Consider the following 60,948-nt stretch of genomic DNA (forward strand, 5'->3'; position numbering starts at 1 on the left):
AAATTTTGGGTTATTTTGAATAAGGTTATATAGGGTCGGGTATGAATTATTTTAGGTTTCGATGGTTTTAGGATTTGGTTATTTTAGTTTGAAGCTAGTGTTTTTTTGATCGGGTTATTATAGATGTGGATCGTTTTGGGTTATGGTCGTTTTAAGTTCGGATAATTTTGAGATTATTTATTTGTGCCATTTTTTAATTTGGGTTATATTCGATTCAAGCTGCTCCAAGTTTAAATCATTTTAAATTTAGATGTTTTTAGGCTTTAGTCATTTGAGCTCGAGACTCGAATTTTTCAAGAGCTCGAGACTCGAATTTTTCAAGTCTATTATTATGAATTTGAATCATTTAAATAATTTCGAATTCAATCAAGAACTGAATTATTCATATGTTTTAATAAAATCGAATTATGTTAATTGAATAGAATTTTTGAATTTGGAGTAGAATTAATAACTCCAATTGAGTCCCATGTGCTGCCCACCAACCGTGGGAGACCCATGAGCCCTATTCCTATTAGAATCACCACAGTCATTGCCTGCCTGCCTGCAAGGCTCTTCTGTATCCTTTGGTGCAAACCATGTGAAATTGTGAAGACACCAATACCAACACATACACACAATAAAAATAAAATAAATAGAAAACCCAAGTTCCCAGCTACCTGCCTACTTTAACTTATTGACCAGCTACTATTTTTTTTAAATAGATTTTCTTTTTAGTGTTTGCAAAAAGGGTAAATTATACTTTTTGATACTTTTTAATTTTAGTGTTCAAATTTGTTCAAATTTCTTTGTTAAATCTAATTATACCTGAATTTGACTTTCATTACGTATTTTGGTCCATTTTTGTAACTCCGTTAGAATCAGATAATATGGACCAATGATGTTTAGGCACATGACACACATACCACGTCCTACCACATGTAACAATGGTACCCAAATTTATTTTGCTTTCATCACACATTTTGGTCCATTTTTATAACTCTGTTAAAATTGAATGACATGGATTGAACAAGTTCAAACACATGATACACATAGCACCTCATCATCTGATGTACTTGCCATGTCTAATAACTTGTTTGATCCACCTCATTTCATTTTAATAGAATTGTAAAAACTGACTAAAATATGTAATGGAAGTAAAATTCAAGTACCAATATGAAAACAAGAAAAAAACATAAGTACTAATTTGAAATTAAAATCAAATTCAAATACTAAAAAATATATTTACCTAAAATCCAAAGACTATTTTCTATCTCGTACTTGGTGCCAAATGCAGCTTCCCGACTACTTCCCTTTGCTTTCGTTTTGCTTTTGGCTTGGCATTTTTTTTTGGTAAATTACATATTAAATTACTTGTAAATTTATATTTTGATTAAATATTTTTGATAAATTATACATCGCACACTGGATTGTTAGAATGTTGTGATATGATATTCTTTATTCATACCGCTTACACCAATAATTATTTGTATATTTTAGTCAGTTTTTTTGGTAAATTACACATGATACATTGAATTATTAGAATCATTAGAATCATTATTACATGACATTCTCTACTTATACTATCTGCATCAATTAAAAGTTTTCATTTATTTTCTCTTCTAAATTTTAATTTTTTCTTTTATGAAATAATTTTGAATATTATAAATTTGTGAATCAAAATTTAAACATTGATTATTAAATCGACTAGGATCTAAATATGTCTTACTCATCATTAAGTCTAACCCATCATACATATCATTAAATTGTAGAGTTTACTAACTAAATTTTAAAAAATATATATAAGAACCTAATGACATAAATAAAAATTGGTGAAGAGTTAGGTCACTTAAAATTTTTTTTGAATAGTTTACCGAGATAACAATTTTTTAAGTTAGAATAACTAAAGCGTACCTCTTTAAATGCAATTTACCTTATTTCTATCTCGAAGTTGGTGCCAAATGCAACTTCTCTTTGCTTTCGTTTTGCTTTAGACTTGGTGATGTTTTTATGGTGTGACAAAGACCCACAATCTTGGCAGTAGCAGCCTCTTTTATTTCACTTCCCAATTCCCATAATGGAGGCCGTCCCCACTTCAAAAGTTGGGTCTTTGAGTGATGTAAATCTTGAACCTGAGGCTAAAAAATAAAGAACTATGAGCATAGAAAAAAGTGTTACCAAGCTTTCTTTTTTCTCTATGTTTGTTTTCAATTTGACAACGATTTAACCCCATTTTTGGCTTAGTTTCTCGTGTAGGAAACACGGTTTTGCTTTTGTTTTTACTGTTTAAGTGAAATAACTTGGAAAGAGAGGAAAGTGCGAATTATGAAAGTTGATGTTTTGATCGGTTAATTACAAAGTATTCCAAGGTGTTTAAAATGTTTTTAATGAATTTTGATGTGTAAGTCTCGAAATATATAATTATATCTCGATATACGAAAGTTTTAAAATAAAATTTTGTTTTAAGAGAAATTTATCTTGAGATATTGTATAGTATGCTTAGAGATAATTGGTAAATTATTTTGAAACACATTATTCATGTACTGAAACATGGCCTGCTCACAGTTATACGACGACTATTTTTTAGTTTTATCTCGAGACATCTTGTTAGGTCTTGAGACATGATGTGTAGGGACAAATTTTAAGTTCGAAATTAATGCTTTCAATGGCTAGATTTCATCCCCAACGGTGATAAATACCCACAAACTTGTTTCTTAGTATAAATACACTTCAAAACTCAAGAGAGAAATATCCAAGCGTCAAGATCAAGAGAAAAGTATTCAAATATTTATTCTTTCATTTCTCTTATAAATATTCTTTGGGAGCTTATTGTTAGATCTTTTATCACTCTCATTTTATTTTTTTGAGAGCTTAATTTTGTAAATACATACCCTGTTGAGGTTTCTTTGTTTATTCTCTTTCAAATCACCAATTGTAAATTGGGAGGGTTTTAGTTGAGCCATAAAAATTAAGAAATGTTCTAGTTTAGCCATAAAAACTATGGGGAAAAGGTTCTATCTAAGCCTTGTGAAAAAGACATGGATTGTAAATGTTATACATTTTCCTTGAAAGGTAACAATTTAAGTACAGTGAATTAGGAAATTTTTAATTGAGGTATACTAAAGTAGTAGAGGTAAGCAATTGGGGCCGAACCGCTATAGATCAAATCGTCTAAGCTTTTCTTCTCTTTCCTTATCATTTAGAAAAGTTTGCAAAGAATTTTAAAATACCACTTCACCCACCTCTTGGTATTTTTGGGCCTAACAAAAATGTTTAGAGATTTGAGGGGTTTAATTAAATTTCTCAAAAATTTTGGAGGATTTAATGAGAATGTTTAAAAATTGGGTAGGTCTAATAAAACTTTCAAAAATTTAAAAACTTAATGAGAATTGACAAAAAATTTGGAGGGGCTAATTAAAAATCTTGAAAATTTTAGAAGGCTTAATGAGAAATTCAAAATTTTTAATGGTCTAACAGAAAAAAATATTTAAGTGTCTAAAAAGAATTTTCTCATTACCATCCGCCTCTAAATTTAGGGTTTATCGATGCTTGTTGAATTGAATAATGAAAAGTTTGATGTTATTTAAATAAGTTTATGAGTTTAAATCTTGTGGATGGAAATTTTAATTAGGGATGGCAAACCTCGAATAGTTTGATGGATTTCAAATAGATTAGCTTTGATTTTTTTTTTGAAGGTATGGATTTCAAACCTTTGAAAATTCTAAAAATAAATAGCAAAAAGAAAAAGTAGTTAAAGTCGAGATGGTAGAGGGTAGGGATGGATGCTATCCAATATCCTTAGAGGTGGCAGTAGTTTCAAGATTACACATTTATAGTGGAGTGAAATAGGTAATAAAGCAAAGCATACCAACAATGATACGATGATAAATTTGACAACATCCGCCCATGTCTCATTCTATTGCCATCTCTAAATACAATGCTAGGAGAGCTTACCTCTGATAGTTTATCTCCTATTTAAGGGTCCAACTGAGCTAGGTTCCTCGATATGAAAAAAAAAAATAAAGGGTTAAAATATGTCACGAGTCCATGCACTATTCGTAAATTAGAAATTTAGTTCTTATACTTTTATTTCTAATAATTTAGTCCCTCTACTTTTCAAGTTTTAAAGTTCAGGTCCAACCATTAACATTGTTAATATTATTTTGTCAAATTCATTATCATTGCAATGCCATTTTTTTATTTACTTTCCTACTAAGTGAATTTCTATTTTTTTTGAAAATGCAACACCAACAAATTTAACAGTGTTAACAATTGAGTTTGAGTTTTGGAATCTAAAAAGTAGAAATATTAAATTCTTGAAAACAAAAGTGTGGGAACTAAATTCTAAATTTATGAAAAATACAAGGACCTATAACATATTTTAACCAAAATCAAAATATCTTGAACAGGAAATTCAAATTTTGATTAAAAGGTACATCAATTAGGCCAAAATTTTTCCAAAACGGCAGGTGGGCTTGTTTTTCTACTATCCTCATTCCTCCCCTAATTCAGGGATTCTTTCATTTTCATCATTAGCTAAAGAAAATGAATTAATTGGTGAATGATTACAAGTCTTGATTTTCATTGTTTATTTTTAAAATAACCATCTTACGTTGTCAAACCTAAATTTTAAATTCCATGAAATTGCTTTGACCAAACTCAAATTTCAACTATATACTAAAACTACTCCAAGACATTTACAATTCAATTATGATTACACTATATACTTATTGTGGGATTATGATTGTTTTATATATTTTAAAAAAAATTTGATTTTGGATTGAGTTTTAGTTCGATTAGTACGGGTATTTTTGTCAATGCAGGAGGATGTGGATTCGAGTGTGTTAAAGCACATTATTTTCCTATTTATGAGTTGGAGACAGACTATGCCTAATTCTAGGTAGTGTAAAAAATAACAGATATGATCAAATGAGATTGGTCAAAAAAAATAAAGGGTGGATTGAAATAAGCAAAACAAATCTTTATCAAGGAAAATGCCATTACTATTTTTTGTCAAATTCTAGTATATCACTTGTGAGGAGAATCCAATAAATTTTATCCCATGAAGACAAGTCGTTTGTGCTGTATATCCTTAGAGAAAATAATTATGTAGCGGATGCATTAGTTAAAATACTTGTGAATGATGAAGATTTGTGTTTATTTGATATTTTTCTTATAGAGATTCAAGTAATTTTAGAAGAGAATAGTAATTTAACCCAAATTATTTCTTTGTAAACTTTTTGGATTATTTCAATGTGTTTTTACACCAAAAAAAAATTAACATATAGAGATCAAATCCACAATTTATGCATTATACAAAGACTTTTAGCAGAATTATGCCATTTTTCTTTTCATGGTGGAAGACTTGGAAACTTTGAAACAGACATGAGGGGTTGTTTTGATTAGACCAAGGAGGCTTAGCTCAGGGGTATAAGGTAATGTTCCATCCAAATGTGTGACCCACGCATCTTGTGAATGAGTGATACTTTGCAATTAAGTCCACAATTTGAGACTTCAATGTTTGCCTACACAACCTCAGAGCATTTGTAAAGTATAGAAAATTTTTGAACAATTTTATTACAGGTTCTGATTATCTGTTATTTTTGATATAATAGTTAGAATTATTCATAGTTCCTACTCAGTCCATAAATAGGAGGATAATACGTTTCAGCGCACTCGAACCCATATCTTTTTGCATGGACAACAATACCTATACTAATCGAGTTAAAATTTAATCAACTAAAGGATAGAAATTTAAATTGATAGATGTATTATTATATATGGAATTGGTGGGCTGGAAACATAGAGAGAGATATACATTCAATCCTCAATGTCATATATAGACTGCATGCATCATATTAATATAAGATAATATAATAATCGCGAAGACTTTGACCCACTATAAGCATGAATCTCTGCAGCCAAGGATGCTTATCATAAAAATAGAATCATCATCATCATCACTACCACCACCACCACCTTTATCAATTAGTTGGTTTTCTACCCTAGTTTTTTTTATTCTGTATTACGATTTATGTTTGAAGTTTATGACGGTTTTTGTTAATAATATCATTTTTAAAGTTCTTCAAATTTGTAAGTTCTCATTCAAAATATAATGTATTTTGCCCACTATTTTTAAAACATCATAATTAAGGAAAAAAAAAGAATAAATATGATCAAAACTTATAATGAAATTGTTAAAAAAAAAATCGAATCCTTACATTTCAACCTAACAAGCTTGAATCAAAGCATGATGAAAGAAGCCAAATAACTTTGATATTGTTAGAGTTGTGTGACCTGAATTCCATTCGATCCTACTTGAAAAGTTTGATGTGCAACTCACTTGTTAAAGAAATGAGGATATGTGGGAGCGAATGTCTGCACAAGTTGAATCCGTATGGGATTATACTTCTTCTATTAGACAGATTGTTTAACCCTTAAAAACTGCTTATGGTCGTAAACCTTTTATATTATTGTTTTTAAACATTAATGAGTTTCCCCTTCTCTACATGTGGTTTTCCCCTATAAGGGTTTTCCACGTAAAATCTACATGTTATTATTTTTTTTTCTTATTTTTTTGCAATCATTAATACTGCTATTATCAACGTCAATTATAACAAATATCGTTACACATACTATTTTTATTTTAATTTTGTAAATATTATATATGTATTGTTATTATTATTAGTTTGAAACCTTATATTTCATTATTTATTGTATATTAGTTTGAAATGCACGTGTTCTAAATCGTAGTTTCTACATACATACACATATAATTAAATTTTAGTATATCTAAAATTAGAATGTAAACTTACATAAAAAAAAAAAAAGCAACCAGTAGTAACTATCCTCTCGCCGTAAGTATTTTTAAAAAAAATAAACAGCAACATAAAATGTGTTCTATTCTCATATACGAGTATTAATTCCAATCTCATAATTAAATAATGAAGCCAGCAACCACAAGACGAGATTCGAACTCACGTCTACTATACCTTCTTTCTGTCTTTAAAATCATCATTTTTTCATTAATGCTCTTCATGGAAGGTTGTAAGCAAATTGCATTGCTTCCTGTGCTTTCTCCTGCTGCTTTGACTGACTGCACATATATTAGGGATAATACATTTAATTCTTGAGATTAACATTTTTCTCTCAATTTGGTCCATGAATTTTTATTCACATTATTAAATTTTCCTTTTTTTTTCTTGAAATACACATTATTAGTGTTTCTAAACTTGAATTTTATTGAGATATCATAATATGAAACTCCGATATCATATTATATCACTTGAAAATTTTTATTTTGTATTTTACAGTTTATATAAACTTTTAAAATTTTAGATAATGATGTAATATAATCTTATATTATCACGTTATAAAATTTTAATAATATTTTATTGAAATTGAGTTTAAAAATAAATTGAGAAAAATGTTAACCAAAAATAATTCAAAATCAAACTACAAAAACATGCTAAATTTAAAAATTAAATGTTGTTTTATTCTTAAATTGATATGAATTTTTTAAACTTTTCTCACATTTAAAAATAAAATAAAACCTCAACATCTAATAAATATGCAATCATTCAATAACCTCGAACATTGAAATCTTAAAATCTTAAACCCTAATCCTTTATTTTCTCATTTTGAAAATATTGAATAAAAAACGCCTTGAAAATATGGGTTGGTAACGTTTCTTTAAAGCAAGCAAAATCAGCATCTTTATTTTTTTCTTTTTTGAAAGTTGACTTAGTACTTTCCACTTTCACCATAACTACACCCACCAACAAAAGCATTGACTATAACCCTTTTTCTTTTTTTCTTTTTTTCTTTATTATCAAATATTATTTATTTTTGTAGTCATCATGATAAATAGAGGGTGGGATGGCTGTCATGTTTTCTCCTTTTTCACGTTTGAAAATAAAACAATACTTCGAAAATAAGGTGATGCATATCCATAACAAGTCCTATTTAACTCAATGAATTACATTAAAATTCATAATATTGATAGAGAGTATTATTATTCCTACATTTCTATTGAATTTCAAAGATTCTCGTAATATATCACTCCAATCCCTTAACTCTTGGCTTAAAACGGACAGATTAAAACATACTATATGTAACAAAGTGAACCGAACTGAACCGAACCCATTATAGTTCACCTCTACTTGAGCTACAAGCAATCAAGCATGCATTACCTAAATAAAATTCCAAAGAACTCAACGTTACCATTAAGCCAAATTCTTATTTATTAGTTCTTCATTATAACTTGTAATTTAATGAATTCATTAAATACCCAAATATTTAAAATTTAGATATTTTAAGTTAAACGGTTAAATCGAAATTTGAAATTGTGTCCAAACTTTATAATATTACTATGTAGCCCACTCAGGGTACGATTAACTGGGCTTGAACTTAAACACAAGAGAAGAATGGGACCTGAAAAGCCTTGCAAACCACTGTTTCCGACATTTGTTTACGATTCATTCATTCAAGCGACCCAAGATATTCAGATTTTTTCATCTACAAATCATTTCAAGTTTAACGAAATTCATTTTAAGTTCTGGTCAAGGATTAGGACTTATAAAGGGAATTCAAGATCTATTAGTTCATTGAATCCTCAAAATCCAACCACTTCATATATATATATATATATATATCAAAATGCCACATTTTTTCTCTTTTCCCCCATTTTTGTTTCAATTGTAACTTGTAAGCTCCAAGAAAGCTAAGAAGCCGACTACTCTCCGGGATTATCATCAGTCCATGAAACAAAAAGAAACACCTGCAATGCTCGACTACGCCATCTTTTACAATTATCGGTAAGTTTTCATCGGACAATGATGAGGCATTTCCCTCGGAATTGCAACTCATACCCTTCCTAAAGAGAATGCTTATGGCAAAAGCAATATTCCTGTCAATGCCATGCAAAACTGGAATAGCCGAATACGAATGGCTGAAAGGTAGATGCAAGCTAACCTGCAGTCTCCCATATGAATGACATGTTACATCTAACAGTGACTGAAACTCGTAACTCACCCGATAAGGGCTTACAGTAGCGAAACATCATCAAAGATATTCCATCTTCCCTAATTCTGTAATTCAGCAATAAAAGAATCCATATAGCTTAGAACAACCGAACCAGAACCAAGGCAAAAGGAAAATCAGCAAAGCTTAGCATCATCGACAGTAGTTACTAATGAATACTCATGCAATGTGAATAAAAAGATGAGATAAGGCCTTTTATTTCGGTTGAGTTTAGCTTTTGGTAAGAAAACCAGACTATCAGTAGCTGCTCGAAAATGGTACAAGTTATTAAATCCGGAAAAGTTTGAGCTTTACAAGGTTGTCTGCTTTAAACCATATAAACTAAGAAGACCATTCAACACAAAAACAAAAAAAGAAAAAGAGCCGTAATGAAAAAGATGATAAAAAGGCAACGCGAAACAGCTTGTTGGAAGAGAATTATTTATACACCACGGATATAAACTAAGAAGACAAGACCCATGAGTAGTGTTAAAAATAAGTAGTAGAAGAATGATAAAAATAAAAATAAACTCACAATGCGACCTGAGGGAAAAAAGTAATGCGACCCAAGAAAACTGCTTGATGGAAGACGAATCTTGTACTCCGCAGACTCTGGATGATACTTGACAGTTTTTCAACCTGCTGTGGCTGGACGAACACCTGCCAAGAAAACAAGTATCAGCCTCATAGCCAAAGAATACTAGAAACAATAGTGCTACACATTGTATGCGGCAACAATTAGTTTGGAAACAATCACCAAAGTTCATAATGTTCTGGATTTTGCAAGAACAACTTCATATATCTTCTGAATAGGGCTCATGCACCAAAAAGATTTGGACATGTCTTGTATTGAACAATAAATATGCTGTTTTTCTTTACAATATGAAGACTGCTCAGTACGAGAGAGCAAGCCTATTTAAAACATACATAAACCAAGAAAAAAAACTTCATTCCTCTACTGATCATTCGAAACAGTAATAATTGACGTCATTATTGACCAGAATTACCATATTGTTGATGTGCTTAGACCGACAAACGAACTGTATAGTTACAGCAAATAACTTCAAGTCTTCAACATAAACACACAAGAACAAAACTCCTTATAGCAGCCCTGACAAGGTGAAACGAAGCATGAACCGAGCAAAAAACTTCATTCCTCTATTGATCATATTCTAAACTCTAATAATTGATGTTGTTATTGACCGGGATTACCACATGGTTGATATGCTTAAAACAATAAATGAACTATATAATTACAGCATATAACTTCAACATAAACACACAAGAACCGAACTCCTTATAGCAGCCCTGACAAGGTAAAACAAAGCACAAACCGAGCAAAAAACTTCATTCCTCTATTGATCATTTAATCACTAATAAATGATGTTGTTATGGACCAGAACTACCACATGGTTGATAAGCTTAAAACAATAAATGAACTATATAGTTACAACAAATAACTTCAACATAAACACACAAGAACAAAACTACTTATAGCAGCCCTGAGAAGGTACAACAAAGCACAGACCACGCAAAAAACTTCATGCCTCTATTGGTCATTCTAAAAAACTAATAATTGATGATGTTACTGACCAGAATTATATAAAGAATTTAAGACAAAGAAACCCAAAATTTTACCTTTCCTCCTTTTAGTGCCAGAAGAATTGCCGTTGCACCCGCCACTTCCAGCCCCACCTGTAGAAAGCTCCTTTGCTCCGGAGTTATAGTCTGCCAAACACTGAACATTGTCAAAGTCACACCCATTAAATCCCTGTCCATTCAGGGCTGCATCTTCTCCCGTTCTCCCGTCGGCCCCAGGATGAAGGCAATACATCTGATCATTGCATTGCACATTGCAGGGATTCATCACATAAGCACCAGGCATGTTCATACCGTTAACAGCAGTTGCCGATTTCTGATATGGAAACGAACCGATCTCCCCTTCTATTCTCCCCCGGATATCCACGAGCAAACACTTAAGCCTCGCAACCTCAGCCTCCAATGCAGCTTGACCCTGCAATCTCTTCAACAGCTGCTGGTTCACTGCTCTCAATCTCATAACCTCATCCTCCAATGACGCGGCTCGTGCCTTAACCTTTTCCCTATACTTCCTCACAGCTTCTCGATTCCCCAGCGGTCGTTTCTTCGATTTCTCCTTAGAACCAGCAGTGTCATCGATTGAAGCCTTATCTTCAGTTGAGGCAGGCACAATTTTGGTATGGACATGGAAACAAGTGTGTGTATGAGAGTTATCCGGTCCAGGCGGGTTACAAGTGTGTGTATGGGTACAAGCATGAGAATCATTGAGCAATTCATCGAAAAAACTGTCCATTGAACAACTGCTTGGGATATCACCCATGTTATTCCCGGAAAACACTTCCTGGTTCGAAAAATCAAGCTCCCCGTCGTCCATTACAGGTACAAAAACACAAAAAGCCCTCGAAGGAGTGATCAATTCACGATTTTGAACCTGACCCAGATCATAAATCATTCTCAATTACCAAATAGCAACATAAAAAACAATTAACAGTATGTACAAGTTCTAATAAAACACATACATGCTTTTTATCAACATTACACTGAAAATGAATCCCACAATTATCACCATCAACAGAAAGAAGAAGAAATGGGTCTTACCCGGAAATAAAACTCAGCCGGTTGAGAAACCTGTGATGGGTCGAACAATTTCGATAAAATCTAAGGTTCAAAGAGAAACCCAAATCAAAGAATCAAAGAATTTTCGATAATTTGAAACCCTAGAAAATAAACGGCGGCTCGTTTTTTAAAGAGTTAAAAACAAAGGCGCAAAGACTAAGGACTGATTGGAAGAAAAGTAAGAATTGGGTAACAAGAAAGTGAAATTATTGTATACGAGAACAATAAATTATGAATTTTTATTGCAGATAAAAAGTCAATAAAAATGGTAAATTTATGGCATTATGAAGATCTTGAAATGGACGAACCAGAAAGACGCTTTAGTTGCAGAGATTCCAGCGTCCCTTTCTTTTTTGTGTGTGTGTGTGTATTTTTCTGGTCAGAACCCACTTTGCTGTCGATTTATATGTAGTTGAGGGACTTCTACCTAAATTAAGAAAATATAATCGAGGTTAATTGCGCTTCGCGCCCCACACTTTCAACTTTTTAAACTATGATTCGGATTTTAAAATTTTCAATTGAGCCCTCGGAGTATCAGTATTTGATGTGAAGCATGTAAAATACGTGGATCAATTTGTAAATATGTGTAGATACTATATGAAAAGCATTGATTTGATAGAATGACTTCTTCATTGATGTTTTTAAACAGGGTAAAGCTAGAAATTTTACTTGAAAAATGAGATAAAATTATAAATTTTTGGAGGGGCCAAAGCTAAAATTTTGGACTGATCAAATTAAAAAAAGATTAAATTGCATTTTTAATTTTCTATAAGGGGCCAAAAATGAAAAGTTTCTTTTCAATTAAGAACTAAAAGACCTAAATAGAAAGATTTAGGTTTAAGAGGGGTTCAAAGGAAAGTTTTCCCATTTAACTAAGGGGTCAAGGCCCAACTACTTTAGCTTTGTTATAAAAAGTAGGTTAGTCTAAAATATAAGCTAGGCTGAAGGCCTAAATTCGTCTCGGCTCAGCCCTGTTCCACCTGCTTTTTAAAGTTGATAATGTTTTATATTATTTTATTTTAATACATAAAAATTAATTTTATAGTAATATATAATACTAATATATATAAACATTAGAACATGTTAAGATAGTTATATATAAAATTTTAATTAAAATAAATATTAAATTAAGATAATATAAATATATTTTTTAAAATTTAAAAAATAAGAATAAGTTTAAAATAGATTTAGATCAGCCATTTACAAATACGGACAAGTTTAGACAAAATTTTAAGTTCATATATTAGGTTTGACCAAACTTAGGCAATTATATCATGTATTAATATTATGCTTAAGCTTGATTCGAATTCAACTCAACTCAACCCATGAATACCTCTAAGTAAGGTCATAACTAGATTTGTCCATGGGTAGGGTCAAAGTCCGCCTGAAAAATGAGAAAATTTGAGCAAAAATATAGGCTTAGGTAAAGAATAATACTTGTTTAGAAAACGAGTTGGGTCTCGAATAAATTTTTTGAGATGGCCCTAGCCCGAATTTGCACAAAGAAAAACTGTTGTTTTATTGTTGTTTTTCCATTGTTTTGTTGTTGTTTTTTTACCGTTTTTCAATTGTTTTGTTGTCATTTTATATGTTACTACTATATTGTTGTTATTATTTAAATATTGTATAACTCTTATTTTATTGTTAATTTAACTACTATTTTAGAGGCATTTACTTGTTAAATTGCACCTATATTAGTATTATTTAAGTATAAAGACTTTTTTCAATTTGTTGGGAAACATTTATTTTAATATTTTTAGTGTTTTTGATGTATATGGACGAATCAAACCTAAATTTTAGTATTTTTATTCGGGCTGAACTTGAGCAAAAATTTAAGCCCATTTTTTTAGATTGGGCCAAATTCAGACCTATCAATTGAGTCTAAAATTTTATTAGAACCCAATTGATCCATAGACAAGTCATAACATTGAAGATGCAAGGCATGAAAACCAATTGTTTAGGACGGTTAAGCTCTAGTTATAAGTTTGTTTTTTCAATTATTTAGAACTACTCATAGCATATCGCCAACCCAAGAAAATAATGCGTTTCAGCGCATTAAACCTACATTTTTCTACATTGATAACAATATTCATACTAATCAAACTAAAATTCAATCGACAAATTTTAAAAAATTTTAAATCTGAGTAACCCTTATAGACACTCAATAACTGGTTTTACTATTAAAAAATAATAAAAAAGATTTTCATTAAATTTTTAATAATTGTATAAAAATATATACACCTCTAGCTCCCAAATAGTCCAAAAAAGTAAATAAACCCATATCTAAATTTCATTGGCTTATCTTCTTTTTTTGGAATCCCCAGAAAACAAGCAAAAAACCAAAAGACAATAAATAAAATCACAAAAAAAAAAATACTAAAATAAATAAGCTAATTTCTTGACCATTTCTTCACTACACACAAAAATCAGTTGATTGTTGATAATTTGAAACTGAGACGAAGACTTCAATGGCGTTTCCAGTAGTCGATACCGAGTATCTCAAGGAGATCGATAAAGCTCGTCGAGACCTTCGCGCTCTCATCGCCTTGAAGAATTGCTCTCCTATCATGCTTCGCTTAGCGTATATTTTTTCCCTTTTATCATCGTCTTCGTTTTGTGCTGTTTATTAAAGATTCAAGGAGTATATCTAAAAGAAATTTGAAATCTCGTGATACTAATTGAGAAATAACTGATAAACTTGAAAAAAATAGTGGATTTAGCTATTTAGGAGTATTATTACTCTTTTTTTTTTTTGACTTTGTATCGATGAATTCTTCATTTTGAATTGATTTATTTTTCTTGAAGGTGGCACGATGCTGGGACGTATGATGTGAGCACTAAAACCGGAGGTCCAAATGGCTCTATAAGGAATGAAGAAGAGTTCACTCATGGCGCCAATAGCGGCTTGAAAATCGCTATTGATTTTTGTGGTCAGATTCTAATTCTAATGCTTATTATTGTTATTATTGTTTTCTTAGTGTAAATATATAACTGTCAAATTCGTATAAAATGTTTATGGATTAATATGCAATGCAACAGTTGATTCCTAGTTAGTATGAACAAGTTTAAAATCATTTGATGCTTTTAAGCTGCTATTGGTTAACTAAGAAAGTAGATCTTAAGAGCATTTCAATATTGGAAGAATATACATTATCTTATTTCAACATAAGCTTGAGGATTAGTATTGCAGTTTAAACACTCCACATGCACGTTTTATCTGACATTCAGAATCGATTGTTGAATATAGAGTTTTAAAGGAATGAAAAATACGAGTAACATTGGTATGGCTTCAAGTCCATTCATGTTGATATAGAGTTCTCTGAATCTGGAATGCTGAAATGATTTTTAACTTTTTCAGTCACTAGAGAGGGGTTTTGTTTTCCTTTTCTAAGGGTTAGAAATTTTATAAGATGTAAGCAGGAGTGTCAACTGTCAATTATGTTGATGAGTGGTGTTGACATAGAGTTTAACAACAGAACCATTTGCTTCAATATCTTAGATACGAGCATGACATGATTGTTTGAAAGGAGTATGGCAGGACTGATGTAATTTCTTTTTAAAAGTTTAGCTCAGGGTAATGTTATTTGTATGATCCTATTGCAAAAAAGGAACCTAGCATGGATTCAAAGTGATTGGGGAGATCTTATTTTGATCTTGCTATATAAGGTTGAACTTGCATGCCTCTTTTAGGTTTTAGCTATTGAAATTTAGGTGGTACCTTGTTTGTTGCCTCATTCAGCAAAGAATCATCTCCTTTAAAGTGAACTATTGTCTCATTGTCGGATAGTCAGTTGTGTCCTTCTTCAGAATTTGGTGGTAGAAAGATGTCAACCTTTGTGATTCATTTGTGTAAATTGTACCAGCTACTAAATGAGCTGAATTTCTAACAAGTGTTTGAATATATATATTACTACATTTTTTCATTTTCATGCTCATGCATGTAACATATCTTCATACGTATAGCATGTAGTTTGTGTTAGAATATATATCTCAAACTAGAACATATTTTATTTATTTGTTTATTCTGACTGAAGAGTATTTTCTTTGAAACATTTCAGAGGAAGTGAAGGCTAAACATCCTAAAATTACGTATGCAGACCTATACCAGGTGATTATGGAGTTGAAAGAGTTAGCGTGCAATTTATTTGGGATTTAGTTGCATCATTGAGGAATTCATAAGTGTACAGTGTATTGTATTTGATTTTATAGAAAGAATTCTTAGATGAGGAAATTAAATGACAGACCTATAGCATTAAGGACACAGGATGATGTTGCTTGAGAAACATCGAGAAAAATGTCCAATATATTTTGGCTTTTAAAGGAAATCATTGCATGCTTCCTGTAATTAGACTTCAAAGAAAACGGCTCTGCTTCTATTCTTCTATGAGTGCATTGGGGAAATAAAGAAATATTTACACATTTATTAGTCCCTAAAACTTAATCTAAAATCCTTGCTAGAGCTTGACGCAAATGTCTGTGGTTTAGATTCTTTAGAGGAAGGCATACTTTTTTATCTAATTAACTAGATTCTTTCTACAATACAGTATGTATAAACTACTATTTGGTAGGTTAAATGATTGACCTAATAGAATTGTTATATGAAAGAACTTCTTGATTTAGATTTTGAGATGATGGCTGGTACTTAACAAGAAAGAAGAAGCTTGGTGACCACAGTTTTTTGTTAAAATGAAAAGAAACAGGTTACAAAGTTTGGTTGATTTTGGTGATTTGCAGAAAAGTAGCTTGAAATATTGAAACGGCATGTTTCATCATAATATGGCACACCACACAAATGACTGCACTTAGATTAAATTGAAGCTGTTGGTTGTGTGTTGGATGATGAGTGATCTGTAATTGTATCATTTTCATTTTCAGCTTGCTGGTGTTGTTGCTGTTGAAGTCACTGGAGGTCCTACCATTGACTTTGTACCTGGAAGAAAGGTATCTTGTAGGGGTTTGTTCTTGCAAACGTAGCTTGTTTCCTCTTTAATTTATTTGATTAACGCTGTTCTATTTAATAGGATTCAAACATTTGCCCCAGGGAAGGCCGACTTCCAGATGCTAAAAGAGGTAAAATAAATTTCTGAAGCCATTTGTGGAACAATAACTTGAATTTCTGATTTCCACATGCTGAGAACTGTAAATTCTGACTTCCATATGCTTTGGATATTTCTACATTTTGATACTTAGATGATCTGTATAGTAAATATAGTCATATCTATTGTCTTATGGCTAATATTTATGTGATTTCTTACCTTCAGTGTTTTCTGCAGTTCTAATGTACTAAATATGATCTTCATCGAATAGAATGAGTTATGACTGTTGTGTTACTGTTACCCTCGTTTTGAATACATTGCTCCACATCTTATCACCTTATTTTAAATGCCCATCTAAGCTTATGTTTCTATAGTCTGAAGTTGTGTGCTCTATATGTTGCATCTCTCTTTTCTTTACCCTTCTGAATCATGGTGTTAGGTGCACCTCATCTGAGGGACATCTTCTATCGAATGGGTCTTTCTGACAAAGATATTGTGGCATTATCTGGGGGTCACACTCTGGTATTTTATTTTTTAAAATGTTTTCGATTTTCTATATTCCTGGTTATGGTTGTTATATGATCAATATCAAACCTTTGGTGTTACAGGGAAGGGCTCATCCTGAAAGATCAGGTTTTGATGGCCCTTGGACCAATGAACCCCTGAAGTTCGATAACTCTTACTTTCTGTAAGATTAAATCTGTGATTTGCAAGCTATTTAACTTTCCTCCTTAGAATTCATATGAATCCATTTACTATTATTGCACCAGGGAGCTGCTAAAAGGGGAATCTGAAGGGCTTTTGAAACTTCCAACAGACAAGGCTTTGTTAGATGACCCTGAGTTCCGCAAGTATGTAGAGCTCTATGCCAAGGTACAACACTATAACCGAATGACTTCCTTTTGTCTTATCTATACTTCAAGAGCGATCTAGTCGATGTCACTTTATGATGTACTTGCCTTGGTATTCAATAAGGTTTTCTGTCTGGTCTTATTAGACCTTTATCCTTGGAAGATTGTTTTGTTGCTTTTACTGTTTCTATTTGTGCCAGTTGCTAGTCGAAATAACTAGATTCTAGCAGCACCGCTATTTGAGCAGTCAATCATTTGTCCTCTTCTAACCAAATTCAACCTTGCTTCGAGTTGGTTTCTGCTGTTATAAAGACCCCTTTATGTTATTAATCTATTGCATGTAGATGTTTCCGCTTGATCCTAGTCTATTGTTAACCAAACCGGAACATTGTCGAAAGGCTAACCACTATCAACAATGTTTCAGGCACCCCTTTAGGTGTTATAGACCAATGTTGGACTGAGACATCATGCAAATAAATACCAATTCTGCATCATGTGATTTTTAATGGAATTTGGCCAATCTTTTAAACTTGGCAGGATGAGGATGCGTTCTTCAGAGATTACGCCGAATCTCATAAGAAACTTTCGGAACTTGGGTTTACTCCCACTTCAGCTCGCTCCAAGGTAATGGTGAAGGACAGCACTGTATTGGCACAGGGTGCTGTGGGGGTTGCTGTTGCGGCCGCAGTGGTGATCCTAAGCTACTTTTACGAGGTCCGCAAAAGAATGAAGTGAAAGCCATATTACTCTTTTCTAGAAAAGAACATCCGTTACAAATTTAGCAGAACTTAGACCAATCATCTGGCTAATAGTTATGTAGTTCATGTTTTCTCCTACATGATATCGCGTCCTACGAACCGTATTGGCAGTAAAAGATCGACACAATACTAAGGTCATCTATTTGAAGTAAATAACATGGATAAATGCTCTCGAGCCACTTCAATCCATGACATTTCTGTTACGAAATGCTTTCGTTTGTAGTTAGGGGGATAATTAAAGCTAAAACTTGCTCTATTTCATGTTTTTGTTCAGAGTTTTTCTCAGACTCTAGATTTGCCACCTCGTTGTAAGCTCAGAGTTACCCATTAGCAAGATCTCGAAGTGTTTATAGGTTGGGTTTAAATATGATATAACACATCTTATGTTTGTCTAAACTTAATTCAGCCTCAAATATAGACTTAAAATGTTTTGTTCAAGCTCACTCATATTTGTAAATGATTAGTCTAAGTCTATTTTAAGTTTGTTCATACTATTTTGAAAAATATATATTTTTATTTAATATTTAATATTTAATAGATTTATATATTTTTATTTATTAAAATTTTATATATAGACAGCTTAACATTTCTTTTTAAATGTTTACATTATAATATTAAATATTCTTATAGATTTAACTTTTATATTTTATAAAATACATAATATCTAAAATAAATAATATAAATATTTTATCAACTTGAAAAACAAGTCAATGTGGGTCTTGAATGTTTGGGTTTGAGTTTGAATTTGATCTTTCCCAAGTCCTACGTGATGACTTGAGCAGCGAAAACGGAAAGAGGGGAGGTAGATAGGCAATGTGAAAGTCGGTTCAGTTTAATTGATAGTTTTTGTCAAGTTAGTTTAAATCGATTAGGGTTTATATATAAAGAAATATTTGGTAATTTATAACTACTTGGTATCTAAATTCAGAAATCGTATGTAAATTTATACTTTTTTAGGTATTTGATTAACACTATGAAAATATGTTAACGTGATGCTATTGTGATATTGACAACAAGTAGCATGGTGTCACGCGATAGTCTCACATTTTAACCAAATGGCAAAAAAAAATATAATTTTTTAAATAAATTTTAAATTCCTTATTTTAACGGTGTTAATTATTAGGTATGTAAAAAATGTACCAAATTAATTTACGATTTTCAAGTTTACGATTTTCAAGTTTAAGTATCAATTAGATAAAAAAAAATTAAGTAAAAGTAAATATAAATTGCTAAGTTGAATGCCTCCATAATGTTATCGATTATAATGATTTAGACAGTTTTGTAACTAGTTAAAATAGGTTATGAAGTTACCTCACCCTTGTAAAGGTTAGAGCACTAGTTTGAACCGTAGGAAAGGATACTTTTTAGGAGGGTTTTAACTGCTCTCGACGCAAAGGGTAAACCAAAATATAAACTAGATTATGTTAGTTATTCGTTATGAACTTTTGTAATTAAACCGATTAACTTAACCAATTTTTAATATATAATCTTTTAAAAGGTTAGTTTAGTTTCAATATTTAATTTAGTATTTAATTTTTTTGTCCGAATTTAGTATTTGAGTTTAAATTCAATATTCAATTTGGTATATAAATCAAACAACCGAATGAATGTTTGGTATGCGTACTATAGTAAAAAAACACAAGTACTTACTTGGGACAAAAGAAATAAAGCTCGAATATCAAATTGAATAATAAATCTAAACTCAAGTAATTAAACGAGATAAAAGAAAAATTCAAATCTCAAATTTTAAAAAAACTCAAATATCAAAGTGAAAATTGAAACCAAACTCAGGTCCAATAATAAGTTAAATTACACTTTCAAAGAGAAAACCTAATTTCGAATCGTAAAAATGATATTATTGAAAAGGACAACACAGACTCTAAATAAAAATAATAAAACGATGATCACCTTAATTCAATTTAAATTTAAAAATATTAAAAAAACGATGTACCTATGGACACTTTATTCATGAAGTCCATTATAAATTTTGGTCGGTGTAACTGGGTTTAATCAAAGCATTATATTATTATGTGTAGGAAAAACTTGGGTTAAAAGGCCAACCTAAATTAATTATATGTTTGATCCATCATTTTTACCACTAATTTCATCTATTTCTTAAAATTTCGATGAATACTCCTAAGGTTTTATTGGAGTGAGACCAATAATTAATTCTCTGCATTCGGTAGATTCATTAAAGGGTAGATACTGACCACAAATTTTAAAACTGTTCCATACTCATAACCTTAAATTTAATTTTACTTTGAAAGATAAAAAGCACAAGTTGATAAACTTAAAGCATCAATTAAGAATCATTTTTGTATTGGTACAATATATTTATTTTCTATGTATGGTTTAATTGTATTAAACATCCTCAAATTATGTAAATTGGTCCTTCAAAACATTTTAATTGAGTTTTCAAAAGTATCAAAAAAGTATCAATTAAGTCATTCTACTAATCTATAGTCGGTTATTTGGTGTTAAATGACAACTCAAATATGATGCAAAGTATATTTAAAATACATGGATCAAATTATAAATATGTGTGTGTTTATTATATGGATAGTTTGAATTTAATGTGTTAAAAAAAGAAGAGAAATAACCCTCTTAAATTTTATTGACACCGTTTTTAACATGTTAGATCGAAATTGTCTAATGTGATAAGTATACATGCGTTTTAAATGTGAAAAATAAAATAGAATAAAATAAATAAAAATAAAGAACACATAAATTTTACGTGGAAACCCTTTCGGGAAAAAAACCACGGGCAAAGGAGAAGAAAATTCACTATGTCGAAAAATTTTTACTCAAATACAAGAGGAATAGACTATGTCTATTTATAGGCTTGCAAAGCCATATTCTAGTAGGATTGAAACACCTTATCCTAATCAATATAAAATAGATGGAGTTTAATAAGGTTTAAAACCTTATTCTAAAATAAAATAAAAGAAGTCTAGTTCTATATGGATTTTACTTTTATTTTATTTTCCATCGTATTTTATTTAAATAAGAATTTGGGTCACTTAATTCTAACAATCTCCACCTTGACACAAATTCTCAATGAACAAGTTCTTCATCGCGAACTTTCAATAAACAAGTTCTTCACCTCTTCCAAAAACCCTTAAGGGTTTAACTTCAACAATGAACACCAACCAAGTCTAAGCAATGCTCAAACTTGGTTATAGGAAGTGACTTAGTCATCATATCTGCAGGATTTTCATGAGTGCTAATTTTGCTCACAACAATATCACCACGAGCAATAATATCACGAACAAAATGATACCGAATATCAATGTGTTTTGTTCTCTCATGAAACATTTGATCTTTTGTAAGAAAGATGGCACTGACCGTCACAAAATCTTGGCTGATTTGAAGGTCTTCATTGAGTTCACTAAATAGTCCCTTCAACCAAATAGCTTCTTTACAAGCCTCGAGAATCGCCATGTACTCACTTCAGTGGTAGACAAAGCGACCGTAGTTTGCAAAGTGGCTTTCCAACTAATTGCACAACCTCCGATTGTAAAGACGTAACTCGTGAGAGATCTTCTTCTATCAAGGTCTCCAGAAAATCAGCATCAACATACCCTATAACTCCATCTTTAGTTCTTCCAAACTGTAAGCAAACATTAGTAGTGCCTCGTAAGTATCTTAAAATCCATCGAATCGCTTTCCGGTGTTCTTTACCGAGATTCGCCATGTATCCGCTAATCTGACCGATCGCATATGATAAATCTGGACGTGAACAAACCATAGCATACATGAGAGATCCTACTGCACTAGAGTATGGAACATGTGACATGTACTCAATCTCATTATCTAATTGAGGAGATAAGGCCGATGAAAGTCCGAAATGGTCGCTAAAGGAGTACTAACAAAGCTTAGCACTCTGCATATTGAACCCGCAAAGAACTTTCTCAATGTACCCTTCCGACTTAGGTACAATTTACTTGCTTTTCTATCTCGAGAATCTCCATACCAAGTATCTTCTTTGCTGGTCCTAAATCTTTCATCTCAAATTCTTCACTTAGTTGGGCTTTAACCTTTCTTATCTCTCTTTTATATTTTGTCGCTATCAACATGTCATCAACATAAAGAAGTAGATACACAAAAGAACCATCATGTTTTTCTTAAAGTAGACACAACTGTCAAAACTACTTCTTTTGAAATCATGAGAAGTCATAAAGGAATCAAACCTCTTGTACCATTGTCTTGGTGATCTGTTTCAAACCGTAAAGGGACTTTTTCAGAAGCAAACATAGTCCTCTTTTTCGAGACTATAAAACCCTCTCGGTTGTTGCATGTAAATATCTTCCTTAAGTTCTCCATGCAAAATGCGGTTTTACATCTAACTGCTCAAGCTCCAAATCATGCATGGCAACAATACCAAGCAAAGCTCGAATCGAACTATGCTTAACAACCTGGAGAGAACACATCTGTGAAGTCCACTCACGGAATTTGATTGTAACCCTTTGCAACAAGCCTTGCTTTATATCCGGGTTCTTCAACTCCCTGAGTCCTTCTTTCTTTTAAACACCCATTTACAACGAATGCCTTTTTACCTTTAGGAAGTTTTACAAGATCCCATGTTCTGTTTTTGTGGAGTGATTCCATCTCCTCTTGCATAGCAAACATCCACTTTTCTCGAGTCTTCACACTAATCGCCTCGAATAATTAAATGGCTCTTGATTCGCATCTATATCTTCACCACATTTAAAGCATAAGCAACTAGATCAACCTCGGCATACTTCTTTGGAGGTTTAATTTCTCTTCTTGTCCTGTTTTTGGCGATAGAGTATTGCGGTGAAGAAGCAACTCTATTCTCAATTTTGTCTTGGCTTGAGGAGTTGATTCGTATTAATCGATGCTCCACCGCTTTTGGTTTTCTTTATTGGAAGAGTCTTTAAGAGATAAGTTAGGTAGCATAGCGTTTCATCAAAAACAACATCTCTGCTAATCACAACTTTTCTATTTTCAGGACACCATAACTTATAGCCTTTTACACCAACTTTATAACCAAGAAAACGCATTTAATGGATCTCGGTTCCAATTTTCCATTATCAACATGAGCATCGCAGGACACCCAAAAATCTTTAAATCGAATAATTAGCGGGATTACGGACCATACCTCTTGTGGAGTCTTTTCTCAATGGCAACGGATGGAGATCGGTTGATCAAAAACATGCGAGAGAGGTCGCTTCGCCCAAAATGACTTGTAAGTTGGCATTTGACAACATACATCGAACCTTCTCCATGATCGTTCTGTTCATTCGTTCTGCAACGCCGTTTTGCTGTGGAGTATGACGAACTGTCAAGGAGATAAGGCCGATGAAAGTCTGAAATGGGCTGCTAAAGGAGTACTAACAGGCTTAGCACTCTGCATATTGAACTCGCAAAGAACTTTCTCAATGTACCCTTCCGACTTAGGTACAATTTACTTGCTTTTCTATCTCGAGAATCTCCATACCAAGTATCTTCTTTGCTGGTCCTAAATCTTTCATCTCAAATTCTTCACTTAGTTGGGCTTTAACCTTTCTTATCTCTCTTTTATATTTTGCTGCTATCAACATGTCATCAACATAAAGAAGTAGATACACAAAAGAACCATCACTGTTTTTCTTAAAGTAGACACAACTGTCAAAACTACTTCTTTTGAAATCATGAGAAGTCATAAAGGAATCAAACCTCTTGTACCCTTTGTCTTGGTGATTGTTTCAAACCGTAAAGGGACTTTTTCACAAGCAAACATAGTCCTCTTTTTCGAGACTATAAAACCCTCTCGGTTGTTGCATGTAAATATCTTCCTCAAGTTCTCCATGCAAAATGCGCTTTTACATCTAACCGCTCAAGCTCCAAATCATGCATGGCAATAATACCAAGCAAAGCTCGAATCGAACTATGCTTAACAACCGGAGAGAACACATCTGTGAAGTCCACTCGGAATTTGACTGTAACCCTTTGCAACAAGCCTTGCTTTATATCCGGGTTCTTCAACTCCCTGAGTCCCTTCTTTCTTTTAAACACCCATTTACAACGAATGACCTTTTTACCTTTAGGAAGTTTTACAAGATCCCATGTTCTGCTTTTTGTGGAGTGATTCCATCTCCTCTTGCATAGCAAACATCCACTTTTCTCGAGTCTTCACAACTAATCGCCTCGAATAATTAAATGGCTCTTGATTCGCATCTATATCTTCACCACATTTAAAGCATAAGCAACTAGATCAACCTCGGCATACTTCTTTGGAGGTTTAATTTCTCTTCTTGTCCTGTTTTTGGCGATAGAGTATTGCGGTGAAGAAGCAACTCTATTCTCAATTTTGTACTTGGCTTGAGGAGTTGATTTCGTATTAACTCGATGCTCCACCGCTTTTGGTTTTCTTTATTGGAAGAGTCTTTAAGAGATAAGTTAGGTAGCATAGCGGTTTCATCAAAAACAACATCTCTGCTAATCACAACTTTTCTATTTTCGGGACACCATAACTTATAGCCTTTTACACCACTTTATAACCAAGAAAACGCATTTAATGGATCTCGGTTCCAATTTTCCATTATCAACATGAGCATACGCAGGACACCCAAAAATCTTTAAATCAGAATAATTAGCAGGATTACCAGACCATACCTCTTGTGGAGTCTTTTTCTCAATGGCAACGGATGGAGATCGGTTGATCAAAAAACATGCAGTAGAGGCTGCTTCTGCCCAAAATGACTTCGGTAAGTTGGCATTTGACAACATACATCGAACCTTCTCCATGATCGTTCTGTTCATTCGTTCTGCAACGCCGTTTTACTGTGGAGTATGACGAACTGTCAAGTGTCTCATGATCCCTTCAAAACAACACCTTCAGATACTGTTTCATAAGTTGTAAACCAATCCCGATTGGGACTCATGTGGAAGGTGCAGCCTGAATCAAGTATCCACTCCTCGCTTACTTTAGAATAATTGACAGAAGCAACTAGAAGTTCACCATCGCTGTAGTCTTCTACAACATCAGCTTCACCGAAATTTTCTGGCTGTTTTCCCTTTTGATTCGCAGCCTCCCTTTTAATCTTATTTTGTAGCTTATAGCACTCTGATTTAATGTGCCCTTTCTTCTTGCAGAAGTTGCAAGTTTTACCTCTGTTTGAAGATTTCGATCTACCCTTAGATTTACCACGAGGATTCCGTTCCTGTGTTCTACCACGATTATCATCAACATTCCGGTCTTGTCTCCCACGAACAATGAGACCCTCTCCCTGAGAGTTGGGTTTAACCACAAGATGCTTCATCTTATCATACGAGGTTAAAGAATCATAAACCTCATCAACTGTGAGAGACTCGCGGCTATATAAAATCATGTCTCTAAAGGTTGAATAAGACGGGGGCAACGAACAAAGTAGAATCAACCCTAGATCTTCCTTATCATACTGAACCTCCATGGCCTCCAAGTTTGAGAGAATTTCTTTAAACACTGTTAAGTGTTCGTGTACAGACGCACCTTCCTCCAAACGATGAGCATAAAGACGCTATTACCGTGATCGAGATGAATAACCCGGAAGCTCTGATACCAATTTGTGAAAAATAAAATAGAATAAAATAAATAAAAATAAAGAACATATAAATTTTACGTGGAAACCCTTTCGGGAAAAAAACCACGGGCAGAGGAGAAGAAAATTCACTATGTCGAAAAATTTTTACTCAAATACAAGAGGAATAGACTATGTCTATTTATAGGCTTGCAAAGCCATATTCTAGTAGGATTGAAACACCTTATCCTAATCAATATAAAATAGATGGAGTTTAATAAGGTTTAAAAACCTTATTCTAAAATAAAATAAAAGAAGTCTAGTTCTATATGGATTTTACTTTTATTTTATTTTCCATCGTATTTTATTTAAATAAGAATTTGGGTCACTTAATTCTAACATTAAATATGCTCCATGTTAGATTTAAACTGATATTTAACTCTTAAATTGACGGTTAAGTTGATAAAAAAAGATTTGATTAATGCGATACCGATATTTAATGGCTCAAATAACACGTTTTTAAATTTAAAGATCAATTTAAAATCTAGATAACAATTCCAAGACATTTAATGCAATTAACCCGTAATCAACAATATTAGACTTGATATAATTACAGAATAATGATCTAATCTTAATCCGAAGCTCAAATGGTGCCAATAAAGCTTTGACATTATCAGTAAAAATTGAAATTCTGAGTTTTATATATTTAAATTCAAGTTCTATCGTATGCAATTATTATATAGAATTTCTAATCGTATCATGTGCTGTTTTAATTTAAATTATTCGGTTTTTATCTCGTTTATATTTTATAATCTTTTGATTTTATGCTATAATATAATTATAGTATAAAGTCTAAATAATAATAAAAAATCTCAAATGGTGCCTCCCCATGTAATTTCTAACGTCAAACGTGAGGCCAGTGTTGGACAGTCGGAAAGGTGAAAAAGTAGGTGAATTGTGATATATATATATATATATATTTATAAAATGTTATATCATGTGATATATATAAAAAATATATGAAGTAGGTGAAAAAGTTATACTGTGTGGTGGTTGGTGTGTAAGTAAGAAATACTCATATGCAAATTTGAGCCAAATATTAAAACAAAAGTCATATTTATATATATATATATAGATCAAGTATTATTTCGATTGACATAAATATTGTTATTCATATAAGAGAACATGAATTGAGTGAATAAATGTACATTATCCTTCTATTTATAAGTTTGAAAGAGAAATAAAAATAAACTTGGACAAAATTAGCATACGATTAAACTTATAAATTTCCACCATTTGTGTACAAATAATTACTCGTAATTTAAAATAAAATATATTTTAATTATTAGTACAATGATGCTTTATAATTAGTGATTTTATTATAATTATTTAAATATATTATCTACATCTTTAACTTAAAAAAATCAAATATAAACCCACTTTTTACATTTGATATTAATTTTATTTAATTAAAATAAAAAATATTTTTTTAAACAATTATTTTATATTAAAAACAAGTGAAAAAAAAATGGCAGGTGAACCAAAGTCCACAAACAACCAAAACCCAACTTCCAAATCTTCTAGAAACCCACTTTTTTTTTTTTTAAATCTCTTTATATTATTTAATATTCTCTTTCATGCATTATATGATATGGTAAATCATATTCTGTGCACCATCAAGGCTTCATCCATTGATGCTTGACAAATAAGACCAAATCATGGGAAAAAAAAAAAAGTGATAATTTGGGACTACCAATTCCCAAGTGTAACAGTTTTCAAGATCCTTTTGATATTGCTTTTCGAATATTATGTTGAAGTCAGTTTTATGTATAAGATGAATAAATAGGGAGATAAAGGATTTTTTTGAGGAATTCCCGTAGATGGAAAAGTTTTTTAGTTAAAGTAATGTTCCATAAAACTTGTATAGAAGACAAAGAAATACAATTCATAATAAAATTGATCATTCATTCTAGTAGAAAAACCCACATCAACCAATGTATCATTCATAAAATCCCATTAGATTCTATCTTAAGCCTTTTCCAAGTATACTTTTATTGCCTCCAACCCACTTTCTTCTTACAAATCCACATCAAATGTATAGCTTCTTGCGCTATAAGGATATTAACTATTGTGGAGTGTGTCTCGTATTTTGGACGAAATAGGGTTGACGTTGAGACGAGGAAGAGTTGACGTCTCAACGTCACGACGAGACGATTCGCCATGTCTTAATGACGCGATGAAGGACATCTCAACAAGGCAGTATGCCACGTCACGGCGTGGTGACGTGTTTCCTACTCAACCGAGTTTTTTCTTTTAGTTAAACTCTGTTATATTTTTTCAGTCTAACTCTGTTTATTTTAGATATGTTTTAGTCATATTTTCTTTACACGAATTTCAACCTATAAATAGATCATTTAGCAACCTTAGATAGTTTAGAATAATAACAACAAAATTAAGAGAGAGTTTTTGAGAATTTCAGAGAATCTTTGTATTTAAGGTTCAAGGTTTATTTGATTTTTCATCTTGTACTCCCCTTTTCAATTTTTGCTGTTTTAGTGAAACTTTTCTTTGCTCGTGACTTTTTATCCTATTCAGAAGAGTTTTTTCACATAAATATTTGTTTCTAATTTTCTTGATTTGCATTTATTAGTTGCATAACTTGGGTTCGATCCAACAAACTAGTATAAGAGCTTAGTTCGATTTTTGCATTCAACCCATTTAGAGATGACAATGAGGTATGATATCGGAAATTTCGATGGAATCACAAATTTCAACTTATGGCAAGCTCAGATGACGACAAATCTAGTTCAGAATGGTTTGAAAAATATTATTATAAGGAAAAGGCTCGTGGATGCGAATCAGACAGAGTGGGAGGAACTTGATGAGAAGGCACTGTCAATAATTCAGTTGTGTCTCACTACTGAATTGTTAATAAGTCCTTTCAAATTCAAATAATTTAAATTTAAAGTTTTGAATTATCAAATCAGATTATTATAAACTCAGATCATATTTTAAGTTTAATCATTTTTGATTACTTATTTTAATAATTTAAGTTCGAATTAACTTAAGTTAAATTTACTTTATTCGAATCAATTTGAATTATTAATTTTTAAAATCAATGAATAAATTAAAATTAAAATTAAAATTAAAATTAATCAGATGAAATTTTCGGATTCGAATGCTGCAATAGTAGTAAGAAGTCTATAAAACCACTTCTAAAGCTGTGGTTCAGGACCAGCCTACTACTTTATAAAAACTCTCTCTCTCTCCCTCTCTCTCTCTCTCTCTATATATATATATATACTGAAAAACAACTTTAATTTGCATATTTATATGTACTATATATATATACGTTGCTGTGGGTTTATTGCTGAAATCAAATGGGAAGGTCTCCATGTTGTGAGAAAGCTCATACAAACAAAGGTGCATGGACCAAAGAAGAAGATGACCGCCTCATCGCTTATATCCGAGCCCACGGCGAAGGTTGTTGGCGTTCCCTTCCTAAAGCCGCCGGCCTTCTTCGTTGCGGAAAAAGCTGTCGGCTTCGGTGGATCAACTATTTAAGACCTGACCTTAAACGAGGCAATTTCACTGAGGATGAAGATGAACTCATTATCAAGCTTCATAGCCTTCTTGGTAATAAGTAAGTATACCCTCCCATTTTCATCTTAATTGGAACTTTGGTTGCTCATAGTAGGATTATATCAATCAGATCGTTCCATCAGTTCAATCATCATCTTTAGGCTGATAACTCGTTCCATCAGTTCAATCATCATCTTTAGGCTGATAACTATGCTACATAAAGGGCTTTTTGATTTATATGATGGTGGTAATTTGAGGACTCGATTAAAAATGTTTTGAAATTTAAGAATTGATTTAAAATCTACATCATAATTTTGGGAACATTGGGTGCAATTAGTTTAGAAATATTTCAAAAATATTGATGGAATAAGATACCGAAGCCAAGTTTTTTTTTCCCAATTTGATATTAAGTTTAACTTTAATGTTCAATTTGATAGGTACTTAATTTAGATAAAAAAAAAAGTTAAACTTCAAAGCCAAACTCAGGTAATTAACCAAGAAAAAAAAAAAACTCAAGTACCAAATTGAAAAATTCGGTACCAACATTGAAACCAAATCTAGGTACCAAATTGAACATTGAATTCAAAGCAGGTACCAAATAATAAATTAACCTTTTTTTTCTTGTTTTTTATATAGGTGGTCACTTATAGCTGCGAGATTACCAGGAAGAACAGATAACGAGATAAAGAACTACTGGAACACACATATAAGAAGGAAGCTATTGAACCGAGGGGTCGATCCCTTGACTCATAAGCAACTCAATGAAAGCACTGCACGTCATGTTGCAAATACAATATGTTGCAATGGCGTTAATTATGAAGATAACAAAGAAGACAGCAATTATGATATTAAAAACCCTAATGAATTCATCAACAAAGATGATGATGATGAGATGAAGAAAATCCCAGACTTGAATTTGGACTTGAGAATCAGTCCCCCCACAGAGCCAATCATGAGCAGTAGCATGGACAAAAGCAAGAGCAAGAACAATGGTAATGGTTATGATTTCTTGGGGCTGAAATCTGGTTTCCTGGATTTTAGAAGTTTGGAAACGAAATAAGAGGAACTCTGGGTTTTCTTTTTCTTTGGAAAATTAGGTGGTAGATGGTGAGAAAAATGAGAAGGATGTTATAGCTTATTATTAGCTTAAAAATCTTTCTAATTTTGTCTTTACATATGGTTTAATGTATATCTTGAAGGAGCTAGGTTTCTTGGGGAGAAATTATGAGGTGTCCTTAGTTCGAACTGTTGGATCTTTTATTGATTTGATATTTATTTTATGAGATTTTTTTTAAATTTTATTGAGAGTCCGAATACTTAAAGTGGCATCGATAATGATTTTAATGAGTAGAAATACCTTATTGGGTATTTGATAGGAGAAATAATACACATCGCGTATGCTTTACCTCGAACTCATGCCTAAAGCTTATAGTGTATTAATGGGTGAGAGTGTTATCACTTGAGCTATTCTCACCCAAATAATGTCTTGTATGCTATCGATTATGGGTTAAAATCTCATCAAATACAAAATATAAAATTTCTTGACGAGTCATTATATGTAACGTGCATGATTTATCTTTTAAGAACTTCGACGAAATTCTCTTATTCTGCTAACTCGTATTAAAATTTATATACAACAAATTATAAACCAGCGAAAATACAAATATAAATAATTGTACAATATAAAGAAAAATACACTCGTCGCGGGCAAGCCATGCATGGAATCTAATTATATCAAAGAGAGTCTAATTTTATGAAATTGCATAATAGAGTTTTTAATGTTATAAGTGATGTTAAGAGATTATTATATATTAGATTCTAAACATTTATGAGTTTAAAAAATATGTAAAAATTATATTTATAAAAATTTATATAAGAATTAAATAAAACCTGGTTGAAATGGTAATGTGAGGATTTTAAGTTTAAATTCTATTATTTACGAATTTTTATTAATTTTATATAAAATAATTTTTATCATTATATTAAATTATAATTAATTAATTATTTTTATTTTTATTTATAAATAATTAATCATTCATTAATTACATTCATAAAGTGATTATTTATAAGATTGGATTGATGTTATGATTTAATCGAATGCTAATACAAAAAAAAAATAGTTTTTTTATAAGGTTTTTCTTTATTTACTTGGCGAGGCGGTAGGATAGTTGTAAGTTTGTTGTCGTCATGGAACGTACTGCATGGTCATACTTTGACATTCTTTATTCTTGGGGTTGTATAAGATTGTTACACTTATATGTCCCCCACAAGAATCTGCAGCAGACTCTTAATGATGATTACTTAGAAGTTCATAGACGAGTCTCACATGGTCGATCTATTTAGAAGGTTCACAAACCATCTATAGTAGTTCGTCATCCACAGACAGTTTACAGAAGGTTCCCTACAGATGATCCATAGGTCATCCATAAAGATTCATTATCCACGGGAGGTTCACGGAAGGCTTTCGTTAGTTTCTCTCATAATTAATCACGTGTCATATTTTAGAAGGGATGCAACAAATTTTAAAAAAAATTATAAAATAATTATACCATTTTTACCGGGTAAAAGTCACTACCTACCCTTATTAACTCCACCACTAATTTTGAGTGTATATATATTAATATAGTGAAAAACATGTGTCTTTATACTAATTTATTTATCGAACATCGCCCCTTGATGAAGCTAGGAAGTTCGAATGTTGATTTCATGAAAAGCTAAACTCATAATTTAAGAAAAAGAACCCCAATTAAACTACTAATTGTTCTAGAAACAATATTAGGTATGACTCCATAATGTTCTTGGTATCAACCACTTAGATATATACTTCTAGAAAGAGGATTTAGGATTTAGTGAATCTTTTGCGATTATTTTGATAATTTTCTTTTAAGATTTTTCTATATAATATCAATTTAAAAATTTTAAACATAAATTTATCAATTTTCATTTCGAATTATAGATTATTAGTCGATAAGATTTTGGTAGTATTAACAAAGTGAAAGTCGAGACTTTCAAGTGTTTAGATTATTCTGAGTTTAAAATTTATTTTGAGTAGATGCTTTATACTGAGTTATTTTAGTTTTAGTTGATCAGATATTAGTTCTTTGTAATTTATAATTATACTTGTGATCTAAAAATACTGTAGAGGTTTTTGTACTAGGAGCCAAAATGTATTTTGTCCTCTCTACTAAAAAATGAGTAAATTAATACATATACGTTAGATCAAAAAGTAAGTTAATCATTCTGCTAAAAATTTCATCTATTTATATTGTTAAAAATTGGTCCTTGTACATCAACATGAAATACACGTGATACAATACATATAACATCTAGTTATTCTATCAGACACACCAGTTTCTAAAAATTTTAAAAAAATTAAATAAATTTGCTTTTTAATCTAATATATAGACTAATTTATATATTTTTAAATAAAAAATGTAATTTAATTTCTAATATAGAGACTTCCACGATATTTTTACTTACGATTATATTGATAATTGTACTTAACTACTCCAAATTATAGATCATTATCTAATTAGACCATCCATATATATATATATATATATATATATATGAATGACACCTCACTTGAAGAAAAATGAGTCACTTCTCCATAATTCACATTTCACCATCACTTTTATAATTTCTTTGCTTCTTTTTCAAAGGTGTTTGGTAGAGACATCAAAAGCTTCCATGAGTTTCTTTTTCTCCTTTAATAATCAGCTCAGTATTAATTAAAAAATAATTATTTATTGAAAAACTTTTATTTAGTAAATTTGAGGTGTCGAAAAATGAATTGACGCAAAAGAAATTAGATCATTTAAATTTTGGATGAGGCTCGAGCTTAAACATTTAAGGTTCAAGTCAACCCGACTTGACCTCTTTTTTTAAATTTGTAGTATATTATATTATATTTTTTTGTAATTTGTAATCCATAAAATTAAAACTATAATAATATACAATACTATAATTTAAACATTAAAAATTATTAAATTATTTATATTTAAAATTTTAATTAAACAAAAATTTTTTGAATGTGAGTCAACTTAAAACGGACTTGGATTAATCATTTATAAATACGAGCAAAATTGGGAAAACGTTGAAGCTTATATTTAAGTTAGGCTTAGATAAGTACAAAATGTGTTAATATCACAAATAAATCTAATCTAATCCGACTCATAAGTATATCTACTACTATATGTAAAATCAAATACATAATTTTTTATATATTAATAATTTATATTATATTAAAATTTAACATGTTGATAATTTACATGTGATTATATGATTGTTTATTTGAAATGTAAAAGCTCAATTCTCATTTAAAATCTAATTTTACTATATTTTTTATTTAATAATTAAAGTTTAATTGGTAAATCCTCAAAAAGCCATTTGTTAAATTAAATCATATGATATTTTTAAAATAAAAAATGATGACATGAATTTATTTTAGTCACGTGAAAATTCGATTCGATCATGTTAAACCAATAATAAATTTATGTGTGGTTAAAATATGTTATTAGTTTTGTATCTCGACAAAATTTAAGATTTAGTCTCTATATTTAAAAAGCTAGAATTAAGGCCTTCAACTATTTTGATTTAAAAATCACAGTTCAATTATTAAAATTGTAATTATTTTCTGTCAGAATTTGTCAATTTGACATATTAATTAACTGGTCTCATGTGATACGCTATATCGCTATATGATTGATAATAGAATAAATGCTAAGTTGACAACTACTAGTGACGATCATAATTAGACTAAGATTTTAAATTAAAAAAGTAAGAGAATGAATTTTTAACTTTTAAAAGACATTGACTAAATCTCAAATTTTATAGAAATATAAGGACTAAAAGCATATTTTAACCTTTATATGTCAACCAAATGCTTTAAATACTCACGATGTTACTAACATTGAGGTAATAATATCCAACCAAATTATATCAAATTAAAGTAAAATGATTAAATTTAAAAATTTAAGCATAACAAAGTACTAAAACCACAATTAAACCCAAAAAGGATTGATACATATATATATATATATATATATATATTAGTCTCTAATTGTAACAACAATCAAGCCCTATAAACAAAAGCATGATGCAAACTAATGAAAGGACACAAGCTGGGGCGATCGGAGAGATATCCGATATCAAACTAGGTTTCTTTAGGGGCGGCCAGGGCCTTCTTTGCAGCCTCTGCAGCTGCTTTCTCCGCTTCAATCTCGGCAACGATGGCATCGATTTCGGATTCTTCTAGTTGCCGCAGTCCATGCTCCTTCGTCATTGTGGCAACTTCGATGTTCTTTCCCCCGCTCTCGACGACCTAATTGTTAAGCGAAAGGAAAACCACATATGTTCTCATTCGAAGATAAACCGAAACAACAAACATAATGCATTAATGAATTATGCGAGACGTTTTATTTCGCCCGAACGCGATCATCAACCATTGGCAAACACTAATGCATTCACCATCGTCACTCAACAAATTCAATACACAAACTGCATAACAGAGGTAAAAGTATCGTGGGGGTATTTGTACTAGGAGAAGAATTGTATTTTGCTTCTTTTACTCAAAAAATGAGCAAAATAATCCCTACACGTTAGATTAAAGAGGAAACTGATCCTCCATACGTGGAGCTATGGAATACAAAACCTAATCATATCAATATCAAGTTACAATTGCAGTAATCACATATGAAAAGCAAACACTTACTTCGAGCAAAGCACGGATCGCTAACTTGATCGTTTCATGTCCGGAAGTTTCTTTATAATTTTTCTCGAGAAACTCCCTCATCGAATTGGAGTTTCTCCCAGTTGCATTAGCCTTCCAAGCCGAAAATGTTCCGGATGGATCGGTCTGGTAAAGAGAAGGAACGCCAGTATAGGGATCAAAGCCAACGATCAACGTCGAGAGACCAAACGGTCTAACACCGCCACTTTGCGTATACTTCTGTTGCAAACCGGCAATGTATCGTGTTATATATTCGACAGTTACAGGCTCCTCAACTGTAAGCCTATGACTTTGACATTCGATTCGAGCCCTATTGATCAAGACTCGAGCATCGGCTTTTAAACCCGCGCAAGCCAGAGCAATGTGATCATCCAAGGACACAATCTTTCTAACACTTCTGTTAGTACAAATAAGAAAAAAAATTATACTGAGCTTATAATTTCAAAATCCCATTATTACAACCATTCAAAATCATATATAAAAGAGTTAATTGCACCTATAGGAAATAGTTAATGTTTTCAAAATCCGACCAGTGGTTGAATTGGTAAAATTACCGACTTTTGATCCATCGGTCTAAATAGAGATGGCACCGAGGGGCAAGCAAGGGCGCTGACCGCCCAAAATGATAAATTACCATTTGGCCCTCAAAGATGATTTTCGGTTTAATCCCTTTAAAATTATAAATTAACAAGTACATACAAAGATAAAATTATCCCAAAATGGTAAATTATCATTTGGCCCCCAAAACACTCAAATTAAGCTTACATTCAACGCTAAAGCTAATCAACACTGATCGGTACGATACGGGACTAAATTAGAATGTTTCAAACTAGAAATGATAATTAAGGAAATTAAACAAATTATGAATGAATTTCGATAAATTAACATAAAATATTCAGTTGACAACCTAAAAGAAATCCTTATTTGAGATGATAAGCTCATTTAAAAGGAAATTCAGTACCTGGAATCTTGGAGCTTGACGGCGGATTTTTTCTCGACACCGAGGACGACGATATCAGTGCCGCGAACTCCGACGGCGGCGTTACCTTTACGGACGGCTTCAAGAGCGTACTCCACTTGGAATAAATGACCATCGGGGGAGAAAACAGTAATTGCTCGATCATATCTCGCCATGATTTTTCGTTAAAGCTTTTTCCCAGTGATAATTACGCTTTTTTTTTTTTTCGTTCAATTTCGGTACTTTGTTTGGTCTATTTTTCGAACACAAGACAAAGATTGTGTTGAAGGATCGGTTTGGTTTTTGATTTGCGATCTGATGTTTCGAAAAATGTAAAGAGAGGGACTGTGTTTTTGACTGAAAGAACTTGGGGAACAAGACAGCCATGAAGACAAAGTGTACAATGAAAATCATCAGAACGCCGACGTTTTATTTTACTTGCTTTTCTGTTCTTTTTTTTTTGGTTAAATTTTGCTATTTGTTCCTATATTATGTGTGCGTTTTGAATTTATACCTTATACTTTAATTTAGTTATTTTTAGTCTCTATACTTTTCATATTTTAAAATTTCAATTCTAATCAAATGATAACTGCTAAATTCGTTCAATTTAATTATGCTATTTTCAAAATATTATATAGCAAACATCACCGCATGTGTAATATTATATCAGTTTGCTATTTTCTTTAGGCAAATCCAAAAACTTTTGAGAAATTAAAATATAATTTTATTATGTATTAATTTATGATTTTATCATTTTCAGGGAACTAAATAATTTCTATCATTTTAGGAAGGAATTCAATTTTAAATTTACGAGGTAATGTTTACTGAACTCTTTGGATTTATTTATAAAAAACTAAAATTATTAAGAGATTAAATTCTGATTATATTTGCTCTTTTTTATACAATACTTAAAACTACTCATAGCCTCTTCTCTTCAACCCTTAAATAAGAGGACAATGAGCTTTAACATATTCAAACCCACGTCCTCTTGTATTGGTAACAATATCGATATCAATCGACATTACTAAAAGATTTTTTTTGAGAATTGTGACAATAAAAAGTCTTGACAACAAAAAATGAAAACTAAAATAAAATCATTCTAAAAAATTATAATCTAGACACAAAAAATGAAAATAAAAATTAAATTATAATCGAATAGCGATTTGATGAAGTTAATGTTAGGAATGGATAGTTCTGGATTGTGAAGGCTTCAAATGTATCTTATCTGCAAGAGTATCTTTCAAAATCTATCACCCTTTAAATGCCATCACATTCATAACTTGGGTCTTTTCTTCAGATTTTCAGAATCGGATTTGTAATTGAATACATCTTGTTGTTTAGTTCAATTGAAGTATTAAAGGAAAATATTAAAAAACAGACAAAATCGATTCAATCCTTTATTCTAGATTAATATCGTGTTCGGTTTTTGATCTAATCAATTTGATCCAATATTGAAAACAGTATCTTCAACAAAAACAGAAAACATCTCCATTTCTATAGGGTTGCAGCTTCAATTCAATGCCGAGAAGAATTTGAGCCATATAATTAAATGAGATATTGACTGTTATTATTCGATGTTTTAAGAATAAGATCGATTGTTGAATCGGTTATATCAATAATTTTTGGTTTAATTGTCGGTTCAATTGTTATATATTATTTTAAATTTTAGAATAAAATAAAAAAAAATGAAGAAAATTAAAAATATAAATATAAATATTTATTTTATAAATTATAAAAAGAATTAAATATTTAAACTAGTTTAGTTCAAACTATTGAAAACCGTTTTTACTTGATTCAATTGATTTTGCACTAGTTCGCACTTTTGTCAATCTTATAGGTTGCAGGAGCGAAATTTAAATAAAAAAAATTAGGAGGCTAAAATTGAATTACAGTTTTTTTTTTAAGGTTAAAGTATAATTTTATCTTTTATTGACTTATAATTTATATTTTATTTTCATTTTTGTATGAACCAAAGTATAATTTTACCATAAGGGACTAAAGGATATATATTTTTTATTTGAGGGGGCTAAGGTCCCTACTTATCTCGCCAGATTTGCTTATGATCGATTGAACCAATAATTTTTAATTCAATTGGTCGGTCTGTTCTTACTTTCACCTTGACTCAATGGTATAATTATGATTATAGTGCCTCCTAAATGTCAATTGTTCAATTTAGTCCCTTTTAGCTTTTACTTAAATAAGACAATTACAATTCTGACCCTTTTCAAAAGTTTAAATTTTAATTTAAACCATTTTAATACAATTTTTTTTTAAATTTTACCCCTATTTTTTAAAATTTATCTCAATCTCCAATCACGTAACTCCTAAATTACCCTAAATTCGGTCCAGATTTAATTCCCTACCATTATCCTCTTTTGCTTCAATCGTTTACAAGTTATAACTAGTGGACATGCCTCAGATTCACGTGCCACCACATCCCTTTTCAAGTCTAAAAGTCGGCCGCCATTGCAATACCCATTATAAAACCTCACCCAGGTTGGCACCAACTCCATTTCACCACATCCACACGAATCTACAACCTTGCCTAGCTAGAGTCTTCCAATCCCTTCTAGCTTCAACCCTCTCATTAATGCACACTACATACATATATCTATATATACATAAATGCTGCTAGTCATATTGTTTTTGCTTGTACTTGCACACATAGCAATGAGGGTATCTGATTCACTTGCAGCCAATTGGAACCACCTTTGGGTTTTTACTATATTGTTGTTGAAGTTCATGGATTTCATTAAATTTTGGCCTATACAAGGGAAATGCCCTACCATTACTCTTCTTGTTTACTCTGTTACTTTGTCCTCCATTGTTGTATTTGCTGCACTTCTTGTTGATTTGGCGATAGCTATTCGGTTTCGGTCTGTTCTTCATTGCGAACCGGGTTCGGTTCGGTCTAAAACTTGTAAAGGAGGGATATGTTGGCATAATTTTGGGAGTTGTAAGATTGTTTGTAATGAAAATTTTGAATTGGGTTTGAGTTTTTGAAGTGTTCATGGATTGTTGTAAACTGTAATGAAGATGGTGTGTAGGAAAAACACATTAGAGTGACAAATATGGTGTTTTTTTTGAATGGTTGTGTCGATGAAAAACATAATTGTTAAAGGTATGTTTTATGTCGATTTCGGAAATTAATTTTTTTAGAGTTTTTGATTGTTTTTACCAATAATATTATCTTCAAAGTTTGAATATTAGTTTTTTTTAGTAGTGCAATATGTAATATTGGTTAATTAGGTGAGTACAAATTTAATTTTGTACAAGTACGACCCACCTTTTTTTTTTATTAAACATTTTATTTCATAAAACGATTTACAACAATTGTCACTAATGTCTAGTATGATACAAAGGCTAACAAAATCACAAAACCCAATTTAAGGTATAACTAGGGGTCAAGTAAGTGTCTTGGCCTCTGTGATTAAATGGGATATTGTTTGTTTTGTTAGGTATAACTAGGAGTGAGCATTTGATCGAATCGAGTAAAAATTTTTTAAATTAATCGAGTTCACGAGTCCTATTTTATCATCCAAACTTAATTTTGAAATTTTTTTGAATCAAGTCGAGTAAAATGAAATTCAAGTCGAGTCGAATCGAGTGAAATTATTTGAGTTAAATTTAAAAGATTAAACATGTCAAATAAAAATATTGTTACAGTATGACTAATTCCATGTTAAAGCATATAAATTTGAAACCATATATATTTGAAAAAAATTCAAAGCAAAATATTAAAAAAATAAGATACTTGAGTATGATAAATTTGAATTATTAATTAGGTCCCTAAAATTATTATTTTAGAAAATTTTAAAATATTTAAAGAATTTTTAGAATTTTTATATATTTTTAAAATATAAATTTTAAAATATTCATAAATTTTAATTTTTTTTTTTTGTTGAGAGAGAGACCGCTTTGCTTATTTTCAATGTTGATAGGGATCAAAAGAGTATTTACACCAACATGTTATTCGAATTGTGAAATTCAATTCAATTGGACTCGAACTCGAAACTCGAATCGAGACTTGAATAGTTCGAATAACTCGAAATTCGATATCTTTTTTAATTTTTCGAATCGAGTTTTGTTCACTCCTAATCAAGCATTTAATTTAATTAAACAATTTTTTTTACCTTTGGTTCCCGGAAATTTTAAATTTTTATTTTAGCTCTCAATATCAAATTCTTAGTTTCACGCCTTCATCCTTGTCCAAACTCACAAAGTAAGGTAATAAGTTAAGGATCTCGGCGTTGTACAAGACAAAACCTCAAAAGGCTACAACATAACATTCTTTTTTTTGCTACATTCCAGCTACACTGTCAAAAGAACAGAGTAGCAACCAAAAACCAGAAACTACAGCAGATGCAGAATAAAAAACACAGTACAAAAACAACCAAAAACCTGCTAATTCTTAAAAACTAACACATCACCACCAAGCTTTAAACATTTGCATCCGGTTAACCCCCGTCATCGCCAATGAAAACGCCATACCATTACCATTTCTATCTGCCAATGAGAAGACAGAATTCCCCATCTTCATCATGGATCTCTCAATATCTGCAAAAACTGAATTAAGCGACCAATGCCTCGACACCTTGTTAACACACCACGAAAAAGCCACCAAAGAACCAACTTCAATAAAAAGAGACTCTTTTGGTTTCCAATTCATTGCTATAAAAACCTCTAAAGCAATCTTCACAGCACCAATCTCTGCCTCCTCAGCATTATTTGCACAAATATTACCAGAGAAAATAGCTCTAGCCACCCCCTCCATATCTCTCAAGACTCCCCCACACCCTGCTTTATTTTCAAGCTCAATCCCACATATGTTAAATTTTAACCAACCAGCAGGAGGGGACCTCCAACAGAACATGGCGGAATTGGATCTAACAGATTCTACCCGACACTTGAGTGGAGAAATCCACCAAAGATCCTCCTGCAATAAAATTTCATCATGGATAGATCTAATCCACAGCAACGCTCTCATTTTTTATAGAAACACCAAGTTTTCCATGTAAACTCTCTTTTTATCGAAAATCATACCATTTCTTGCTAGCCAAATTGTCCAACAAGCTGCTGCTATAGCAATTAACCATAAATGTTTCCTAAAGGCATTCATACGCACGTTGTTACATAAGATAAAGAAATCCGAAAAGCCTTCCACCGGCTTCCATACCTCCTCCCACCACTTGAAGATTCTCCCCCAAAATCCATCAATAAACTTACACTGAAAAAATTGAAGTAACTTTTGAAATAATTATACAACCCCTCTTTCATTTCCTTTGGCTCTTTCAAGCAACGGTCCCCAATTCTTAGACTAAAAACCATTCTCCTTTTCGCTTTGATTTTCACTGCTCTATGGAAAAAAGCGCTATAAGCATCCCCTTCTTTTAACCAAGTCATCCTTGATTTCTGCCGCCAAATGGATTCTTTGAATCTTACTGCATCCCACAACTCAGTGTTCAGATGTTTCAGTTCCTCCAATTCCTTCACTGTCAACTCTCTTTTTTCACTAATTTCGTCCATCTCCTTTATTCTGCTCTCGCTTTCGATAATTCTTTTTTCCAATTTATTACCATCCTCCACATTCCATTTCTTCAGAATCCCCTTCAATTTTCTCAATTTCACTGCCATTTTCCTATTGAAACAACGCAAACCTGACCATTCCTTCTCAATCAAGCACATACAATCTTTCTTTTTAAACCACGCATTTATAAACTTAAAAGGTCGAGGCCCCCAATCAATCGACTCATTACACAAGAAGATTGGGATATGATCCGATATGGATCTGTTAAGCCCCTGCTGCTGAAGATCCTTAAAATAAGTCATCCAATCTTCCTCAATCAGAAATCTATCCAATCTGCTGCGCTTACACTCCGGTCCAAACCATGTGAAATTTCCGCCCACTAACTAAGTCAATCAATTTGCATTTTTCAATAAACTCACCAAACTCTTTAGACCCCTTCTCAATACTCTTGCAACATTCTATGAAAGAAAAACAAGCAATCATTGCTTATTCCCATATATCTAAGACAATGACTCCAACATCATCCACCACCAAATGCTTGCTATCGGCTGTTACGATCACCAAAAAGCTCCTCTTCTTCACCGTTGGTGTGAACACCAACTTCGCCGACTCCACCCTCACAGTCACCCCTTTCGGGGCCACGATATTCGCAATGTAAATTGAGTTTGCCTCACCCACATCCGTCGTGGTCCTAATGAATGTTCCGTTTGTTGGACACTTTGATATGGTTGGAAACGATGCAACAAGCTAAGGGTAATTGAGATTCTCAGGTAATAGCTTCTTTTTCATTGGACAAACTGCTGGCGGTCGCGTAATGACTTGAACCAATTTCGAATTATAACCAGTAGGACACACAATGTTTTTATAATCGTTTGTTTGTAATGTCATAAATAAGTCCGGTATCCATTGCACGATTGAGGTTTAGATGCCCCGAACCAAATTCGTATAGAGTTGATCACTTCCTAATTACTTCGTCAATCATCGACTGATTCTTATTATCGATTATACTTGCGGTAGTCATCATAGCCGATCGAATAACTGCCGGACACCAATTGAGGTGTACCGGTTTAATCAACGCAGCCGCACAACTACCATGAGGGCAAGCCATGGAAGTTACTGATTGAAAATTGAACTTGGTTTTCTTTTATTGAAGGCTAACCCGGTCTGACCAACAACACCGGTCCAAGCGGTGAAAATGTTAACCCTTGGAGCAATCAATTTGGGTTTAAGAATTTCAGGGTTAAACCAATTAGGTCCTCTCCCTGAAAATGAAGCCACAATTGGCGTCGGCTTGATACCAATGCTGGTACCCTTAACGTCAATAGTGGCCGTTGGATTTGCCGATAAATCATACGCTCATGAGGATGTGTGCGCTGATAGACATTTCTTAATTTGTATGACAATGAATATGTCAAACAATTTTTTCGGATTGGATTATGTTAGATTACTTATTTGAATCATTTTGAATTTGGATTATTTTAAATTTAGATAATTTTTATTTGGATCATTTTCTGAATCTAACATCGTTGTTGCATTTTTATAAATAAACTAAATTGAGTCTAATTGAATTCTGAATTAAGCTAAATTTTCGCATTCAGGTCCTTGATAGATATAATAATAACAATTCAGTATGTGAATACAAATAGCTTGATGGCCAACATTAATTTTCCATTCAATTCTAACATGTTGCTTAATTCGTTGATCATTAAATCAAATAATTCTTTGTGTAAATTTTATTGTTTCATAGTTTATTAGACTTTTAATCAGATCGGAACAATCGAAAAAAATTATCTTATTTAATTTTATATAAACATAAAAAATTATTTGAATTGTTACATTTTCTATCGCCATAAAGTTATCTCCGACTCTCACCTAGCTTTATTAGTCCAATTTTGTTATTGACATTGTTTTACCAAGACTTAAGGAACACGCAGGACAATTATCTTTACCAGTTGGACCATTCTGACAAGACAATCATCCATTGTCACCTAGATTATGTCACATTCTTATCCAATAAAGATTTTGGAAGGGACCAATTGACCAATCAAAGATAACCACAGTATAAGATAGATTCATTCATTTCTGAAAATACACTATCTCTCATCCCAACAATTTTCTCCTTCCTCTCTTTTCCCCTATCCTTTGTCTTCACCTTCTTTTCCATCTCTCCCACCATCACCACCTCTTCTCCTTGCCATTTAAACCAAAATCAATTTAACTAATTGAAAAGAAAAAAAAAAGTAATCTCATAAACTCTTTATATTTAAACTTAAAAACAAAGCTTCTTATTGTTATGATGTTTGTCATTTCCGACTAGCTATCCGCTTAAAGCCGACCCGACCCTTTTGACCTTTATAAATATATAGTTAGCCGAACCATATAGTCTGCCTTTACGAGTTTACACCTAATGAATTCGTGCCATCATGCAGGCAAATCAATACTCAGGAGGCACGTGTTGACCCTACAATTTCATCTATTCTCCTATCCTCAATGAATTAAGAGAGAATGATTCGTCTAATTGAAATAAAAGCAAAAGAAAAAAAGATTCTATATCATTGAATTCACAAACTTTATCCATCATCTATAGCCAAAAATCAAGGCCACCTAACTGCTATAATTTTATCTTTTTCAATAATTTTGTACAATAATTTTTATTTATGTAGATTATGTACATGAAATTTTAAAAAATTAAAATTTTCTAATTATTTATTTTATGAATAAATATATACAATTATATTGATAAATTTAACTATAAAAGCGTTAAATATTAATTATAAGAAAAATAATAGAAAAATTAGACTAATTTAAGTGAATTATATATATATATATATATATATATATACACTATTATTTAAAGGGTTAACTGAACTAGTATCACATATCAATCAAGTATCAACTCAATTATGAAATTACTAAAATCAATTATTTTTATAAAATAACAAATATTATTTTGAGATTATTTTTATTTTTATACTTTTGTGTAAAATTTAGAAAAAATAACTACACATGATAAATTGAAACCCAATAAATTAAAATTTTATTATTTCAATTTTACCATTTTAACCAAAATCACATTCTATTTTTTATATCAATTATTTTTTAAAATTTAATGCTTTTCATCATTCTATATATATATATATATATATATATATATATATATATATATATATAAAGTTTGATAAGACAAATAGATAAAACAAAAACAACAATGTTCACTAGGTGTTAGGGGCCAAGCCATGATTATTTTGAGGTAATTATAAATATGGCCCCATTACATTCATTTCCATCTTCCCATGAATAATGAGGTCTTCATGCCTTTTTCTAATAGCTGTAATAATATTAAATGTTGAAATTTATGTGCATTTGGAAGTTTTGGAACTCTAGAACAATATGATTGGGTTTTAGGATTAATTTCAAAACACATTTTCAAATTATGATTTTAATTAAAATTTTAAATTATTAATATCATTTCATTCAAGTCCTTTTGTTAGTCTAGTCCTCAGCTTAGTTGCTAAATGTTAACTCAAATAGAATATTAATCATATTTAAAATACTGGGTTAAATTTTAAACACATGCGTACCTATAACATGAACTATAAATTTTAATAACAGAGTCTATTTTTCTTTTACACATTAGATACAAGTTGTTAATGTAACGGGTATAGATATGTTTGAAATTTGATCATGTTTTTATATTATTCACATCATACCCAAATTAAAAATTTAATGCCTAAGCTTAACGAGTAGGCTAATAGAAAGATTTGAATTACTCTTCCTACACAACAATCGGTCAAAAACCTTTAATTATAACATTTTCGATATAATCAAAGTATTCTACATATCTGTTTTATAATCAGAAAAATCTAATTTTTTCAAAATTCGTCATATCCCTCTTACCTCTAACACTTCCACGATTAAAATCATTACCTGATAAGACTAATCACCAATCCAATCCATTATGTTTGTGGGTGTGATGAGCTGGGAAAATTTGGGGTCTACTAAAAATTATTTCATTTTCCTATGGCACTGTAAATGCCATATTTCTTCTAGTAATTGACTACTTTAAATTGTCCAGCTTTTTTTTTTTTTTTTTTGGTTGATGTAATAGCATGTCCCTAATCAAAGAATTGAAGGGTTAGCCTTACCTATCACCATAAAGGTTGATGTTGCTCACACTTTTGCAATCTCATTTTTCTAGTATTTGGCAAAGCTTGTAGAGGTTAGCATTGTATTGTATCTAAAGAAAAGGATTATTATTATTATCCCAAAAATGAACAATTTTTGCTAAAGGAGATCATCCCAATTTAGGGTTTGATAGCCAACATGAAATTCTTAGAGCTTACTTAGGGTTAGTACTTTATTAATAAAATTGGAAAAAGGTGGGAAACCCATGGGGTCAATTGGTGGTTCCATTGAAAGAATAAGTTGATCCAATTTTAGTGGTGCTAATTAAGATTATATTTATATATATATATATACATGTTATAATATACGTCAATAATGACGGTAGGAATGATCCCAAAGCAATAAGAATATATAGATTTTACGTGTAAAAATTCTTATTGAGAAAAATCACAGGCAGAGTAGAAAAAATTCACTAATGTTGAGAAACAACAATACTAGAGATTTTCGGCTAGGCACAATTTTTAAGGGTTAAACAACACTGAGACCTTCGCCCCACAAATCTCTAATTTTGTCTATCTATTTTATTTCTTTAACTGATTTGCACCTCGAACTTTTCAGGCCAAATCAAACGAGATTTGGGTCACACAACTCTAGCAATAAATAAAAGGAATTTATATTTGATGGATGAAAGCTTATAATTTTATTTATTGTAAATTAGATAATGATGTATTGTTAAATTTGAAGTTAAATGAAGTTATTTTAAAAAAATAGATAATGATATATTGTTTAGGAATCATAGGAATTGTTTGCTAGTGATGTATTTGTGACTGTGTGAGTGAGTTGTACTAAAAAATTTAGATAATATGTTATTATCTAATATACCAATAGTGTGTAATTTTATGCATTGTAGTGCATTAAATATTTAACCAATATTTGGCCAAAAAAATAGTAACATCATAAAAAGTCAACAACCCTCAAATAGGTACAACTAGAATTTAAATTGACCAGAACTTGATATAATATAAACTCAAAATGATCCAAACAAATAACCCAAAATGATTGAAACCCGAAATGATCTAAACCTAAAATGACTCAACAAAAAAAGAGAGCCTTAAACTCAAATCATCAAAATCTAAAACCTAAACTCGAAATGATCTGAACTCGAAATTTGAAACAAATCAACTAAATAAAAACTCAAGTTTCAAGTTTAAAAAACCCAAGCTCTAAATGATCCAAACCCAAAATAATAGAAGTCGAAACATCCCAAATTCAAAACTATTATGAACTAAAATATCCAAAAATTATGAAAATCAAAGTAAGCCAATCTGATAACCATAAAAACAATGTATCAAGTCTTGAATAAAACCCAAAATAAAAGGAAATTAAAAAGAAGAAGGAAAAAGGTGGAAGTGATGGCTACTTTGTCCTCAAATTAGCACGCATTCAACATCAAAATATTATTACAAATTAGAGGATTAGATTACAAAAGGTGTTAAAGAATCTAGGCAAAAAAGTATTTTTTTAAAAAAGCACATCGAGTGATTAAAAGTAAGAAGTTGATAAACATGATTTATACAGTAACAAGGATTGCAGTTGTAAGATACATTATACTCTTAAAAAAAAACTCAAATTTAAACCTCAAAGACACGACATTGTTAAGAGAAATAATCACGAACGTCGAATCTCCAGAAAATTAATTTTCACCGTATTATAATTAGTGTTCTAATAAGCTTTATGCTTAATAACATCCATCCCCATCTCAGTTGGATCAGTTGCTTGAACTTCATAGTGGATGCCATCAAGCACTCTCCTTAGCCCATCTTTTGATGTTGCATACAACATTTTTGCTCTTATCCTTGATGCTGTTGGGGACCTAAAATTAAATAAAATAAATTAATAAATAAATCCCACCATTTTTATTGTCTTTAATTAAATGGTTTTGGACCATCAATCCATTGGTTGGCATGCAAGTTTGTCCTCGCATTAATAAAACAAAACAAAATAAAATTGAAAAAAGGTACAAGTGTTGACTTGGTGAATGGTGATCAATCACCATTCCAAATCTTACTAAATCACTATATATTTTTATTATTAATTAATTTTTATTTATCATTTAAAGGTAGTAAAAATTGTTCAAAATTACTGATTATCCTCTTATTTATGGGCTAGGAAGAGATTATGGGGCTAGGAAGAGATTATGGATAGTTCTAGACATTGTGTCAAAAAGAGCAGATATGATCAAAATTTACAATAAGATTGTTCAAAAAATTATTCAGAAATTAAATTCGAGATTGTTTTCAATTAAATTTTTAATTTAAATCTTTTATTATTTGATCCAATTGAAAATTTGCTAAATTTTTAAAATTAAACTTCAAAATTTAACTTTTATATTTCACTTGGCATAATTATTTCTAATAAAATATTTTCCTAAAGAATAATAAAAGATGCATAGATTCTTATTATTTATCAAATCTACCATTATTGATACCTACCCAAAAATAATGGTAATCAAAACCTAAATTATTTGCTTATTTTTTAGATGTGCCAAATATACCATGTTACCCTTGTATAAATAATTAAATTCTCATTTTATAAAGGATAAAACGGTCAATTTGTCTTTTAGTGACATTAAAATATTGTAAAGAAAACAATTAGCAACGGAGTGTAGGAAAGGCAACGAACCATGCAATGAAGAAGATCTTGCTTTTCCGGCAATTATCAACGGTGACGAAATCGAAATCGAACACTGCATATCGGCAATCATCGGTGGGCAACGAGGCTGCGAAATCATCATAGCTTTCGCCGGCACCGCCGACCTTGTCGACGGTCACCAGCTTCGATTTTTCGTCGATCTTGAACACTATGTATCGATGCACTTTCTTCCATTTCATCTCCATGAATGAGTTCTTGCACTCATCGGCGACCCACATCCCGGTCGTAGCCTATAATAACATAAACCCGAATCGAATTAATTACGTATAATCAAAATGAAAATTTAAAAAAAAAAATCAAATGGGATGTACCATCTTGAAAGCCATAGCCATTGTTGATGAGTTGTTTGAGTGATCTTTGGTGTTTTTTTTTGTCGCTGAAAGTTGAAAACTAAGGTGATGAGAATTGAAAGCTGCAATGGGGCTTTATATAAAGAAATAAGTTTGGAAATGCCACTAAAGTTCACTAATAATTACAACTCAACCCATTCTATAGCTACGTTGTTTGGAGTAAACAGTTTTGTTTTGGAAAAACCAAATTGTCATTTTAGGGGGTTTTGCGGCCAGTGTTTATACATATTAGGGGTTAATTCACCAAATGTCCTCGAATTATCGTTTAGATTCTAAATTAGTCTCTAAATTTTAAATCATTTAGATTTAACATTAAGTATATTCAAAATATGTAGGACATATTTGAAAAGTCGCCTAGTAATCGAATGTGGATATAATTACACATGTGATATTTTGGGTGACCATTGTAATTAGTAATTCCCGTTGAACAAAGTATGACTAAATTACAATTTTGCATCATTTTATCCAAAATATTGTGCCACGTGTCAAATTTTTATTGGTTGATATTATGTTTTAGGGTTAAATGAGACGAAATTGATAGTTTGGGTACTACTTTTGACCAAAAAACCTTTAGGCAACTAAGTAGGAAAAATGATATAGTTTAAGGATCAATTTTACATTTAAGCGTTTAATAGAGTTAGAATTGAAATCTTTTAACATTTATATTTATTTTTAGGGTAATCTAGTTTTTTACTATGAACTTGGTAATTAGATCCATTTTTGTACAATAAAAATGTGATAACGTGATACTTTGGAATTGTGTCATGTTATCACTTAAAAATTTAAAAATCTATATAAATTCTAAAAATTAAACAAAATTATATATTTTCTAAAGTTTTAGAAATCCAAATTTTGAGATCAAAATGAAAAAAATAAAACTGTCAAGTTTAGATACCAAAATGAAAAAAAAATAGAAATACCGAATTTATATAATTATCAAGTTCAGAGACCAAAAATTAAATTTACCCCTTTTTTTTAAATCATTTTAAGCTCTTCAACAACATGGGTAAAATGGTTAAAGATGCATGAAAACAGTTCAATGGGCTGCATAAAGAGGGAAGAAGTAGATCAAAATTCTCAACCCCCCAAAAAAAAATAAAGTTCTTGAAGATTGTAAAGTGAGGAAAAGTTTACCAATTAAAATGAAAACATGAACAAAGTAAGAAAAAGAATACAGTGGTCCCACATTGGATACTGCAAATTTCTCTCTATCTTTGTGTTGCTAAAAAGTGTTCTTTGCGTGAAAGCAAAAGTAGAAGAAAAACCCATGGTGAAGATGGAAAGAAGGCAAAAGCAAAAATGGCCCTAAAAAAAAAATTGGGGCATTTTTGTTTAGGGCTAATTTGCAATAAACATCCTCAAACTATGATCAGAATTCTGAATTGATCTCAAACTTCAAAACAATAAAACAATCTTATCGAAATCTTGAAAAGTATTAGTAAAATATCAATCAAACCATTTGGTTAGCCTAGCCATTAGTTTGGGTATTAAATATCAATTCATATTGGACTTGGAGCATAATTGTAAATATGTATGTAACTATTGCATGAGCAGTTTGGATTTGACTTGTTAAAACAAGAAATAGCCTTACTAAATTTTATTAATATTATATATTTATTAATACATCAAATCCAAATTATTCATGTAATATGTACACATTTATTTATAATTTAACTCATATGGTTTAAGCATATTTTACATTTGTTCCTAAACTGGTGTTTAACACCTAAATTGACTGTTAAGCTAACAGAAGGATCTCATTGATAGAATACTAATTACTTTGAGGATTCAATTAAAATATTTTAAAATTTAGAGACTAATGTAACATATAGACAATAGTTTGGGGATGTTTTCTGAGATTAACCCTTTTTTATATAAAAATAAAATGAATGATTCCCATTATGAATCCCATTGCCTTTGCTTGCATTGCGTGCATGTACCCTCCAATCACCTGAAATCCGAGCAGGTTCTTTGCCCCGGCAGTCCCCCAACTTTGTTCTTTTTTTAATTGATAAAACTGATTTTAAAGCTGAACAATTTAACATTAATTCCAAGATTTCATATCCCTAGGCAGGCTCGAATACTTCCACGAAATTGTCTAAAGAATGTATAAGCTGACTTAGGCAGGGGAACAGCCTAACAATCATTTTCTCATAAAATAGTTTGCCATTTCCCCATTCTCATTGATTTGAGTTTTAGGGGGTTTAGATTAATTTCAAGTTTAAAACGTTTGAGGATACTTAATGAGTAATTTTAAGTTAGAGCCAATTGGGTTAATTTAAATTTGGTAACAGATGTATTTGAAATTGTATTATATTTTACTCTCTCAATTCAAAAAATGAGTCAATTAATCTGCATACGTTAAATCAAAGAACAATATGATCCTACTTTTAAAAGCTTCATCTATTTTTACTATTAAAAACTAATCTATGTTGACGTAAAATACAAATAACACGTCACATATAACTGTCTAATTACTTCATCAATCATATCAATTTTAATAATAAAAATGAATAAAAATTTAACTTAAGAATTGAATTTATTTTTGATTTAATATACAAGAATTAATTTACTCAATTTTTTTAAATCTATAATACTTTTACTGTAGTTTTAACTTTGTCATACAAAATAAGATGGGATGGAGTTCAAATTCACCATGTCGGTTCCGACTCACCATGTCGGTTCCGACCAAAATTGACATGCCTAGTACCACTTTGGATGTAGTACAATTCAAATTTGCTAGGAAAATCCTTTTGGTGAGAATCTTTAAATTGTAGAATGAATTATAGCTATTTCTTACCATTAATTTTTGAAATTTTAAATCAATGATTCATTTCTTTTGAATGGAGTTTACATTTACAAATCACAAAATAATATATGTATAATCAAATTAGAACTAGAATTAATTCAATACAAAATACAAATAGACCGAAAATCAAAATACATCTAGATTTGTACTATAATATAAATTTGGACAAAACCCACACTGAAACTTAAAACCAAAATAGTCTTATGAATAATTCAAAGATGACATTTGAGCATGATAAGACTCATCCTAGATATTCAAGATCCCAAGGCATCGACCTTTACCGAAACTATGAATGCCTCATTAAGCTAAATCAAAAAATTATTTATCAAATATTTTGAGGTAGACCATTTTGGATTTCAAATCATTTCGAACTCGGGTTGATCATATTGAACCAAGTTTAAATTCAGATTAATCGTACGAGTTAAGGTCAAAATTGATAGAAAAAAGAAACTCATTGAAATTAGTCTGTCATATAATAAAAGTCACCAACACATCCGTTTCTTTTCCCCACTTTTAATGAAATGAAAAATAGAGACATGAATGTCAACATATTAATCCTACACTCGATCTTTCGAGTGCTAGACCAGAAAGAAAAAGGAAAACGTTCAACCGAGTCCACTGCAAAGGTTTTAACAAACTCGTCTATTTCAAGTGCCTGTTTTGTGTGTGGCTGTGTGTGTGGAGTAACATAACTCTTTACCGAGTTAAAAATTGATAAACACGTCAACCATTATAGCAATAGGAAGGTAGATTAGGATTGATACCACAATTTAAAGTCTCTGGCCCTTCTTCAGCACGTCTTCACTTGTCATCTTTTGGTTGCTCATCTTCATTCTTCTTTTCTTGCGACTGTTTGCAAGTATAAAAAATTACAACATATTAGTTTATTAATAGGGAAACATTTGATGTGTATGTAGTAGAATAGGTTTTATTGAAACAAACCTCAGATTGACCCGGCAAAGATGCTAACAAATCTTTTACATTTGGATCATTGGGGTCGACTCCTGGAAGCTGTAAAAGCCATTACCACGTCAGAATTCAGGCAACAGAAGAAAGAAACCAATTGTGAGCTTCAAAAAGGTTAATTCGACTAGACTTACTGATGAAAGGATGGATGACATAAAAGACTGATCTCCCAACACCTTGCTCACATCTGATTCTGATGATTGATCTTTTGAACTGTCCTGCATCGACATCTGAAGTGCTGCGTGCAAGAAACAAGACCATTTTGTATTTTAGTTCAAAAGTAGATCGTATTGATGGATGCATTTGGATACATTTGTATCTCTACAAGTAGGGCTTTTGGAGTCGAGCGTCTTAAACAAGAAAAAGATCCGATGCAAGTTAATATAAGGCATACAAAACTATTATCCTTGCGTGAAATCTAAAAGATTATGAAAAGCTTATGCACTGAACCTAGTATGGTTTAGTTCCTTGGTGATAATTAATTGGCGGGATTTAGCAAGATAATAAAATTGTAGACCAGCCGGAAACCAATATGGCTGCAATTGTGCACATCGTAAATGTGAAACAGAATCTATAGAAGCATTTTGTAATTCTTCAGACCATAAGTAGTTTGACAAGTATACACCTTTATATGTTAAGACAACAAACAAATAACAAAGACATACCCATGGCCAATTCCTGATCATTGGTAGCCTCAGACATCTCAGCATCACCCGCAGAAGAATCAGATCCTGGGATATTCATCGACAATGCAAGGGCATGCTTTAGCAAAGCATCATCCTCATCCTGCCACAACATCAGTTAGCCAAAACCAATTTGAAACTTAAGTTGCATTAAGCAATGCTAACGGATATTAATTGGTGGAATAGTAAAATATTTTGACTTCAAAGCAACTAATACAACCATGGGATCAGTAACTTGTTCAGTTGCATGCTGCGAATCGGACTGTGGTTGCACTTCCTCTTCTTTTTCTGGATTAGAAGATTCCTCGGCAGCCTTCTTGGCAGCAGCTTCTTGCCTTGCTCTCTCCTCTTCCATGGAAACCCTTAGGGCAAGAGCCAGCTCTGGATCTATATTTGGATCCACTCCGAAATCAAAATTAGTAACACCTACTGATGCTGCATGAGCAGCAAAGCCACCTCCTCCTTCCCCATCCCCAGTGAACACAGGTGTGCTGCCATAGAAATACAGAATTACTATTAAGCAGCAATATAACTATATGACTAGAATGTATTATTTTCCCCTCAAGAATCCAAATACTTGAAGAGAAAACAAAGAATAAGGGGGAGCAACATAAAACCTGATGAGCACATCAGAAAGTGCATTTTGACCAGGAGGAACATGAACTATATGACTACTGTCATTATTATTAACAGATGCAAGAAGAGCCTCCAACTTGTCTGGCTTTCCATCTTCATCCTCACCAAAGTCAACAATATCAAGAGCTACACTGTTCTTTTTCAGTTTCTTTCCTATCATCTCCAGGACCTTCTTTTCATACTTAATGGGACTGAAAGCATAAACATAAGGGGAAAATAGATATATTCAAATTGAAGTAAACAAGGAAATTGAAAATCAACCAAATATACCTTCCAGCAAAAACTATAATCCTTTGATGTTGAAGTTTGTTTTGGCGATGCTTAAGGGCCAGCTGAGCAATCTGAATTCCAGCTGCTAGGTTCATCTCACCCCCCATTTCAAGACCTGTGTTAAAACACAGAAAATTACATTAAGAAGAAGTGGAAGAAGGTGATGTGGATGAGGAAAGTAAGAAAGCTGAAAATTTATGACCTTGAATCCGGAAATACTTAAAGAAAACACTAAGGGACTAATCATTAATCAAGCTGCTTTTGCATAAAATGACAAACTACACTAAAAGTTAATGCAAACTCAATCAGCAAGAACAAGTCCTTAGAGCTGTAAACGAGCAAATAATTTGATGGACAGTTCATAAACAATTAAATTTCTGTTCATTTGTCAAGCTAAATAAATAAACATGAACAAGATTTTGAAGCTCATTTGTTAAACGAACCTCACAAACAAGCTCATTTATGTTTGTTTGAAACTCGTTTAATAAATCATTTAAGACTAGTTTAGATCCATTTGCAGTTTAATTATGACATAATTAATATCATTGAAATTTTAACTGTTTATGAACATGAATTATATATTCGCAAACAAGATTGTGTAAATACAATTGCAAACACACATCATTTTTAATGAATGAATGTGAATATAATTCTAAAATTCTTAACAAACCTAGCAAGAACAAGCTTAAAAATAATCAATCAAATATTAGCATAGGCACATGCATTACATTCATTCAAGCGCAGTTCATTTACAGTTCTACAGTTCTCCAGGATCATAAACAAAAACAGATTACCGTGCATGCAAGCCAAGATTTTGCCGAGATCACTAGTAGGAGTAGTCAATACACGTACACCTTTGCCCGCCATAGTCAAAATCCCAACCGTATTCTCCGGATTAGACTGCCATTAATTCAATTAAACGAAATCAATTTCCCTATCTAGCTCAATTAGATTCACAAAATAAATAATGATTAACCTAATAATAAGCTTTAAAGTTAAATCAGTAATCGACCTGGGTTTTAGCTCCACAAATAAGACTAACGGCGTCAGCTTGTGCTTGAAATCGAGAGGGTGAATAATCGCCGTTTCGCATCCATTCTGAGTTATCAATGCATATCATAGTCGCCTGATTGATTTCAAAAGAAAACCGATTCGATTAAAAAAATTTAAAAAAATAAACCCTAATTTTAGAAAGTAATAGATGAAAAAATAAAATAAAATAAAGAAATTGATGATTAAATAAAGGCATTTTAGCATTGCTTTGCTTACCTCGAGAACCATGGCTAGGCTTGGAAGAGAAGAAAACTAGTAGAATTCAAGATGTTAGTTTACCATGTGCTTGTTGATTTGCAGAGAGATTTCATTTCAAATAGCAAGCGCTTCAACTCACTTTTACCAATATGCCCCTCCAATATTTTTTAAAAACTACAGCCGTGATCAAATCGGTTAAACAATTCATCGATTCCTAAACGGTTCAATCAGTTTAATTGTCGGTCCAACAATAACTAATTGCTGATTTTTTATCTTAGTTTTCAATATTTTTACCAATTTTCAAGTAATTTGCTTAGAGCAAGGTACCTAGTCTCTTAAAATTAAAATTTTGTATTTTAGCTTCTGTAATGTTATAAGTTAATACAAAATAAAATTTTATTTTACCCTCTAAAAAGATAAAATAAATTATTTAAATCTTTTGGAAATTGTAAAACTATAAGCTTACAATGGAAAATTTGCATTTTAATTATCATAAAAATTTATAATTCAATTTTAGCTCTTCTAATAAGTTTTCTTAGCTTCGCCCCTGTCAACCAATTTCAAATTCAATCGGTATGACCGATTGGTCTAGTTAGATTGCAATTGTACTGTATCTATCATATCAATCAGGTTTTTTCATAAGTCTCGTTATTAGTAGTCTAGATAAACTAACATTGCTAGAAGAAGGGATTAAATGCATTTTTTGCAAATAGGTTATAATCACGGACAATTTTCCACTCAAAAGGTTAGTTGTTTAAAAATCAAAAGACTATAGTGATATTAAACTTCAAAAAATATTCAATTTGAGTTTTCACTAAATATTTCAATAAGATATACATCTTAAATCATCTTATTGACATATATTCTATGTCATCTAGATTTAGGGATTGTTACATTAGAACAAGAGCATAGTCAAGAGCAGGCGGTGATCTTCCCGTTCTCCCCAAATTGATAAAATTACCTTGTAACTCTTTCAAAATCTTAAAAATTATAAATTAATATAATGATAAATTTATATTTTAACTTTTTAAAATTTAGGATTCATGTTTAATCCCTAAAAACCAATTTTTTAGATTCGCCCCCTCCAATAAAATGTGCTTAACTTATATATATGTTAGACGGTCCAAAATGAGCAAAATATGAGACAAGATGCTACAACCCAAAATCTCTAGTGGTTAGCCCAACATTTCCTATGACCCAAAGATATAAAGAGTTATGTCAGGCAAGGCCTGTTAGTGCTAGTGCCATTTAAGATGAAGTTGACTCGAATTAGTAGTATTTTGCGTTGATATATTGTATTTATAAATAGTTATATTAATCCGATTTAAAAATAAATATATGTATTTATTTTTTAAAATGTGTATAATTTAATCAAAATTAAAGTTTTGTGTATATATATAATTCATAATTCGAATTTCACGTGTATAATTATATCAAATCAAATATATCAAATTATACATTAGACAAAAATTCATGTATAAATTTGATATTTATATAAAAACAAAAAAACTTTTCTCTTTTTTTCTCCAAGGGGGTATCTTTGTTGTCTTCACAAGTTGTGATGGATAGATAACAGTGCTTGTTGTTCGCTAAAACTCCACCAACCACCAGTAGTTTTTCTTGGAAAGTGGGTGGCTTTTCGTCAACTTTTTAATCGGTTTTTGTTTTAAGAGTATTTTAGAATAATAAATGATTTCACGTGTTGATTTGGCCCCTTTTGTCTTAAGTTTTATATGTTTTTTGGTTGTTTTTCTATTGTTTAATAAGTCTTCAGTTTTAGAAGTTTTCGTTTGCTCTTGTAGCACGTCTTTTAGTCTTTCTTATGCAGGTAATCTTAGTTTTACAAGTGGTTTTTAGGATAATTTTATTGTCGTTCTCTCTAGTTTGGTGAATGCTCAATTGTTTTGTCGATTTTTGCTCGCCGCTTTGGACCATCCGAGACTGATTTCCTTATCGTATTAAGTACTTGCAATCACTCCAGATACGTCGTGCTTGAGTTGTGACAAAGTCAATTGTCAACATGTCATAATATTCTATTGATACTAAGGCTAAAGCCTTTATTATGTTGATAGAGCTTGTCTTTCATCATCTACGACGAATATTTGATATTTTTTTCTCTGAATTGTATGATTTCATTCATTTAATGAATTAATAAATCTATCTTTAAAAATATATATTTATAAGAGAAAATATTAATTCTAGAAAATGTTCAAATCTGACTCTATGATGTTGAATAGCAGGTGGTTTAGTCCCTATATTTTGAAGAACCTTTTATGCCTACCAACTGTTTGTGGATTTGTCATCTTCAATAATTCTTTTCTTCACCTTTTTTTAATTGAAAGGCAGCTTTTAGTTTCAAGCTTTAGCCACAAGAAAAAATAATTGCCTCACAACATCCATATGGTGCCAAAATTTGTCATTAACTTCATATATTATATTATATTATATTATATTATATTATTGAGGTATATCACATGCATTAGAAGTTAAAATCAATTAGTTTAGTCGATTGAATCTTAACTCGATTGGTATGAGTATTGTTTTCAATACAAGAGGATATGGGTTTGAGTGTGCTAAAACGCATTAAACTCCTATTTATGAGTTGATGAGGAATTATAAGTAATTTTAAATATTAAATCAAAAATATATATAACTAGAATTTACAATAAAATTTAAAAAAACGATTAATTTAAATATCTTCCAATAATCAATAATTAAAAAATGCGATACAATGAAAACACCCTCCATTAATTATTATTGAAGACTATAAAGATTAACCCCCTATGCAGATGACAAACATATGTCACCTAGCTGGCTTAGTTAATAGTGCAATGTTTGCTACTATGTGTTGTATGATTTTGTCTTTGTGGGGAACATAGCAACTACATTCTTCAATATTCAGTCTTTCAACCTTACTTAATAGAGAGCTCTAGAAAGACAAGTTGATGACTATGAGTTGGAGTTATACTAGTAAAAGATCGACATATTACATGAACCCCACAATTTCCAAGAACAATAATTACATATTTTCACTGTTGTAGCCTCTTGTTCTTGATAGTCATCATGCAAGTAACCGACCAAATATTACTACTTTTTATTGTTGACCATTCGCTATGACTAAACTTTATATATGCTATATTCATTTTCACACGTTACTGTTAAGTCATTCCATTATATATTAATGAAACACACATACTTCTATAGTCATCCTATATACAGTAAGATATTAATCTAATTGGATACATATTTCTAAAGTTCTGTAGTCATTGAAGGCTCCAAATGACCTATCAAATTGACGACACTAGCTTACCAACATGGCTTCATAGCAACTAGGTTTGTTCTTGATATTTTTGAGGCCTTGGACAAAATAATAAAATGGAGTTTTAGGTTACTTAAAAGTTAGAGAAAATAATTTTTAAGTCCCTTAAAAGTTGGTAAAAAAATTTGAGGCCCTTAAAAACTAAAAAAATAAATTTGGGCCCATTAAAAGTTGATAAAAAAAATTGGACCCCTTACCAATTAGAAAACAATATTTTTGACCCATTTCAACATTGGGCCCAGGCGGTCACACCCCTAGACGACCCTAGGGCTGGCCTACAGGCAACCAATGGGTATGTTCTAAGCAATCAAATTCTAGGTATAAAGATCAGGGTACATCTTTCATCCCAAAGTACCTATACTTTCCATCTTCAGTCTTGGAGTAATGAAGCACAAGCTCTGAACATTGTTAAAACTTACACATATTTTACATAAATATTCAACTTATGAATCCGATCCAATTTTCACAATGAGTCATTCGAAATGTTATAGCACCACACACTCATAAGATGAATCTCATAAACATACAAAACAATAAATATTATACAAAACCGAAATTTAAAATACCATGCATCTTCAAATTTCACAATACAAAACCTTAAATTTCTGTGTAATATTTGAGAAACCTTCGAATAAGTTGTCGATTGCGATCTCTTCAATATATATTTTAAAATTGTAGTTTCAATTCATTCCGTTTTCTTTAAAAATGGTTACAAATGGATTGAATGTTAACTGAATTGATATTATTATTGTTGTAATAACATCACGGCTTCAAACACAACTAAACATGTAATATTTTTCAATTTAGGAGGGGATGGGTATTTTACAAATTGTATCTTCTTACAATAATACCAAAATAATTAAATAAATACTCAAAATTTCCTCTTCCGGTCAGCTCTTGTAGCTCAGTTGGTTAGAGCACCCGTTTAGTAAGCGGGAGGTCTTGAGTTCGACTCTCAACAAGAGCATTGTTCATATATTCTAGATAGTGGTTTTTTTTTTCTTTTTGTGGAAAATGAAATAATGGGCAATGTTAATTCTAGAAATGCTGTAACAGGTGGTTCAGTCCATATATTTTGAAGAATCTTTTGTGCCTACAACTGTTTGTGGATATGTTATCTTCATCATTTATTCTTTTATTCACGTTTTTGAATTGAAACCATATATAACTGTTGGTTTCAAGCTTTAGCCACTGACCCAATTGTTCATGCTTCTAGTGAGCCACATCACAACATCCATATGGTGCCAAAAATTGCCAGCTACTCACATATATATTTCACAGGCAGACTAAGTGACACATCTTTATCAACCCTAATTGCTAAGTTGTATCTAGTCTCTGATACAGTATGGCGTCTTTGTATTATTATGAACATCCCAAACATATATATATATATATATATATTTCACTTGCCAACTAAGTGACACATTCTTACCAATTGGTAAGAGGCTAAACCATAACTACTCTCTTATAATGAATGATATCTTCCATGATTGTGAAGGAAAATAACAAATACATCATTCAAGTCTTTGAACCCCATAATCTCTAAAAGATTGCATATCCCCATTGTCGTAGCCTCTTATTCTTGACAAATAATCGACCAAACATCACTAATTGCTAGTGGCTACAATTACGTATATATATCCCTTTGCATTTTCTATAATTTTGATAGGCAATTAATGGGCATGCATGACCAAGCAACCAAATACTAAGTATGAAATTTAAGGTGCAACTCTCGCCCCTAAAGTCTCTTCATCGGTTTTATATTTTCACTTTTTGTGAAATAAATTTAAGATGGGTTTTAGAGCAAAAGTTTCGTAATTCTCAGAATTTACATGCGTTTTACGGAAACATTCAATCTATGAACTCGATCCATTTTCTACCACTAATCATTTGGAGTGTTACAGCCCTACATACTCATTAGATGAATCTCACGAATATGTTTAAATTAAAATTCAAAATATCACGTGTCTAAATTGCAAAACATCCTTCTTATTCTTTTAAAAGTTTCATTAATACAATTATAAATATAAAACATATACAAATTATAAGTACAAGTACAAATACAAGTACATATCCCACCAATTAACCAATTAAACGAAGATTCAAACAAAAATCGGATTAATTCATTATATTTAAGTACATGATCATAGCTAGACTATATATAATATGAATTTGAAAAGTGTACGAATGAATTGAAAACCATTTCAATTATTGTTTTTCCTTTAATTCA

At 31.3% G+C, this 60,948-nt stretch overlaps 7 protein-coding genes and 1 non-coding gene across 13 annotated transcripts; 3 read left to right on the forward strand and 5 right to left on the reverse strand.

The window, feature by feature from the left end:
* Nucleotides 1-8,551: 8,551 nt before the first annotated feature.
* LOC108475957 (basic leucine zipper 23-like) lies at nucleotides 8,552-12,065 on the reverse strand. Of its 6 annotated transcripts, none has more exons than XR_008279826.1 (5): nucleotides 11,635-12,053; nucleotides 10,636-11,467; nucleotides 9,533-9,657; nucleotides 8,950-9,065; nucleotides 8,552-8,851 (listed from the first exon to the last, which is right to left on the reverse strand). XR_008279826.1 is itself a non-coding variant. In XM_053025353.1 (4 exons), exons 3-4 carry the CDS (start codon nucleotides 11,408-11,410, stop codon nucleotides 9,632-9,634), a joined length of 801 nt encoding a protein of 266 aa, XP_052881313.1. In that variant the 5' UTR covers nucleotides 11,411-11,467; nucleotides 11,635-11,694; nucleotides 11,961-12,038; the 3' UTR covers nucleotides 9,188-9,631. The 6 variants fall into 6 exon arrangements, 2 of the variants coding, with proteins under 2 accessions (XP_052881313.1, XP_052881314.1); XR_008279825.1 differs by having other exon boundaries at nucleotides 8,552-8,863; XR_008279824.1 differs by lacking the exon at nucleotides 8,950-9,065 and having other exon boundaries at nucleotides 8,552-8,949.
* Nucleotides 12,066-13,926: 1,861 nt separating this feature from the next.
* On the forward strand, nucleotides 13,927-18,693 carry LOC108475956 (L-ascorbate peroxidase 3). Its single transcript, XM_017777966.2, has 9 exons — nucleotides 13,927-14,233; nucleotides 14,458-14,582; nucleotides 15,711-15,760; nucleotides 16,528-16,593; nucleotides 16,674-16,722; nucleotides 17,128-17,210; nucleotides 17,297-17,376; nucleotides 17,459-17,561; nucleotides 18,077-18,693. The coding sequence occupies exons 1-9, from the start codon at nucleotides 14,121-14,123 to the stop codon at nucleotides 18,272-18,274; spliced, it is 867 nt and encodes a 288-aa protein (XP_017633455.1). The 5' UTR covers nucleotides 13,927-14,120; the 3' UTR covers nucleotides 18,275-18,693.
* Nucleotides 18,694-29,030: 10,337 nt separating this feature from the next.
* LOC108475434 (MYB-like transcription factor 4) lies at nucleotides 29,031-30,677 on the forward strand. The gene is made up of 2 exons (XM_017777394.2): nucleotides 29,031-29,442; nucleotides 30,018-30,677. Exons 1-2 carry the CDS (start codon nucleotides 29,180-29,182, stop codon nucleotides 30,439-30,441), a joined length of 687 nt encoding a protein of 228 aa, XP_017632883.1. The 5' UTR covers nucleotides 29,031-29,179; the 3' UTR covers nucleotides 30,442-30,677.
* Nucleotides 30,678-34,317: 3,640 nt separating this feature from the next.
* On the reverse strand, nucleotides 34,318-36,483 carry LOC108474779 (proteasome subunit alpha type-7). Its single transcript, XM_017776795.2, has 3 exons — nucleotides 36,074-36,483; nucleotides 35,095-35,509; nucleotides 34,318-34,704 (listed from the first exon to the last, which is right to left on the reverse strand). The coding sequence occupies exons 1-3, from the start codon at nucleotides 36,244-36,246 to the stop codon at nucleotides 34,537-34,539; spliced, it is 756 nt and encodes a 251-aa protein (XP_017632284.1). The 5' UTR covers nucleotides 36,247-36,483; the 3' UTR covers nucleotides 34,318-34,536.
* Nucleotides 36,484-42,083: 5,600 nt separating this feature from the next.
* On the reverse strand, nucleotides 42,084-42,705 carry LOC108474947 (subtilisin-like protease SBT1.6). Its single transcript, XM_017776975.1, has 2 exons — nucleotides 42,568-42,705; nucleotides 42,084-42,344 (listed from the first exon to the last, which is right to left on the reverse strand). Exons 1-2 carry the CDS (start codon nucleotides 42,703-42,705, stop codon nucleotides 42,084-42,086), a joined length of 399 nt encoding a protein of 132 aa, XP_017632464.1.
* Nucleotides 42,706-47,142: 4,437 nt separating this feature from the next.
* Nucleotides 47,143-48,859, reverse strand: LOC108475435 (actin-depolymerizing factor 5-like). Its single transcript, XM_017777396.2, has 3 exons — nucleotides 48,746-48,859; nucleotides 48,405-48,664; nucleotides 47,143-47,595 (listed from the first exon to the last, which is right to left on the reverse strand). The coding sequence occupies exons 1-3, from the start codon at nucleotides 48,764-48,766 to the stop codon at nucleotides 47,445-47,447; spliced, it is 432 nt and encodes a 143-aa protein (XP_017632885.1). The 5' UTR covers nucleotides 48,767-48,859; the 3' UTR covers nucleotides 47,143-47,444.
* A 3,185-nt stretch (nucleotides 48,860-52,044) lies between these two features.
* LOC108474467 (26S proteasome non-ATPase regulatory subunit 4 homolog) lies at nucleotides 52,045-55,565 on the reverse strand. The gene is made up of 10 exons (XM_017776397.2): nucleotides 55,418-55,565; nucleotides 55,161-55,274; nucleotides 54,943-55,048; nucleotides 54,149-54,263; nucleotides 53,860-54,069; nucleotides 53,463-53,733; nucleotides 53,225-53,345; nucleotides 52,694-52,797; nucleotides 52,536-52,604; nucleotides 52,045-52,442 (listed from the first exon to the last, which is right to left on the reverse strand). Exons 1-10 carry the CDS (start codon nucleotides 55,427-55,429, stop codon nucleotides 52,395-52,397), a joined length of 1,170 nt encoding a protein of 389 aa, XP_017631886.1. The 5' UTR covers nucleotides 55,430-55,565; the 3' UTR covers nucleotides 52,045-52,394.
* Nucleotides 55,566-59,611: 4,046 nt separating this feature from the next.
* On the forward strand, nucleotides 59,612-59,685 carry TRNAT-AGU (transfer RNA threonine (anticodon AGU)). Its single transcript has one exon. It is a non-coding gene; the product is annotated as a tRNA-Thr (tRNA).
* Nucleotides 59,686-60,948: the final 1,263 nt, after the last annotated feature.

This window comes from Gossypium arboreum, chromosome 3 (assembly GCF_025698485.1).
Source record: "Gossypium arboreum isolate Shixiya-1 chromosome 3, ASM2569848v2, whole genome shotgun sequence".
Classification (NCBI taxonomy): Eukaryota; Viridiplantae; Streptophyta; class Magnoliopsida; order Malvales; family Malvaceae; genus Gossypium; species Gossypium arboreum.

What these genes read in the sequence shown, in the direction of transcription:
- LOC108475957 (XM_053025354.1), bottom strand. Translation starts at nt 11,410, where the DNA reads ATGGACGACGGGGAGCTTGATTTTTCGAACCAGGAAGTGTTTTCCGGG. An exon ending in TGGCACTAAAAGGAGGAAAG is followed by an intron (nt 9,658 to 10,635) that starts GTAAAATTTTGG and finishes TTTTCTTGGCAG; the next exon opens with GTGTTCGTCCAGCCACAGCA.
- LOC108474779 (XM_017776795.2), bottom strand. Translation starts at nt 36,246, where the DNA reads ATGGCGAGATATGATCGAGCAATTACTGTTTTCTCCCCCGATGGTCAT. An exon ending in GTCAAGCTCCAAGATTCCAG is followed by an intron (nt 35,510 to 36,073) that starts GTACTGAATTTC and finishes TTGTACTAACAG; the next exon opens with AAGTGTTAGAAAGATTGTGT. An exon ending in CGATCCGTGCTTTGCTCGAA is followed by an intron (nt 34,705 to 35,094) that starts GTAAGTGTTTGC and finishes CTTAACAATTAG; the next exon opens with GTCGTCGAGAGCGGGGGAAA.
- LOC108474467 (XM_017776397.2), bottom strand. An exon ending in TTTGTGGAGCTAAAACCCAG is followed by an intron (nt 55,049 to 55,160) that starts GTCGATTACTGA and finishes AATTAATGGCAG; the next exon opens with TCTAATCCGGAGAATACGGT. An exon ending in TGATCAGGAATTGGCCATGG is followed by an intron (nt 52,798 to 53,224) that starts GTATGTCTTTGT and finishes TCTTGCACGCAG; the next exon opens with CACTTCAGATGTCGATGCAG.
- LOC108474947 (XM_017776975.1), bottom strand. Translation starts at nt 42,705, where the DNA reads ATGGCTTGCCCTCATGGTAGTTGTGCGGCTGCGTTGATTAAACCGGTA. An exon ending in ATCAGTCGATGATTGACGAA is followed by an intron (nt 42,345 to 42,567) that starts GTAATTAGGAAG and finishes AATTACCCTTAG; the next exon opens with CTTGTTGCATCGTTTCCAAC.
- LOC108475435 (XM_017777396.2), bottom strand. Translation starts at nt 48,766, where the DNA reads ATGGCTATGGCTTTCAAGATG. An exon ending in TGGCTATGGCTTTCAAGATG is followed by an intron (nt 48,665 to 48,745) that starts GTACATCCCATT and finishes ATGTTATTATAG; the next exon opens with GCTACGACCGGGATGTGGGT. An exon ending in AAGATCTTCTTCATTGCATG is followed by an intron (nt 47,596 to 48,404) that starts GTTCGTTGCCTT and finishes ATTTAATTTTAG; the next exon opens with GTCCCCAACAGCATCAAGGA.
- LOC108475956 (XM_017777966.2), top strand. Translation starts at nt 14,121, where the DNA reads ATGGCGTTTCCAGTAGTCGATACCGAGTATCTCAAGGAGATCGATAAA. An exon ending in CCTATCATGCTTCGCTTAGC is followed by an intron (nt 14,234 to 14,457) that starts GTATATTTTTTC and finishes TTTTTCTTGAAG; the next exon opens with GTGGCACGATGCTGGGACGT. An exon ending in ACTTTGTACCTGGAAGAAAG is followed by an intron (nt 16,594 to 16,673) that starts GTATCTTGTAGG and finishes TCTATTTAATAG; the next exon opens with GATTCAAACATTTGCCCCAG.
- LOC108475434 (XM_017777394.2), top strand. Translation starts at nt 29,180, where the DNA reads ATGGGAAGGTCTCCATGTTGTGAGAAAGCTCATACAAACAAAGGTGCA. An exon ending in CATAGCCTTCTTGGTAATAA is followed by an intron (nt 29,443 to 30,017) that starts GTAAGTATACCC and finishes TTTTTTATATAG; the next exon opens with GTGGTCACTTATAGCTGCGA.